Source organism: Sus scrofa, chromosome 4 (assembly GCF_000003025.6).
Source record: "Sus scrofa isolate TJ Tabasco breed Duroc chromosome 4, Sscrofa11.1, whole genome shotgun sequence".
NCBI lineage: Eukaryota > Metazoa > Chordata > Mammalia > Artiodactyla > Suidae > Sus > Sus scrofa.
In genome coordinates, this window is record NC_010446.5 from 109,523,935 (window position 1) to 109,595,277 (window position 71,343).

At 51.0% G+C, this 71,343-nt stretch overlaps 1 protein-coding gene across 8 annotated transcripts; it reads left to right on the plus strand.

The window, feature by feature from the left end:
• On the plus strand, positions 10,989 to 46,238 carry KCNA2 (potassium voltage-gated channel subfamily A member 2). 8 transcript variants are annotated; one of them, XM_021088699.1, is made up of 4 exons: positions 10,989 to 11,059; positions 24,965 to 25,169; positions 34,039 to 34,377; positions 34,822 to 46,238. In XM_021088699.1, exon 4 carries the CDS (start codon positions 34,985 to 34,987, stop codon positions 36,482 to 36,484), a length of 1,500 nt encoding a protein of 499 aa, XP_020944358.1. In that variant the 5' UTR covers positions 10,989 to 11,059; positions 24,965 to 25,169; positions 34,039 to 34,377; positions 34,822 to 34,984; the 3' UTR covers positions 36,485 to 46,238.

Consider the following 71,343-nt stretch of genomic DNA (forward strand, 5'->3'; position numbering starts at 1 on the left):
ACATAGCAACACCTCATTTCACACCTTCTCCCCTCCAGCCACAGCCAACACATCTCTTTCATATGTATTTTACCAGGTTGGGTTTGCAGCCCCGTCAGCTGTGATCCTTCCTGCATACAGGTCAAACCCTGACGCTGTATGCACACCTCTACCCAGGGGCTCACTCTGGAGGGCCTCCTTGCTGCCTCACTAGAAAGCCACATATTAGTCATTAGTATTCTGGTCAGACAAGAAACCTCCCGTGCGGAGCCAAGGTGGAGGGGAATGAAGCTTTGCATACTATAAATAGTGATTTTATTAAAACGTAGAAAAATTGTTGAGAAACAGAAATGTGGTGAGGGTAGGAGGTTGCCATGGCAACTCAGCCATTCCCTCAGTTCTCCAAGAGCAGGGAAGACCAAGGCGTAGTAAATAAAGGAGAGGAAATAGAGGAAGCCTGGATGACACATGACGGCAAATGGAATGAGACAGCGCAGAGAGATGAGTTGGAGTGACAAGCTGGGAAGCAGAAGCGGACCTCACAGGAGATGCCCTTCCTCAAAGAGCCAGGAGCCTGGTGGAGGCAAACCTTTGTCATCAGCTTTACAGCAGGGTTCAGCCACAGAGGCCACCAAACAATGTGGCCCTCAACAAATGATTTATGGATAACCAACCGTCTCTCAAGGAAGGAGGAATCCTTTTGGTCCTCTCCTAGGAACTACCCCCCACGATCTCTGTGCATATTTTAATACCTTGTTTCTGGGATCACAGTTCTTCAGGCCCACCCCTCACTTCCGGATTGTTGATTGACTCCAGGCAGATCAAGAATGATCAGGACCAGCCAGATCCCCACCCACTCATAATACATTAGATAAATTCATATAAAACCTTCAAAATATATTAAGGGAAACCAGGATAAAAGGACAAGCTTTCTTCAGCACTTTATAGGTTATGAGCACTGACCTATTAGCTGCTTTGATGCACGGAGCAGCCTTAGCAATCTGGAATCACTCAGCACCCCCGTAGCCCATGAAACCTGGCGTGCAACTCAGATTGAAATAAAGTCATTGAGCTCTCCTGCATGCAAGAATTTTTTTATCTCTCCCAGAGAATGGAATTAATGCTGATGTTCTACATCATTTTCTGTGTGTCTTCATCACACATTGTGACAGCTGGAACGATGTGCTACCCCCATTAATTAACACTTCAGGTTTTTTGAGATGGAATGTATGTGTGTGCCTGTGGAGACAGAGAGAGACATGTACATATAGATGCATCCAAACAATTTTATATCATTTCCGCTAGAGGAAGGGAGTGATGCTGGAGATAAACAAAAGAAAATCCAAAACTCACTTTTGGACTTTGTAATACATGACATATATTGTCATAATTTTTAAACGAGACTGCATTTGCCCCTCAAGAGATAGCGAGGGGAAGCTAGTTAGAGGGGAAACAGGCAAGAATAAAAAACTAGCCCCAGATACTCCACGGATCACCTTGCAGAGCAGTGAGCCATGACACGTATGTCTGGAGTACAATATCCACTCCAGCTGCCCACCCCCACCCGTCAGATCTCAGGCAAAGCCTCCTCACCCTTGGGCATGGCTCAGGACAGCCGACCCCCTGGCTTGAAGGGAGGAACATCGCCAGAGAGAAGCTACCTCACCAGGCAGGGTAAGGACCCTCTCAGACTGAAAAAACATGATGGGCAAGAGGGAAGGTTCTGGGTGAGCGAAAGGCGTGCTTGATCATCATGTCCCAGGATGCTGCTCCCAAAGAGAACTTGCTGAAGTTGAACACTTGGGGGAAGCAAGTTCAGTAGGGCCACAGACCTTCAGCACCGTGCATCTCAGGTCACAGAGGAGAAAACCGAGGCTCAGAGAAGGTAGACCGTGAATTTGAACCATGCACCAAATCTTTGGTGATGCTCTCAGTATTCCTTGCAAATGTTGTGGTGGTGCTTGCAGTGGGGCTGGGAGGAGGATAGACACTCATACAAAGTCAAAATGAGAGCACTCTGTGGACCTGAGCTATATGTGTGCAGGTTTCGCTGGGGAAGTCGGTGAAGGGCACTAATATTCACAACTGCAGGATATGAAGCCACAACTTGTGGGTTTCCTGTGTTTAAGTCAAGCATGAAATGGTTGAAATGATCCATTTCCACCTGTCATAAAATGCTGCCTGAAATTCTCCCCAGTCTATCATCTTTTCTTCCCACACATGCAGAAACTCTCTCTGACACACACACACACACACACACACACACACACACACACACACACAATGTACTTCTGTTATTTCCCGAACCTCTTCTTTCTCTTCCCTTTTATCTTTTGTTAAGTCACAGACAATCTTTCACTTATGCATCCGCTGCGCATATCTACCTAGAGGGAAAGTGAGCATCCATCCAGCTAAATCCCAGGGCAGCAACTGCCAAGCTGCTGCCTCCAAGACTGCATGAACGAACAGCCAAGAAAGGCTCACAGTAACGACAACCAACATTTACTGAGTACCTGCTCAGCATGTGCAAGGCGATGGGATGACGACTCTCGTGCACTCAGCTTCCAGAGTAACTCCTTCAGTCCCTACACAGGCAACCTTGGGAAGTGTCACTGTTCCTATTGTAGAGAGGAGACCCTGAGACAGAGGGGTGTGTGCTGCACAGCCAGTCACAGCGCTGGTAAAATGTCAGAGTCAGGACCACATGAACGGCTTCCTCTTGGCCTCCCCAACACGGAAAATATATCTGATGCTGCCTAAGTTGTTTTCCTCAAGAATAAATGAGGCATGTTAAAACACTTTAACGGCTTCAGTATTCAGTTCATCCGCAGGCTATACTGTTTTGTAAATCATCTCCTTTGCTTTCTAGTGATCAGCTTGTCTGCACCCTCTCCCACGCTCCATTTCTGCCACTCACAGGGACTGCTCTATGTTCTGGCATCCGGCACCCACCTGGTCTGTTTCTCTTGGTCTCTTTTCCGATCGCACATTGGAAAGGTAGGCAGGACTGAATGAGCCAAGGAGCTCGTTTCTTCCTGTAGTTCTGCAAAGCCTCGCACGTTTTTCCCACACTCCTCTGACCTGCCTCCTCTGCCCGGCCGGCCCTGCTCGCTCTCTCCTTACTTTCCTTTATGCCTTCCTCTCTTTCTTTCTCAATAACCAACAAGTTTGACCCTCTCGACATATACTGTCCCAGAACCTATGCAGATGGCACTCAGGGGTCACCACAGCCTCCAAGTAGCATTCCTCAGCTCTTATCCTCATGATTTCTCCATTTTTTTGGCTCCCTTGTCACTGCACAGCCTTGCCTCCCTCGATAGTAATTATCCCTCTTTCGTCTTCCTCATGGCTCCTCTCCACCTGCCTTTCCCGTCAATGTTCTGTCTCCAAGGTTCAGCCCTCCGTCCTCTTTTCTCCTCTTCCAACCCCTCCCACGGCCATCAGATTCATTCCCAGGGTCTCACTCTCTTTGAGATGAACTCCCCCATCCTCATTCCTATCCTTAGCCTTCCTCCTAAGCCCCTCTGCTTCCAACCATCCACAGGCACTGCCACTGGCCTGACTGCCAATCCCAACTGTTCCAGCAAAGCCTTCACTGTCTCTTATTGAACCAGCCATCACTGCCTTCCCTGTTTCTGGTCAATACCACCTTTGGTCACCCAGACGGAAGGATGGGTTGTCATCTTAGATCAGGAATCTTCCTCCCCATTTGTATTCTATTGGTTTTAAAATATGGAGTTCCCGTCGTGGCGCAGTGGTTAACGAATCTGACTAGGAATGATGAGGTTGCGGGTTCGATCCCTGCCCTTGCTCAGTGGGTTAACGATCCGGCGTTGCCATGAGCTGTGGTGTAGGTCACAGACACGGCTCAGATCCTGCGTTGCTGTGGCTCTGGCGTAGGCTGGCAGCTACAGCTCCGATTCGACCCCTAGCCTGGGAACCTCCATATGCCGCGAGAGCGGCCCATGAAATAGCAAAAAAAGACAAAAAAAATAAAATAAAATAAAATATAAAGATTCTCCTTACATATCTTTTATTACTACCCTATTCAACAGCCTTCAATGGTCCTCTCTTGCCTGTTGATGAAGAGCCAGCTCTCACCCTGTCTCTGCATTTCATCTCTCCATTGGTAGCCCAAGCCAACCCAGAGTTTGCTCCCACCAGACTAGCCACTGTCCTGTTCTCAAATACATGCCACGCCCTTCCCGCCTCCCTGTTCTGACTCACGCTGCGCTTAATACCTGAAACACCTCCTCCTGCACACATAAGATCTTTCCTGACCACCCTACCCTCAATTTAACAAGGCTCCCTGAGTTTTCATGGTACTTATCATGTTCTAGGCTTTGTTTTTATCTGGTATTTGCTTCACCTTCCGAAGCAGCGGGTGGATGCCATGCCCCAAGCATCTCTGTTTTCCCATAATTTGTATAAGGCAGATGCTCATTATATGTTTGAGGGGATGAAATTGAGTTGGGACTCAGCCACTGTGTGGGGAGCATCAAGTTGCCAGGACCCTCACCCCTTCTGAAACCAGGCAAATATCCTCTCATTTGTCCCAATTTCTCATCCTAAAAATGAGTTTCTGCATGTCAACCATTAGCCCCACAAGCCATGAGATCTTAGGAATGATGGTCAGAACTACCAATCTCAGCCACGTAGCTGTTTTAACTTCTTTAAATCTCTCAGCAACAATGCAAAGCTGGCACTGTTTTACAGATGAGGAAGCACAGACATTACATGGCATGACCAACCTGAAATAGCCAGAGTGGAGGCAGCTGGATTCTCATCCAGACCCTCTGGCTCCAGAGCCCATGCCCTGACCACAATGCTATAATAAAACGCAGCTTCCAAAAGGGGAGAGTTTACTTGCAGGTTTTGATAATGACAGTCTCAAAACTCACAGCCTGAGTTGATCTTCACATGTCTGATCTGACATGCACAGATGTGCCCAGATGTGTGTTTGATTGCGAGTGTCTGAGCAGGGGGATGGAGAGGGTTGCATTCGGCTATTTGGCTGGTGTTTGTATATCTGTTATTGTCTCCCTAACACAAGCTTCCAGAGAGAAGGCAGTACCTTCCATGATTTTATTCTGCAGCTGGAGTCTATAATCTAGGCCTTGGCATCTTTTGATGACCCACAGTTTTAGGGCTGAATTTTATTTTCATGTATAGTCACTTCCCAAGCCATGCATCTCCTTTAAAGCTTTTGTTGTTTGCTCCGACTTCTCCCAGCCTCCTGACACACACCCACTCTCTCACAGAGCAGGTGCAGTTCAGTAGAATGTAAGCAAATAAGCTCCGAATGTCACAACAGGATTTAATCAATTATTAATTTGAGAGAACAGGGGAACAGCAAGTAAATATCCGAAGGAGGTCATGCTCTGAAGTACATGAAACTCTCTCAGACCGAACATGTAATTTAGACTGACTGTCTGAATGACTTTCCAGCTTCCCAGATCCAAGCCAGAGGCCATCAGACATGGCTTAGGATGATATTCAGCAGCCACAGAGGCCCATTGCAAAGGCCAAGGCTGAATGAGGGACCACACCCCCAGGACAGGGGCCCAGAGGGCTAAGGCTGAAAAGCTTCTCCAAGGAGACCAGTTAGCTCAAGCACAGGAGAGTTGAGCCTCGACATCTGGATAAGTCAGCCTTCCAAGTCAGGGCTTGGTCTAACGATTCCATACGAGGCCGGACTCTGGACCAGCATCAGCCTCCACCTCCTACTGCTCCGTTCTTTCCAGGCAGCTAGAAGGGAACTACAAGCACATGAAACACCACCCAGAGCTGAGGCAAGTGGACAGGTTACTGACAGTTGCTCTCTGGCTGTAGCAATATGCAGGTTCGGGGCTACAGCGAGTGCCAAAGAGGAGGGGGGATGGAGAACGGAGGAGGGGAGACCCAGCGAGGGAAGCAGATTCAGAGCATGAGTTCCCCAGCTTGTTCAGTCCACCCCACTTCCCCTGCGAGTCCTTGGCACCCGTGTCACCTGAGCCACTATCCTCTGATCCCAACAGGCTGCCTTCCCGTGACCTCCAGAGGACTCTTCTCTCTCCCCAAGCTTCTGTCCAGGGACCTTCTTCCCCTGTACCAGATCCTGCTTCCTCTCCTCTAATAGCTCCTGAGAAGGATGTGTTTGCTCCTTGCTCAGCATCCCAGGTCCATAAAACTGACTTGTATTCCTAACTACCAGAGGAAGGAAACACACACAGAGGCTGGCAATACAGAACCAAGTCTCTTGGTTACTCCATGATGCTCCAGTAGGGGACGGACATCTCAGAGCCCCGAGGGAACCAGCCACCAAAGCGCCTTTCATCAGGCAGGGTCCAAACCCCCTGAAGGGCACCCACACCACCCAGGCCCTACCCAGGGGAAGAGCCAGGGCCCAGGCAGGTGCCATCGTACTAAGGCTCTCCCACAGAGCCAAGGGATGGCAGTAGGGTCGGCTGCCTGCAGAGCTGACTGAGGAGCCCATGCCAGCCACCAAGGGAGGAAGTGCTGCCAGGGAGGGCAAAGTAACCCCGCAGCAGGAAAGGAAGTGGTGGGGGGACCCCCACCTCACTGAACACACAACAGCCTTCGCAGTGGGTATAAGTTACACGCCTCACCCCGAGCTTTGTGAGACCGCCCTGCACTGCTGCACAGTTCCATGGCAGCTCCCATCCCCTCATTGCCTGCCGTGGGCGCTCTGGGCCAGTGGTTCACGGGGGCTCCCTAACTCTCCCGGGCAAGTACTGTTATAATTCTCAGATTCATGTAAAGAAGCTGTGGTTTAGAGAAGTGATGTGCTTGCCTAAGTCACAATAGTTTAAAAGCGGTCAAGCCAAGTATCAGAGTGCTTGTGTAGAACAGGCTAGCGGATGACAATCGCTTCCTGGGGAGTAGTGAAACCATGCAGGTGTAAGAAAGGTGGAGGGGAGTTCCCATTGTGGCTCGGCAGATTAAGAACCCGACAAAGGGGCCATGAGGATGTGGGTTTGATCCCTGGCCTCGCTCAGTGGGTTAGGAATCTTATAAAATGAAGGAGGGAAGGAAGGAAGGAAGGAAGGAAGGAAAGAAGGAAGGAAGGAAGGAAGGAAGGAAGGAAGGGAGGGAGGGAGGAAGGAGGGAGGGATGGAGAGGAAAAGTCCATCTCATGTTCCATGAGAGAATATGAACCTGTGTCATCAGACCTTCAGGTTTTTCGAAAGAGGTTATAATTATAGGTTTGTAAGCATAATTTCCCAGTTTGTTTTGGCTATTGATACAATTTTTTAAAATCCCAGTGCAGGTCAACACCCAGTTGGTCTCATAACCACACCCGTGAGCAGGTTCCTAGTGGTGCCCATGTAACTCTAGAGCCCAAGGTCTTAACTATTGAGATTCATTGACTCCAAATGATCAGAGAATTAGAATTTTTTTCCTGTGTGTTCCAACACTGGCCTCAGTTCTGCCACTGGGAGCACCAGGGATTCCCAAATACTCTTCTCCCTCCCTCTACTCTAGACTAAATATCCCAACCTTTTGAAGCATCTCCTCTTGGTTGATCGGCCGGACCTTTGCCTTGCTGGCCCCCGACACAATCCCCCCTGCTTTGGTGACTCCCCAAATCCATGGCTTGGAGCTGAGCCCTACTCTCCCTGCTGCACTGTGCCATGAAGAGCAAGGGCAGCTCCTTGGTCCCTGCATGACTTGTCCATGAATGGATCCCAACGTCACTTCTTTGGCTGCTAAGGTTTGCCTCGGGTTATGTGAAGGAATCCTGGCCCCTCTCCCCAGTGTTGACTGTCACTATGGAGGGGAGTGATCCCCAGTACAGTCCTGATCACCCCAGCCCTGTGGGGACTGCTCCAGGGTGAGCCCTCTACCCCCTGCAGCTGTGAGGCCCACACTTGGCTAAGCTTCCCTCCAAAAAGACAGCCCACGGTACCAAGAATCCACCTCACTGACATATGAAACAAGAAAGCCCCACCCTCGCTCCCCGTGCTTCACTCCCAATATTTGGGGGATTTTTCTATGATTCATCAGGCTCAGCGATTCACCCCAGGGCCTGATGCTCACCGCCCAGACATACCACGTGCAGCCAAAGGGCTGACCAGAGCCACAGTGGGTGAGAAGCAAAGGGGATGAGTCAAAGGTGGCAGGGGGCCAGAGGAGTAACTCTGCCGGCTCAGCCCCCTCCGTGCTCCACATCTGCCAGAAGACGGGGGCCTCCTTCGGTTCCAGCCCTGCCTGCCAACTTCCCTTCTGAAACAGAGAGGTGCAGATCTGGTGAGCTGCTGCAGAAACTGAGAAAAGCAAAGCAGCCTGTCCTCTACTCTCGTTCTGCCTGCTGGCCCATTCCTGTGGCCACTGGGGCTGGGCCGGCGCTGAGCAGCTGGGTTTTCCCCTGAGCTGACACAGATGCTGGAGTCTGGCACAGGCTCTCACAAAGGTCCCAGCTGGGAAGCTTTCCTGGTGGCCAAGTGATGCCTCACAGCTGCTGGCCAGTGACGAGGGATTCCAGCTGGTGCCAGGTGACAAAGAACAGCTCCGGGCTTTGTCCCTTGGCTACAGGACCTGTCTGCCCCACTCGCTAGACTCAGGATGTAATTTATCAGTGAGGTTACCATGGAGCAGCCGAGCCCTCAGCCCCTCGAACCACTGTGGTAAAAGCAGATTTCTAAGAGCGTATCACAACCACCACCAAAGTGCATCCGCTTTCACTGAGCAGAGAGGTCCTGGAGCTGCGGACGGGCCCCCCCAAGTGCTTAGGGACTCACGTTGATGGGGGCCTGGGGGTGGGGACACGCCACCAAGGACGAGCCTTACAGCACAGCGGCTACGGGCTCAGGCAGAATCAGGGCTGGGTGAGACCATGAATTCTAATATTGTTGCAGTAGCCGAATCCTCATCCCAAACACAATCTCACGCTGAACTGCAGTATTGCGGCAGGTGCATGGACAGCTGCTCAGGGGGAACCCCTGGGAATGGAGCCAGGAAACTTCCCCACACAGACCCCCACGACCCCCGGGGGTCCCTTAGCCTTTTCTACCAAGGCCTAGCTCACCTGACAGGGTTGAGAACCCACCACTCCAGTTCATGGTACAGAGGGGGAAACTGAGGACTGGAGCACGTGCCCTGCACTTGCCAAGGTCACATGGCCAATACGTAGTGCAAACTCAGCAGCCACAAAGGGCTTGTAAACAGGGCTTTCTTTTCTTTTCTTTTCTTTTCTTTTTTTTTCCTAGGGCCACACCCATGGCATATGGAGGTTCCCAGGCTAGGGGTTTAATCGGAGCTGTAGCCACCCACCTATGCCAGAGCTACAGCAACGCATGATCTGAGCCACATCTGCGACCTACACCACAGCTTATGGCAACACTGGGTCCTTAACCCACTGATCCAGGCCAGGGATCAAACCCGCAACCTCAGGGTTCCTAGTTGGATTTGTTAACTACTGAGCCATGATGAGAACTCCATAAACAGGGCTTTCTGTGAACCAGAACATCTGCACAAACAGGCAGCTCATGCAGCAGCGAGAGTAAGAGAATACACACATTAGATTAATTTTAATTTTGCCTCTGTCACTTTGTGGCTGCCTGTGCTCAGACCAGCCACCCGTCACAGCTGGCCTAAGACTGGGGCTACGTCCAGTGACTTCTAGAGGCCTCTCCTGCTTTAACTTCAGCATCTAGAAAACAACAAGGCCTCAGCAGAACAGAGCAGGGAGCAGGGCTCCCAAGGAGTATGCCCAGTGGCAGGCACTGTATCCAGGCTGTATCCAGGCCACCTCCAAGCCGGCTCAGCACTTCTGCTGCAGTTCTTAGCCACAGCAGCCATCATCAAGCCAAGGCTCCTGTGCTGCAGAGAAGTGCTTGGTTCTGGCTGTGGGAGTGGAGAATAAAGAGGAAGAAGAGGGAGGATGGAGGAGGGGGCAGAGCCCCAGGCAATGCAATGGCCCTAGGCCTCCACCTGTGACCAGGTTCTGCTCATGTCATCCCACGTGGCTCGAGGGCATCTGGTTTTTAAGGTCTTAGCCACTCACAATCCCTTATCTGGCGTCAAATCTGCCTCTTACATCCTCCCTCTGGGAATTCTCTCCCCTATGTTGCTTGTATCCTCAGCTACTCATTCTGTACCCATGTTCCACTATAAATGTCTCCCATCCAAAAATGACTGAAAGCAGATTAAGAAGATGCGGAACATATATACAAGGGAATATTACTCGGCCATAGGAAAGAACAAAATTATGCCATTTGCAGCAACGTGGATGCCATAGAGATTCCCAAACTGAGTGAAGTAAGTCAGAAAGAGAGAGACAAACACCATATGATGTCACTTATATATGAAACTAAACTATAGGACAAATAAATCTATCTACAGAGCAGAAACAGACTCACAGACATAAAAATCCAATTTCTCTGCCACTTTGGGGTTTTACAGTGTCCTCCTTCCCCTCCTACTCATGAAGGAGTTTTTTCGTTTTGTTTTGTTTTGATGGTTTTTTTTTTTTTTTTTTTTTTTTGCTTTTTTTTTAGGGCCACACCTGTGGCATATAGAAGTTTCCATACTAGGTGTCGAATCCGAGCTGCAGCTGCCGGCCTATACCACAGCTCACAGGAATGCTGGATCCACTGCGTGAGGCCAGGGATGGAACCTGCAACCTCAAGGATACTAGTTGAGTTCGTTACCATTGAGCCACAATGGGAACTCCCACCAAGGAGCCTTGAGGACATAGGATCAGATTATTTCACCTTCAGCTTCACTCCAGGATCCCCTCTCCCCCCAGTCCCTCGTGTCATATCGCTCACAGACCCTTCTTTCTCCCCTCAGCCCATCAGTGACTATTAAGGGCTTGACCACTAAGGGCTATTAAGGACCATTAAGAGTTTACAGGCCACGGCAGTGAGAAAGGGCTTGCTTTGCTTTTAGGAGAAAGACCCATTCTTGCCTTCCATGCTGGGGTGACAGGAAACACCTGAAGATGGCTGATAAAGCATGATGCAAACAGGTCAACCCAAACCTGAAACCCAAGAGTAGTTACCAAGAAAGGAAGCACAGATGGGCCACACAGAAGCCGGAGCCATCATCCGGTGTCAATCTGGAAGACTTCCTAGAGGTGAGCGTTCAGTTGGGTTGTCGAGGGGCGGGGGGCGGCGAATAAGAGCACGGCTGTTGTCAGACGAGGAGTGATGTGAGGAGGGAGATGAGTCTCAGGCTAGGTTGAGGTGTAACAAGGCATGAGAAGGTGAGATTCGATGGGGGCGCCCCTGAAAAGCAAAAAGGGGATTCTGAGTCTTCACAAAAGCAGTATAGAGGGAACTGTAAGGAAATGGAGGTGAAAGGAAGGTGCTCTGGGAAGGATTCCTTTTTTAAGAAAAAATTTATTGTAGTATAGTTGACTTCTAATGTTTTATTAGTTTCCGGTACACAGCAAAGTGAATTGGAGATATATAGATGTATTTCCATGTATACATATCTATCTATAGATACAGATCCATTCTTTCTTCCCACATAGGTTATTACAAACTATTGAGTAGATTTCCCTGAGTTACACAGGATGTTCTTGTTTGTTAACCATTGACCCTGCAGGTGTGAGGGGACCCCAGGGTAAGGGGCTAGAATCTGGACATTGGACATGAAAGGGAAGGGGCCAAACCCAAAGCATTAACTTTAACTCTCAGCCAGCAGACCAAGGCCAGAGGGCCGGGGGTTGGGTCCCCTCCTTCTCAGACAGAGCCCCTCTCCACGCTGGCCACAGAGCTTTGACTGGCCCCGCAGTCTGTGGGCTCTGTGCTGCCATCTGGTGGTGGTGGCATGGAAGGCCAGTCTGCATGTTTCCAGGACTTGGTGTGGGGTGGGTGTGGGAGTTTGTTGAGGCTCTTTGGGGGAGGTGAAAGGAGAGGTGGTGACATTAGGGTCATCAAATCCTTACTTTTTCTAAAAGGGGCAGTTTCTTTGCATTTTCGGCCATCCTTTTTTGGCCACTTAGCTCAGGGACTGGCACAGAGTAGGCACTCAGCATCTCCTGTTTTTCTTTTCTTTTCCTTCTTTTTCTTTTTCTTTTTTCTTTTTGGCTGCGGCATGTGGCAGCTTGATATGGGACTTCCATTCTCAGACCCAAGATTGAACCCTGGCCTCAACGGTGAAAGCACCAAGTCTTAACCACGAGACCACCAGCAAATGCTCTCTGTTATTTTTCTTAACCGTAGTAATGAGTTAACAATTGTTAGATGCCTACCAGGCAGCAGGTGCTTTTGTATATTATCTAAATTATTCTCCACGACAACCCTACATGAGGAGAGTATGGGGGGGGCAGGTTTCGACGGAAGAGGGAACTGAAACTGAGAAATTCATCCAGTCACTTGGCAAGAGTTTCCTGAGTATTCGCCATGTGTCATTCTGAGCCAGACTTTGGGGATGTGGTAGGGAGGCCAGGGGTGGGAGCTCTTCTTGGAACCAACCCCCTGGAGGAGAAAAGAGATTCAAATAATTCCATAGTAATTTAAAATTTTTCAATTGTGATGACTACTCTGAAAAGGAGGGAAGGCACAGAGTACTTACAGATGTTGTGAATGGTTTTCGAAGTCTATTTGATGAAAAGCATGTGCTTCTCCCAGCCTGACTTACCTGCCACTGCACTGCACAAATGAACCCTCTTTGCTCTCTCTCCTCTCCTTCTTCAGCTTTTACTTGCCTGGTTTTGATTCTGTCTCTTCATGGGGTCTCTTCTGTTTGCTTTCTTCCTGCTTAATTCCTTTTCTCTGCCAACGCCATATCTCTCTGTCACTCCCATCGTCTGGTGAATATATGCATGCATAAGCAAAGGAGTGAATTGATGAATGAATATGACACGTTTATGTCACAAACACATGTCACTCATCTACCACGCATCAGACACTTCGTGTGCTCATGGAGACAAAGATCCTGCACTCAGTAGCTCCTGCTGCTTTAGTGAGGGAAGAACAAGGCAACACATGATCAAATATTGAACAAACATACAGGGAAAGAGAGAACAGTTGTGCTAAGAAGGAGGTTCCTGGAGTTCCCACTGTGGCGCAGAGGGGTAAGAATATGACTGCAGCAGCTCGGATCACTGCAGAGGTACAGGTTTAATCCCCAGCCCAGCACAGTGGGTCAGAAAAGAAAACGGGGAGTTCCCGTCGTGGCGCAGTGGTTAACGAATCCGACTAGGAACCATGAGGTTGCGGGTTCAGTCCCTGCCCTTGCTCAGTGGGTTAACGATCCGGCATTGCCGTGAGCTGTTGTGTGGGTTGCAGACGCGTCTTGGATCCTGCGTTGCTGTGGCTCTGGCATAGGCTGGCAGCTGCAGCTCCGATTGGACCCCTAGCCTGGGAATCTCCATATGCCGCGGCAGCAGCCCAAGAAATAGCAAAAAAAAAAAAAGAAAGAAAAAAAAAAAAAAGAAAACGAGGCCCCTTCTGGAGCCTGCGTCTCAGGACAATCTGCACATGTAAGCAGTCTCTGGGCAAATTTTGGCCATCGCACCAGGTCCCTGGCTCTTTAGTGAATGTCCTCTGAGGACACCTCCGTTTATGTTGTGTCAGAGGCATGTTGTTACTTTAATTTTCTGGTTCACTGAGACTTCATTTCAGTAACAAAAACGCATTTCTTAAACAAGTGGTTCTAAGACTTATCAGCCTTCGGGAGCACCTGGGGATATATTAAAATGTCTACTGTCAGGCTCTCAGACTGGCCCCTCTGATGTCATGGATCCAGAATGGGACCTGGATACCAGGCCTTTTAAAAGCTCCCCCAGGAGGCCAAGTGTGAGAGCCACTTTGAAGATCCTCAAGGCCCTGGCCTGGGAGATGACTGGAACCGAACGCAAGTTTGAGGAGAGTGTGACGTCCTGGAGCCAGGGCCTTGCCCTAAGACTCAAGGCCAAGACCATGACCCTCAGGGACTGGGGTCCGAGGGGCTCTAAGTCAATCGATAGCGTGTGACATTGTGTCCACTCACCCAGCAATCGTCCAGCAACTCCCCTTGACTCCATCCAGTGCTCAAGGATCTGGCTGGGGAGATGGGTCTAAAAATGTTCAAGAGACCTCGGAGTTTCTGTTGTGGCTCAGCAGGTTAAGAAGCCAACTCGTGTCCATGAGGATGCAGGTTCGATCCCTGGTCTAGTTCAGTGGGTTGAGGATCCAACATTGCTACAAGCTGCAGCAGAATTTGCAGATGCGGCTTGGATCTGGTGTGGCTGTGGTTGTGGCGTAGGCCAGCAACTGCAGCTCCAATTCAACCCCTGGCCTGGGAACCTCCATATGCCACAGCTGTGACCCTAAAAAGACCCACCCCCACCCAAAAAAGAGTTCAAGAGATCTTGTATGATGGGTGGTGGGAAGTAGGAAGTCCAGGGTACCACAAGGGCACCACAGTGGGGCATCCAATCTGGCCTCTTGTATCCTTTCAAGTCCTCTCCTCTTGTGCCAGCCTCCACAAAGAGGTCTCACAAAAATGTATGGACTGAATTACATGCCAGGCACTAGGTGCCAGGTCCTGGGTGAGGCCCCCTTAAGGAAATACAGGAATGAATAAGATGGAGCCCTAGTCTCAAGGAGTTCACAGACTGGGGAGAACGGAGTCTTTCTCTTTCACTCCTTTTGTGCAAAACAGTGTAGGGGCGAGTCCTATCACTGAGTAGAAACCAGTGCTGTAGGAATACGGAGGAAGGTCAGGTCATATTGCAACATCCAGGAGGACTTTTCACAGGAAACCTTAAAAGATGGGTGTGGGGAGTTCTGCTAGTCAGCAAAGCGAACCCGACTCGTGTCCATGAGGATGTGGGTTTGATCCCTGGTCTTGCTCAGTGGGTTAAGGATCCAGTATGGCCTTGGGCTATGGTATAGGTCGTAAACGTGGCTCGGATCTGGCATTGCTGTGGCTGTGGTGTAGGCTGACAGCTGCAGCTCTGATTTGATCCCTAGCCTGGGAACCTCCATATGCTGCAGGTGCAGCCCTAAAAGAGAAAAAATAAATAAATAAAGATGGGTGGGACTCCAAAGGAAGATGAGGAAAACTTTTCGCAACTTACCTCTTTTGCTAGACTCTTTCCCATTTCTCTCTCTTCTTTAAAGCCCATGGATCAAACTTGAGATGCCAGCTCCCAAAGCATCTTTGTCCAGTGTGGAGGATTGCTCTCGGCCATTGCATGAGCCATGCCCATTAATATTCTTGGCTGCACACTGCCTTTCCCCCCATCAGGGTACATGTGCAGCCTGGGATGAGTTAAAAGCCCCTTCAATCACCACCATCATCTCCAAACCATAAGTCCTCAATTAATTAAGGTGCTTGGGAATTAGCCATGACTTTTTCATCTCATTTCAGTCATCTACACATCATATTGAATTCAAGAAAAAGGGAAACTCAACATTGCCCAAGAATAGTTCTTCTGAATATAAATGTCTGCCTCAACTCATTGCACTACTTTCAATACCCTGTTTTTCCATTCCTGTCCTTGCTACTCACTTCCTGTCCACCTCATAGGAGTTTCTGCTTCTCTCACTTCCTCCCCAACCCAAGCCTGGCACTAATATTCTCTATAATTCAATTAGCCATTAGATGTCTCCAGTTTTATTTTAGTTCTCTTCTCTTCTCTCACCTTTTTTTCCCCTTTCTTTCCCTACTCTCCTTCTTCAGACAACATTTTTGAGCATCTACTAAGTGCTGGCTTCAATCATGTGTATAGAGAAACCCAGGAGCTAGTCCTTTGTTTTGACTTTCAACACTTTGACTATGACGTGTCTGAGTGTGGATCTCTTTCCCTTTACCCTGATTGGGGTTTGTTGAGCTTCCTGGGTCTACAAATTATTTGTCATCAATTTGAGATGTTTTTAGCCATTTTTTTCTTCAAAAGTTTTTCTGCCCCTTACTCTCTCTCCTTTCCTTCTGGGAGTCTTCTCACACATATTTTTGGTACATGGACTCTTGTCCCAAAGATATCATAAGCTCTATTCCTTTTTCTTCCATCTTTTTTCTCTTTGTTCTTCGTGTTGGGTAATTTCTATTGATCCTACTTGCCAGTTCACCAATCCTTCCTTCCCACCGTCTCCAATAAGCCTATTTAGTGAAGTTTTGTATTCTCAATTGTAGAATTTGCATGCGGTCCATTTTTAGAGTTTCTATTTATTTATTCAGAGTCCCTATTTGTTGGGCCAGTGCCATCTTTTCTTTTCATTCTTTTTTGTTCACTTTAATTCTTTAAACATTTATAATAGCTGCTTTGGAAGCGTTTTCTGCTAAATTCAACATCTGGGCCCATTGAAGACAGTTTTTATCCGCTTTATTCCTAGTATGGAGCACACTTTCCTATTTCTTTGCACGTCTTCTCATTTGTTGAAAACTGCACGTTTTTAGATAGTATTTTGTAGCAATTCTGACATTTTTCCTAGGAGGAGTTTCACTGGCTTTGTTTTGTTGAGTAACTAGCTTGGGTTTAAGCTGTTGTTACCTGTCCTTGTACCACTTGCTGACACTGATTATCTGCTCAGTGTTTTTCTTATTCTTTATTCTTTTTTATTCTGTCTTTGAAGGGGTCACCCTTGTGTCCACATAGCTTAGCAATCAGCTGGGAGTTGGTCAGAAGTTGTGCTCAAACTCAGTAGGGTTTTCACCTTCTACCAACAGATCTGGTGGGTTGGGAAGCACATTCAAAATCCAGACAGATGGGGTTTTTTTGTCTGTTTGTTTTTTGTTTTTTAGGGCCACACCTGCAGCATATGGAAGTTCCCAGGCTACACATAGCTCACAGCAACGCCGGATCCCCAACCCACTGAGCAAGGCCAGGGATCAAACCCGCATCCTCATGGATGCTATTCAGATTTTTTTCTGCTGCACCACAACAGGAACTCCCCAGGGCAGGTTTTTAAGTCAGCCTTTATTTTTATTTTCTACCAGGTCCTCCCAGGACTTGCTGGTGCATAAGCACAGATGCCTAGTCAGCCAGAGGTGTGTGCAGAGCTTCGCAGCTGCTCAGTAGCAATCTCATTTCCAGCTTTTCCTGTTAAATGTCTGGACACCCTAATGATCTGCTGCCCACCCCAAGCAGCATAAAACTTCAAACAAACAGGGCTGTGGACTTTCCCTTGTTAATACCGAGTTTGCTACTGTTCTGAAAACTCTGGGACTTCTGCCCTCCTCTCTGAATCAAGACCCCCCCCCCTCCTCCAACAGTGAAGCTGTTGGTTTTCACAATTAACCACACTCTGGTAGTGCAACCTCTCCCAAACTTGGAGGGAGGGGGCAGCCTGGAGAAAGAACACCCCAAACTCTCATTGTTCTCACCAGAAATTTAACAGTTTGTTATGAATAATTTTTGTTGGCTTGTTTGTTTTTGTGTGCAGCAGCTTCATGTGGGATCTCAGTTCCCTGACCAGGGATGGAACCCGGGCCACTGTGGTGAAAATGCCAAGTCTTAACCACTAGACCACCAGGGAACTCCCATGAATAAATGCTTTTTTTTTTTTTTGGTCTTTCTAGGGCTGCACCTGCAGCATATGGAGGTTCCCAGGCGAGGGGTCAAATCGGAGCTGCAGCTGCCAGCCTACACCACAGCCACAGCAACACCAGATCTAAGTCTCATCTTTGACCTATACTGCAGCTCAGGGCAAGTCAGATCCTTAACCCACTAAGTGAGGCTGGGGATAGAACCCGCATCCTTATGGACACAGCTCAGGTTCGTTACCACTGAGCCGCAACGGAAGTCACAATAGGGCCTCCCATCATAAATGCTTTCTAATGTGTCATTTGCATTTGATCAACTTTCAGAGCCAGCCCTGAAATGATGGTTTTTGACAATTTCGTCCAGTTTAACATGGTTTTGCGATGAGAGGATTTGCTGACCTCCTCGCTCTGCTGTGCCTGGAAATCCTACCAGTTGTTTTTAATGGAGTTGTAATCATGCTGTACCTACAGTTTCATGTTCTGGAGAACAACTGTATTTTATTGAGCTATAGTAGTATGCTCCCTGCAAGGGCTATGGTTAAAATTAGCCCGTTATGGTTAAAATTAATCCATTTTTTTATGGAAACCTGTGAAAAATTACCAAATGACCCTTTATTCACCCGGCAAAGAATAGCATTGGCAGGACAGAGCAGGTCAGAGGCTAAAGCCAGTGTTTACACTCAGCGTGTCCAGAGTCTGGGGCCCGAGGGGGTAAGAGTGGGGCGCTCTGGTTACATTAGAATTTCAAAAAGCCCAAGGAAAAGTCCTACCTTGACTTGTAACAAGGTATGGACAGACTGTCATGTGGCTTTACTTTGGGCTGGATTCTTACACTTGGGCGAGGCAGTGCACACCCTCCGTGCTGGCTAGGAGCTAGGCTGGCCATTGCAAGTGTTCGCACTGCTAACGGCGGATAGGCATACTCATCGTTACATAATGAAAGCAGTTTGTTTTGCAGTCACAAGGATCCCACACATGGGGCACCTGGGGGTGGGTGAGGAGGCTATTTTAAAAGGAGCTTTCGGTGGGAATGGCCAAAAAGCAGGAGCCGTGCGCAAGGTGGGAGGACCCGGGAGTCTGACCACGCCCACTTCACCTGCCGCTTTGCTCCATCCTTGTAGGCACCTCCCAGCCGCATCCTCCCCGCAGGACATCTGTTGGCAGCCCTTGGCTGCCTCACGCCCTGCCCTGACCAGTCCCCCCTCTGGCCCTCTGTCGAGTGAGGAACCCCATTCTGAACAGCACAGCATCCAGTCCCCGAGAAGGGGCGGTAGGAAAGGGAGGTGAGAGCATGGGCAGCTGTGCCTGGGCAACAGAGAGTGGGTCTCATCGGGAAGACCCGTCACCAGTCCCAGGGGGCCAAACCCCAAAAGGAGGACCCGGGATGGGGATGTGGGAACGCTGGAAGTGCCCCGGACACAGTGAGGTGACCTCTAAGACGCAGTCCAGCGCTCAGCCGGCCGGGCTGACCTGCCCACACAGGATTCAGTCAGATGGGATTGCGGGGAGCGGGGGGTTCTAGAGAAAAGACAGGGCTGTGTGAGGACAGGGATTGAGACTGGACGCCAGAGATATCAGACTTGTTCAGGGGGTTGAGAAGTCTGGCCCTTCCCCTCCGCCCTCATTAAACAAGATTCTGCTTATGGGAAGCTCACACAGCCACAGTTCACAGCAGCTCCAGCTGCAGGAGATGGGTACAGAGTAGTCGCCTTTGAGGAGGTGATTAGACCCAAGTCAGCCTGGCCAGCTGAGATTGCTGTTCCTGGAGCTGGTGGAGGCCTAAAGGGGTGTGTCAGGCAGAGGGGTTTGTGCTAATTAAAGCTCCAGTTTCTGTGTTCTGTTATCTGGAGAGGAAAGTGTGGGGAGATTTTGTCAGCAAGCTGACGTCAGGTCACTAGGGGTGCTGGGGTTTGGAGCTTAATAAACACGTGGGGGAAAAAAACATTTTTGATTCTTAAAATCTCACCTGCCCTTTAAAAAAAAAAAAAAGGCTTCGGCTTCTGGGATAGTGGTTATGAAAGGAGACGTGCTGTTTCAGAAACCCTGGCCTGTGGCTATCCACTTCCCATCTCTCCCTGGATGCAGAGAGGGTGGCTCCAACCTCCCGGGTTGCTGCAGCCGCAGCCTGTGCCGCAGTGTGCACATGACGCCGCGTGTGGCGCCATCTGGTGGCCACAGGCCGCGTGTGCATCTGGTCCTTTGGACAGAGCTTGATTTCCACCTGCTCAGAGGGACTTCAGGGAGTGGGAGAAGATTTCAAGGCCAAGATAAGGGAACTTAGGCCAGGCTGCTATTACACACTGGTTATTAAGTGCTTCCTATGTGCCACACATAGAGATAATACAGGTATTATCATTCGTTCTTGTATTCATTCATCTATCCCCCCAACACCTGCCAAATATCCCGTGGGAAGTCACGTGTAAGCAGGGATGCCATAAAGAGAGGAAGTCGGAGTTCCCGTCGTGGTCCAGTGCTTAACGAATCCGACTAGGAACCATGAGGTTGCGGGTTTGATCCCTGGCCTCAATCAGTGGCTTGGGGATCTGGCGTTGCCATGAGCTGTGGTGTAGGTTCCAGAAGCGGCTCAGATCCCGCATTGCTGTGGCTCTGGCATAGGCTGGCAGCTACAGCTCCGATTGGACCCCTAGCCTGGGAACCTTCATATGCCATGGGTGCGGCCTTAGAAAAGACCAAAAAAAAAATTAAAATAAAAATTTTAAAAAAAGAGCAAGTCATGAGAACCTTCAGAAGACAAGTCTTCCAGGGAGTGGGGACAGCCAGTGCACAGGCCCCCCCACCCCCACAGGGAGGCACCTGCTGGGCTTGAGGATAGGCAAAGAGGCAGCTGGCCTGGTCAAATGAAGGTAGCAGGGGTTTGGAAATGAGGTCAGACAGCTATGCAGGGCACAGATGGTCCAGAGCCTTCCAGGCCACGGAAGGGCTGTGGGTTTGGTTCTAAGGGTGGTAAACAACCATTGGATTTTGAACGAAGGCATAACGCAACCTGATTTCTGTTTCTAAAAAATATCTTTCTGGCTCCTGCATGAGGCAAGGGTAGAGGCAGGGAGACGTGTTGGGAGCCCAGGTGAGAGATGAGAGTCTGGTACGTGGACCACCCTGGAGGAGGTAAGACAAAAGATTGAGGATATAGGGAGTTCCCGTCGTGGCGCAGTGGTTAACAAATCCGACTAGGAACCATGAGGTCGCGGGTTCGGTCCCTGCCCTTGCTCAGTGGGTTAACTGATCCGGCGTTGCCACGAGCTGTGGTGTATGTCGCAGACAAGGCTCGGATCCCGCGTTGCTGTGGCTCTGGTGTAGGCCGGCGGCTACAGCTCCGATTCGACCCCTAGCCTGGGAACCTCCATATGCCGCAGGAGTGGCCCCCCAAAAATAGCAAAAAGACAAAAGAAAAAAAGATTGAGGATGTATTTTGTAGAGACAATAGGAATTGCGGATGGATTAGTCAAAGGCTGTCTCCAGGGACTGGAGTCTGAGCGGCTGGGTCAGGTGCGATGCTGCTTAAAGGCACGAGGGAGGGTCAGGGTTGGAGGTGAGGTGGCAAGAAGGGGAATTCCATTGGAAGTGCCACGTTGGCGCCACTGCCCATTAGAACTCCAAGTGAGGATGCAGGGACGCCAAGCAGCGTTCTCCATCCTTTTCCTTCTCTCCTTGTGTTTCTTTCATAATCCTTCTGGGTCTTTTTCTCATCAAAGGGCCATCCCCTGCCCCATCTAACTTCCCTGGAGGAAAGCCTGCCCCCGGGGGGATCATTCCACACGGAAAGAATTATGGGCGATGCTGATCTACAAGGGTGGAGCCCCAACTGAATGGCAAAGCCACCTCGGAGGAGGTTGGGATTTGGGGTTCCTGGGGACCCTGCAGAGAAGAATTAGAAGAGGAGAAAGAATCGTTCATCACAAGCTGACAGGTGGCTCTCAGTGAAGCCAGACCCCTCCTCCTGTGGGATGTGGGATTCTGGACACCCCAGCAGGGAGTGGCGGGACCCTACCTCCCAGGGCAGAGTCCAGAGTCCTCCCTGTGCCTCCACCCCTAGAGCCGCCCAGTGCGGGGAGTCAGGCTCCCGTGGCATCTTCGCACCCATCACCCACCTTCTGCAAGTCTGTGTCTCCCCCACAGTCAGTGAAGGCCTCCCCTGTCCTCTGCCAGCCTGGGTCTTTTCTCCTCGAACACCCTGCTCAAAACTCCCCTGGATCCCCCTCCGCCAGGGCCCGTGTCTGGATGCAGGTTGCATCTCTGTAATGCAGGCCACACTTCCGAACAGATGGACTGGAAGGACAAGGGTACTTTGGATAAAACTCTAATGACACTTTCCCAGTTTTTTTAAACGTATTATTTTTAGCTCTACAGATGCCACTAATTAATTACTTCTTCCTGCCTGGGGTAGAAGTCCTGACCCCGAGGTAGTCCAAGCATTGACCCGGAGTGGCGACCCAGTGCTGTCAGACTCTGCTGCATCCCGCGCTCATGTGGGAAGGATGAGGCCCTGGGACTCGGGCGGGGTATGAAGTTCTGTCATTGGAGCACCTAAGGGTATCCATGTGGCCCTGGCCCAGATGCAGCTGTCTGGGCCGTGGCTCTCGGGCCCTCCTCCTGCCCCTCTACCCGTGGCTCTGCTAGGGCCTTCCCGCCTCTCCTTTCCTTTCTCCAAAATGTGGGTGTTCCAGAAACTTCTGCCTCTTCTTATCCCATCAAAAAGGATTCCATCTTATGGCTTCAAATACCACCCCCCCCCCATGGTGCTGACTCTCAGCTCTCTATTCCCAACCCCTGGCCTTTCTCCTGAGCATCAGGCCAGCCTTGCCATCTGCCCAGCTGACAAATGGGAAGGCCTGTCACAGCAGCCCACAAATCCCCATGTCTGCCAGAACTGCCCACCCTGGCGGCTCCATCCCCCAACACAGAGGTGAGCTCAGGCCCAGGTGCCACACACCACCCTCCCGGTCCCCTGCTCCGCCCAAAGCACCAGCACCTGCCCCCTCCCTCTCCCATCTCACGGACCACTGACTCCTACTGACTTCCAGCCACAGCTCCCTGCTGGTACTTCCTCTTTGTTCCCATCATCACCGCGCCACCCTCATCCTTTTCATCCCTGTCCTGTCTCACATCTTCTCCTTACTGGTTTCCTGCCTCTGTTCTCAGATCATCCATCTCATGTTTTCATTGCAAATTATATTACATTCCTTTTTCTTTTTAATTGGCCACACCCTTGGCATATGAAAGGCCAGGGAATCCAACCAGCAGTGACCTACCCCAACGCAGCAGCAATGCTGGATCTTTAACCCCCTGGGCCAGGCCAGGGATCAAACCCTCACCTCTGCAGCCACTCCAGCCACTGCAGTCAGATTCTTAACCCACTGCACTGCAGTGGGAACTCCTACACGAGATTCCTAAGTTATTTTCCTAAAACCTGGATTGGCGCCAGTCACACACTCAGACACAAAACCCTCTGTGGGTGCCTTTTGCTACAGGACAAAATAAATCAAACTCCTCAGCATGACATTCGAGGCCTTTCCCAACCTTCCCCAAGGATCGCCCCTGTGTTCCTTGGCTACCTGATCTGCTATTCCTGGGACAGGTGAGACAGACTCTGGGCTCTGTCTCTGCTGTCCCCTGGCCCTAAAATTCCCTCATTCCTTTAGGCATTTACTTCACAATTGTGTGTTGAGCCCCTACAGTGTTCCAGCCACTGGGAACAAAAAAATAGAAGAATCCTCAAAGTCCCTCTTTATGGAATTTGTATTCTAGAAGTAGGGGGATAAGACAGTGAACACACAAGTGTATAGCAAATTGACAGGGAGAGATAAATGCTATGATGACAAGACAGAGCGCGGTTAGGTACAGGGTGAGGGGTCACTGTTTGAGGCAGGCTGCCCTGGAGAGCCTTTGCACAGAGACTGAACAGATGAATGAAACATGGGGGTGAGGTACACGGATCACCCAGGCAGAAAGCCCAATGCTTGCCTCAACGTCCCTCTCAGGCCTCTGGAAGTTCTCCTTAGGGACACCTCTCAAATGCTCCATCTCTTATGATGGCTTTCCTTCTCTTATGCACTTTTGTACTTTACACTTTGCGGGGGGGGCACAGAATTTCCCAGGTCAGGGATTGAACTCTGGCCACAGCAGTGACAATGCTGAGTCCTTAACCTCTGGGCCACCAGGGAACTCCTACACTTTGTTCTTTTTTAAAAAAATAAATTTTATTAGAGGATAGTATTGACTTATAATGTTGTGTTAGTTTCATGTGTGCAGCCAGTGAATCAGTATATATATATATATATATATATATATATATATATATATATATATGTTGCAGAGCCAAGATGCAGCTGGAAAAGTGAAGGGAGGATGATCCAGGAGTGGACAAGGGCCTGGGGGCGTGAGGAATGGCTAGACGGCTAGATGGTTAAATATATATATATATATATATATCCTTTTTCAGATTCTTTCCCCATATAGGCCATCACAGGGTGTTGAATAGATTTCCCAGTAGGTCCTTGCCACTTATTGATTTTCTATATAGCAGTGTGTATATTCCACCCCCAAGTTCCCAATTTATCCCTCCCGTCAACGATTCCCCCTTGCTAACCAGCCTGTACTTTATTCTTGAATGTAAGCTAGTTCATTCTGCCTTGGCTACATGGACCGGGAGAGTCAACCTCACCAAGCTTCAGTCCAGGCATTTTAGACTGGGCATGAAGATAGCGCCCACCCCCATTCGGCATTAGCCGCATCACAGAAGCAGGGAGACGAGCGCTTCCGTTAGACTCTCATCCCCAAGTTCTACTGCGTTTGTCTTGGGAACCTGCCCCCTTCTTTACCATCTAACTCTGGGGTCCCACTCGAGAAAGAACTTCTGCTTATTTCCTGGAAGTTGATGGACCTCGGACAGGGTGAAGCTGGAAGAGAAGGGAAGTGTTTGCATTCCACTGTGACGTGACTTCCAGCCCCTCCACTGCTGCCCTGGGGACCCCACTGTGCTGACCTTGGCCGTGATCAGATGCACGCACAGGCCTCAGCATCCCAGAAAGGGAGGCCTGTGGGAGGGGCTGCAGACACCCCTGCTTCTTCAGGTCCATGCCCGGGGAGGCGTGGGGATCCACGGCTCAGGGACGCTCTGGCTTATTAACCCAGTAGAGTCTAAGGGCCAGAATTCAGAGAAGAGAGCACGTCCTTTAGGGTGTGCAGGACCCTTACATAACAGCTCTGCCTAGACCTGGAGGCCCGTGGGGAGCCCAGCACCACATCCTCGAGGCAGGAAGAAGCTCAGAGTTTTCTCTTTTTCTGAGTGGCTGGGTACTTTTCCTCTTCCGCGCTCTGATTTGGCTTCCCTGGGCACCTCTCTGCACCTCACCAACATGGCCACTGGGTGGCACTGTTGGACGAGCCTGGAATTTCAGGCGAAAAGCAGGCACGTCAAGACCAGACCGGGCTGGGAATGTGTAGGGGGTTTGGGGGACACGGTTCCAAGTCCCTGTCCCTCCATCTAGCCATTCCTCACGCCCTTGTCCATTCCTAGACCATCCTCCCTTCACTTTTCCAGGTGCATCTTGGCTCTGCAACATCAGGAAAGTTGCCAAGACGGCTCAGTCACCTCCATCCTCTCTCTTTCCTCTTTCCCCTTCTTCGAAGACTCATCCGGAACGGCTGAGTCATCCGGAACCCCAGACCTGAGTTCCCTGGACCGGGCCCTGCTGCTTCTCCAGACCAGCGCTCATTCCATCCAACAAGCACGGAGTTACTACCTGGTACTTTCTTACCCGGTCGGTCCTTCACTCATCTGATTCTCCTTCCTCCCCATTCTGGGGAAGGCCATTCTTAAGTGATGCGATGCACTCTGGTCCCTGCCCTGATCTGAAAGGGCTCCTTTGGGTCACTGCTTGGTCTGTCAAACATCCCACAGAGTCTGTCATCCACGCCCCCCCCCACTTCCCCCGTCTAACTGAAGCCTCTCCCTGCAGTTTAAGCCCATTTTCTCTCCATAGGATCTCAGAATTAAAGCCTCTCCAGGTTCCCCTTGTAATGACCCTTCTTGGACTCAGAGAATGTTATTAAGATGCACTGAGCATCAGGTTTGCACCGTTTTGAATTATTTCAGGATGCGTTTCACAGTGATCTGGCAGCTCCCAAATTCCTCCTTCCCTTTTTAAACAGGCGGTGAGATATGAGGGGGAGCTGCTGACTCGGGGATCAATGAGGCCTGGGCCGGGATCCCATCCCTGCCGCTCACCAGAGCCATGTGCCCTTGAGCAGGTCCTCCCCGAGCCTCCACGTCCTCTCGGTGGACGAGTTATAACTGGGGCATTTATGGAATAGTGGTGCATAATAAGACATGTCCATTGGCACGGGGCTCCCATCTGCGAGGCGTTAGCCGGGCCAAGTCAAAGAACGTGTCATGGGACAGGAGGAGCTTGTATATTTCAGGGAGTCCAGCTTTCCCATTTTACAGAGGAGGAAACTGAGGCCCAAAGAGCGGGAGTGACTTACCCAGGTGGTGGCAGAGCTGGGGCTAGAACCACCAAGCCCGTGGTCTTCCCATGATAGTCACTTGCTCCTCGGGTGTCTGCTCTCTTCCCCTTCCCTGTGGACCAGAGGCAGGAAAGAGGAGAGAAGAAGGTGGTTATAGTAACAATCGGGCTGAGGACACTAAGGAGACCATGTGTGCCAGGCTGATTCATGGGGACAAGAGCAGTCACAGTGCCGCCACCGCTGGGCTGGCTGGGTCACACCTGGGTCAGAGCACCTGGATCTGAGGACCTCGTGTAGGGCGTACGTAAAAGTTAGAGTAAGTTTCAGAGACGGGAGGGCGATGCAAAGCCTCAAGCGTGGCATTTCAGGAAGCACTGGGGGCCTGGGGACAATGACCTCCAAGAAAAGAGGCCATGATTGTTTTCAGCTCTGTGAAGTGTGGAAGTGGGCTGGGGACAGGGGGAGAAGCCGAAGTGCACTTAATGGCCAGGAATAGGATGAAGACCCCTGGGTGAAGGCTTCAGGAAGGAAGATCCCAGGTCAGTGAAAGGCAATCCAAAATCAGCTCTGTCCAGAATTGGAACGACCCATGTGCGAGGCCGCGAGCACCGGTCCCTGAAGGCAGGGGTGCAGAAGCCGGAGGCGGGGGCCTCAGAACTCTTAGGGATCTTTGCAAAGCTTAAGGTGCAGAGTGACAGGTGGACAAGATCAGGGCCAGCCCACAGGACGCCTGGACAGTCAAGCTATGAAAACAGCACAGAAGTGCTAAGAGCATGAATGCTGGAGCCTGAATTCAAACCCTGGCTCTTGCCTGGACTAGCTGGGTGACCTTGAGCAAGGTGCCTAACCTCTCTGTGAAAGAGGAAGCCACGTCCCTCTGGGCATTCAGCATCCCCCCTCTGCCATCCTCTGACGCAGGGGCAGCCTGGGGGTGCTCTTCCACCAGTGGTGGCTACTATGAGGCCAGTCCTCCTTCGGGATCCCTCCAAGGCTAAGGCAAGAGTCAGGACCAGCCCTCACCTGGTCCCGTGGTGACTCGGGGTTCTTCAGAAGCAGGAGCCCTCCAGAGATGCCAAGTCTAGGGGCTGAAAGGCAGGGGGAGATGGTTAAGCTGGGGGGCCATGTGGTCCGTGCATCTACCGACGTTCACTGGTTCACAGACACTGCTGGGCCTGGCCTGGACCAGACATGGGGACGCCGCCAAAGACATGTGCCTTTGCCCTCAGGATGCTCCCCACCTCATGGGAGACAGCATGGGGACAGAGACACATCCCAGGACCAACGTGCTGGCCTGTGCCCTGGGCAGCATGCAGGCACTGCACTGGAGGCCAGAGACCAGGCAGAGGGTCCAGAGAGGCTTCATGGAGGATGTGACATGAGCTGAATGTTGGAAATAGTCGTTGGGGTGATGCAGGGGGAGGGTGTTCTGGGTGAGGATGCTGGAACCATCTGGAAGCTCATATTTCTTGAACCCTCTCTGCAGTTGAGGCACTGGCATAAACACCCCGTGTACCTTCTCTTATTGGATCCTCGAAGCGAGCGGCAGGCCTGGCTATGTTCCCATTACACAGGTTGGAACACAGCCAGGAAAACTGCCCCATCCGAGGTCCCATGAGTGGCAAGCAGCAGAGCCAGGACTCAACCTCAGGTCTGTCTGACTTCAGGTCTTTGGCTAATCTGTGTGTTTGAAGCCAATTCAAGCCTTTGAGATCACTGGATTTGATGCCAGTATAGACTTCTGGGATGAGGGACAAAGAGGGGGCGGGGGAGTTCACGAACGGCTTTGCTTGCCTTTTAGGACATGCAGGTTGCATCAGAGCAATAGGGAGTCAAAGACAAGTTAAGAGGTGAGTGACAGGACTTGATCCTGCTTTGGGAGGGTCACTATGGCCACCGTGGGGTAAAGAGACCGGGAGAGCTAGTCTGAAGGCAGGGGACCAGGAAAGGCTCCAGTGGCCCAGACCTTGCCTGCAGGTGGCTTAAACCAGGGAGGTGGGAGAGGGAGACAGGTGGACGGACACCAAGGCCAAGTACTCAGCTGGCTGTGGGGTATCTGGGGGAGGAGGAGCAAAGAGAGCCGATAAGGATGCCCAGGTTTCTGGTTTGGGCATCAGGGTAAAGGTGGTGTCTCTCCCAACAAAGTGAGCATGAGGGAGAAGCAGGCCTGCAAAGTGAGGCCATTGTGCCCACAGCTCTGGAGAGAGGCCTGGGCTGGAGACAGAGCACCAGGGAGCCAGCCATGGCAGGGCCAGCAGTCAAGCCATCTTCGTCCTGGGCCTGCCTTGATCTGACCTGGGCCAGCTGGCTCAGAAGTTGAGCCGGCTTCCTCTGTGAGCCACCAGGGCTCCGTACAGATGGGAGCTGTCTGTGGAGCTGGCTGGAGAACAGGGATTGTCCCTCTTATAGATGGGAGATTGGGGCTTTCAGAGTTTCCTCCCCTGACATCCAGGCCACCCTGGGCAGCCTGAGTGAGAAGGTCCTGAGTCAGAAGAGCCCAGAGACGCTGTGATGGGGCGGGGGGACAGTACCAGCACACTCAGAAACCATCCTCCAGGGAGCTCCTGTTATGGCTCAGCAGTAAAGAATCCAACTAGGAACCACAAGGATGTGGGTTTGATCCCGGGCCTCGATCAGTGGGTTAAGGATCCAGCATTGCCGTGAGCTGTGGTGTAGGCCAGCAGTTATAGCGCCAATTCTCCCGCTAGCCTGGGAACTTCCACATGTCACAAGTGTGGCCCTAAAAAGCGAAAGAAAGAGAGAGGAAGTGAGGAAGGAAGCATCCGTCCTTCACAGGCAGCTGAAGCTCCAGGTGGTCCTGGGGAGGTGGCTTAGAACCCAGGCGGTGCCTGCCATCCCAGCTCATCGTAAACCTCTTCCACTTCCATTCCTACTGGAGAAGAAGAGCATGGTGGCCGTGCTGAGAGGATGGGCTGTGACAGCTGACGCTTAGTGTCTGCCACGGCACAGGCACGGTTCTAAGTCATTCAGTGGAAACGCGAGGGGAGGAGCCGAGTCACAGAGCCAAAATGTGCCAGGCCTGGGATGGGGCCCTGGACTTGCCGGCTCCAGCAGCTGCGCTTCCACCGCTACGCTCCTCTGTCTCTGGGTGTTCATAGCCGGGGCCTGATTGTGAGACTGTCCCGGCTCCCTTGGTATGAACATTTAATAACCATCAGCACCAGCTACCTCTAAAAGAGACCTCCTGTCAGGTTGGGCAACCTCCACGGGACTCGTGGATATGCCCCGAGGCTCTGCAAGGTCTTGCTGGACTGAATCCATGTTCTGAAGACCAGGGAGGGAGCTCAGAGTCCTGGCACCCCGCTGGCAGTAGGAACAGGCAGCCTAATGGGATAGTGATTTGTGAAGTCAGACGGTCCAGGTCCATCCCGGCCTCACCACTTACCAGCTAAATTACCCTGGACAGCGACTGGCCGCCTCTGAGCTCTGGTATCCGCATCCGTAAAATAGAGATAATGGCATCTTTCCCCCTGGGAGGTGGCAAGGATTAAATCAAATCATTGAAGGAGAGCTGTCAGCCCAGTGCCTGGGCTCACGTGCCATAGGCTCCCCTGGCCGGCTTCCCGTGGGCTGGGCCGCCACAGTGGGTGGCCTGGTTGCTGGATGAACGCTGCCTACCAGCTGGGAAGTAGACTAACTTTACAGCAAGCATCAGCAGGACTGGCAGTCATGCAAAGACGGAGAGCTGGTCCTCTGGGAGTGAGCCCTGCAAAGGGAGCTTCTGCAGGCGTCTACGTTCAGAAATTGTGGTGGGAAGGACTAAGAGACTCCCCTCCTGTCCCCGGGTGGGTGTGGGGGTCGGTGTGAGCACAGATGCACCATCACAAGCACCTCCTCTCAATGCCCGAGGACTCAGTGCAGGAAATGATGCTTTTCCTGCATGGAGCAGGGGCAGGTCGCTCATGCGACGACGGTCTCCAGTCCTTGGCTCTGCTGGAGGCAGGAAACTGGACTGAAGGAGAAGGGAGTGGTCTTTGGGGGGGTGACCTGCCTTAGGGAAGGCTCTTCTGTGGCCAAAATGAGAAATCGTGACCATGAGCTAAAGACGACTAAACGTCTGGGTTAAGCCGGCTGGCTGTCCCCTCTAGAAGTCATTTCATCTTACCACCCATGAGATGGTGACAGATCAGGTAACCAAGGCTCAGAGAGGTGAAATAACTTGCTCAAGATCACACAGCTAGCAAGTGTCGGGAGTAGCAACTGGGTCTGGATTTTTTTGTCACCCAGCACTGCCAACCCAAGAGATGCCTTTCCAAGCGGGAGCCGCCTCGTTGTACCTGTGAGCAATTCTTAGGGTTTCTTTTCTTTCTTTGCTTAATTTCGTTTGGGTTGCTGTTCAGACTTAGATCGGGCTTTCAAGGCGGGAGGGAGCGTGGCACAGCCCCGAGGCTAGCCAGATGGAAGGAGGGGCAGAGGAAAATCCCAAAGAGGGGAAGAAATGTAGGGGCTGCTCGTTCCTCCTGAGCAGTGAGGGTGGGGGCTGTGGGTGTGTGTCTCAGAGTCACAAAGCCCTGAGTCAAGTCCCAGCACCACCACGGTGGCCTTGGGCACGTTGCCTCATCTCTCTGCCCAGCTTCCCTTCCCCTGAGATGGGGCTGGGATAGAAAGCACCTCCTAGAGCTGTGAGGATTATGCGTCCCGCTGGGTACAGGTGCTGGGCACAGTGACAGCTGAGCACCTGTCACCCGTGAACACGATGATTGATTCTTCCTCAAGAGCTGTTCCCTGTGCATGGCTTTCGTTTCAACAAAGGAAGGCCGAGAAAATACACAGGCATGAGCCAATGGGTAAGGCTGTGGTGCTTTAATTGACAGGAAGACCCAATGTGGCAAGAACGAGGAACAGAGCCTTGCAGGGCTGGTCAGGGAGGAAGCTTCCAGAAGAAATGTGGAGCTGGATTCTGGAGGGCAGTTTGATGCAGGAGGTGGAAATGGCTGAGCTTTCAGGGAGCAAACCTGGAAGCAGAGAGAACAGGGCAATGAAACCAGGTGATCGGGTGCTTAGAGAAACAGCCAAATGATAAGCAGGAAGCTGGGAGTGAGAGGGGAGTCTCCTAGGAAAGCAGAGTGGAGAAACCATCATTTGTGGGGTGTCTGCTCTCCACTCCTCACATAAACAATTGAACCCAGTTTAATGGCCATGAACTCTCCTCACTTTGTAGATGAGGAAACGGAAACCCCAAGATGTGAATGAACTTGCCCAGGACCTGACTGGCTCTAAAACGCCCAGGCCACTCTCAGGCTGGGATACTGCCAGTGCATCTTCTAGGAGCTCTAAACGAAATCGGTCCTGCCTGATTGTCATCTGTCATCCCCAGAGGTCACCAAGGTCACTGCCCTCCTGACCACCCCCTGCACCTCTGGGTGGGCCCACAGTCTTAAGCCATTCCTTGTCCACCATCTTCATGAAACACTGGAACCCCACAACCTTGGACCCTGGGGGTCCCCAGAGCTCCCAGCAGGAGCTCCAGGCCTAGGGAGGAGGCTTCTCGGAGCAAAGAGGGCCCTGCAGCATCTTCTCTGGACCAGAGGCCCCCTGTATGCAGGGCTCCGTGTCTGCTGCAGTTGGGGTCCAAGGATCCGTAATTTGGACAGGGATCCAGAGACCAGAGCTAGCAGGGGCTGTCACAGGGGTCACAAGAGCACTCCAGACCCTCTCCGATCCTCCATCTGAGCAGAGGGCAGACTAGGCTTCCCAGACATTCCTCCAAAAGCAAAGGCCCCTTCCACCACCCACCCCGGGGGGATGCCATGCGCTGCCTTCCCAACTTCAGAGCCCCGTGGGTCCGCTGGTCCTGCAAGGTCTGCGAGGGGGGCCGTTTTGTGAGGAGCCGGCCCTCCCCTGGGGCAGCTGCACAGCGTCCCCCAGCCTTTCCTGCCCCATCTCTGGGGGAGGGAGTCCAGAGGGCCGGCTCTGCAGTTCTGCCGGTTCCTGCGGCTCCTCCTGGTGGGGGCGAACACAGCAGCGAGTTTCTGCCACACTGCGGCCAGCCGCACCTGCTGCATTCCCCGGCGAAGCCAAAGCTTGGGCTGGGTAAGAGGGAGGTGGGAGACAGAGCTGGAGGAGGGGGCGCGCCAGCGCGAGAGGGCCAGGAGGGGGTCTGCAGACTCTGTCTGGCAGCAACATAATAATAGCAGCACATCTCCCCGGGGGCTGGATCCCTTCTCCGGCCTGGGAGAGCTGCTGGTTGTCTCCTCCTTGTCTGCTTCATTACATTGGCAGGAGCCTCTCGTGACCGCTTCTAAACTTCTCCCCCACCCACCCCCCACCCCGGTTCTCGGGCATCACCCATCTGAACCCTCCACCAGGTTCTGGTTAGTAAGCTGAGCTCTGCCAAAGGATGAGGTGTTTTCCTGGCGGGAAGGGGGCCGGGGCCCGGGGACCCAACTGAGCGGCCCGCCGGGTGGCGGCGGCAGGCGGCACGCCTCGCCGGCTCGGGCCCCCGCTGGCCCCTTTAATTCGAGTTCTCGGCCGGCCAGGTGCGGCGCTGCGTGGCGCGGTGCGGCTGCGGGCGGCTGCCGGGCGCTCCATACGCGCCGCCCGCGGGACTGCAGAGCCGGCTCCCGGCTGGCCGCTCGCACCCCGCCGCCGCCCGCCACCCCGGCTCCACCGGCGCCTGCAGTCACCCAGAAACATGGAGGCTCCGGCAGCCCATCGGGAAGGGTAAATGGGTGTCGGGGCGCTGGGCTGCGCCTGCTGCCGCCCCCTGGCCGGGGCTGCGGGGCACTTGGGCAGCCTGCATCGCGGCAGGCTCGGGCTGAGTCCGGGGGCGGGCGATCGGTGGTAATCGCGGCTGCCGGCCCAGGCCGGGGCGGGCCGGGGCGGTGGGGGCTGGCGCCCAGCGCAAGGAGAGAACGGGGAAAGGGCTCGGGGACCCTCCGGGCAGTGCGGGGCGCGGGGCGGAGGGCGCAGAGAGGAGCTGGCGGGTGATGGGAAGTGCAGCTGACAGCATAACCATGTCTGGTAAATAGCGCCGGTTGGTAGGACCCGAATCACTTGGGACCGCCGGGCTGCCTTCTCCTCTCCAGCTCGGAATTAAAACGGCTTTGCGGCCGAGAAGGGCTTCTCCGCTTCCTGGGGCCGTGGGCTGCCGCGGAGCCCCAGCTCTTAGAAGGACGCTGAGATCGGGGGCAGCAGCCTGCTCCCCGCCCCCAGAGTTCAGGCTCCAGGGTTTTTGGAAGGAACTCGAACCTCGGTGGTCCCTCGGCGGGACACCAGGGGCAAAAAGAGCTGGGCTGCGCTCGGGCCGCAGCGAGAGCCCACCGGACCGGGCAGGAGGGGGTTAAGGTGGCGCTCGCTGCCGCGGCCAGCTGGTGGGTCTGGTCCACCCGCGCGGAGCGCGCCCGGCGGAATCCCGGCCGGAGCCCGGGGCGATGGGGAGAGGGCCGGGACCCCTCCCCGCCCTAGGGCCGGCAGGATTGGGCCGGCAGGGGGCCAGCCCGGAAGCCCGGAGCCTCCCGGCTCCTCCGCTCGCTGCTGCCAAGCCGCCTCACAGCCAGGCGGACTGAGCCTTGCTTCTGCGCTCCCGGCCCAAGGAGACGGGAGGGATTCTCTCTTGGGGAGAAATCGGTGGTCGAGCGCCTGCCCGGTTCAAATGCCACCCCTCCCGGAGGGAGGCCTGCCCCCCAGGAATCCCCGAGGGAGAGTAAGTCCTGGGACCAAGCCAGCCAGCTTTTGGAGGCTGACCTTTCTGTGTGAGGGGTCTCCCTGAGCCCCGAAGGAGTGATGTTGGGGGGCAAAGGATGGGGTGTGTGGTCCTTCCTCTAGGACTCTGCAGAGGTCAGAGCTTGAAGTCAGGCTGCAGTGTAGCAAGCCCTCCCCGCTGCGAGATGCTGTGTCCTGACCTGGGGGTGGGAGGGCTTTGCCCAGAGGACCAATGGGGGAATCTGGCTCAGCCAGGGGAGGCCCCTGGAGGAACCGGGCCCAGCCAAGTCTGAAGGCTCTTTTCCCGGGAGAAAATGCTTCTAACTAATGGAAGCCTGCCCAGAGGAGGCTGGGAGGCTGAGGATAGTTCTCAGGTGTGACACCAGAATGGAAGGTGGGCATGGAAGCGAAGCCACCAGAGCCCTCCTAAATCTTGGCACCAGCTGCCCCAGAGCCCCGGTTCCACCTTGCTGCTGTTTTTTCCAGGCAACGTCACACCTCCTGAGGACAGCCAGGAGGACTCCGGCTTTTGCTGAGCATTGCATCTTGCCTCCTTCCTTCCAAAGGCTTCAGACCCAAGCTAGGCTGTCCTCAAGTCCTACATGCCCCTGGCCAGGCACTCCACGGCCCCTCCAGCCCAGCCCAGCCCTGGAGCTCACCTCCAGGACCTGGAGCCTGCCCTCCTGCCCAGAATGACTCACCACTATTTCTAGCTCAAGTGAGAAGACGTGATGGGGAGTCGGGCTGCCTGTTTGTGTATCTAGGATTCCCACAGCATCAGATCAGCCCTGCGAGGAAGACAGCTGCAGATTCCTGCCTTGCCAGGTAAAGCAATCTATTGCTTAATAACAGCCATGTGCAGAGCCATTGGGATGGGGGTAGTGAGGGAGACCCAGGCCCAAGACCCGCCACGGTGCGTACCTTCCAGGGTGCAGGTATCTGCAAGATGTTAGTTCAGTGCCTGGGAGTGGCCTCCCTTCCAGCCTCTAGTGTGGGAGAAATCAGTGCTCCTCAAAGCCTGTGTAGTGCAGCGGGACCTGTACCAGCCACCTGCCCCCAGTGCAGGGCATTCCAGAGCTTTCTTGAGAGATTGCCCCCTGCTCCCCTCTGATCCACAGCCAGGTTGAAAGGGGAAAGGAAAGCTTGCTTTTTTGTCGTGGGGGTGGGGGTGGGGGTGACGTCTTTGAACTTTTGGCTGAAAAAGCGGCAACCCAGGTCCGGCTGCCAGTGCTGAGTGGTCTTATGTCCTTAACCGCCTCTGTCTTTCAGCCAAGCGGGGCTGTCCCTTCGGCTCCCAGAGAGCCCTCGGGGCTCTCCTGCAGGAGCCCAGGCCGATGCTGCTGTGTTTCCTGGGGCCATAAGCAGCACCCTGAGCTCCCTGCCGCCAGGCAGCTAGAAGGCGTAGGGAGAGGCGCTTCTCTCGGTTCCAATTATGACCGTGGCCACCGGAGACCCAGCGGACGAGGCGGCCGCCCTCCCTGGGCACCCGCAGGACACCTATGACCCAGAGGCAGACCACGAGTGCTGCGAGAGGGTGGTTATCAACATCTCGGGACTGCGGTTTGAGACCCAGCTAAAGACCTTAGCCCAGTTCCCCGAGACCCTGCTGGGGGACCCAAAGAAGCGGATGAGATACTTTGACCCCCTCCGGAACGAGTACTTTTTCGATCGGAACCGCCCGAGCTTCGATGCCATCTTGTACTACTACCAGTCTGGGGGGCGGCTGAGGCGCCCCGTGAATGTGCCCTTAGATATATTCTCCGAAGAAATCCGGTTTTATGAGCTGGGCGAGGAAGCGATGGAGATGTTTCGGGAAGATGAAGGCTACATCAAAGAGGAAGAGCGTCCTCTGCCGGAGAACGAGTTCCAGAGACAGGTGTGGCTTCTCTTCGAGTACCCAGAGAGCTCAGGGCCGGCCAGGATTATAGCTATCGTGTCTGTCATGGTCATCTTGATCTCCATCGTCAGCTTCTGCCTGGAGACGCTGCCCATATTCCGGGACGAGAACGAAGACATGCACGGCAGCGGAGTGACCTTCCACACCTACTCCAACAGCACCGTCGGCTACCAGCCGTCTACGTCCTTCACCGACCCTTTCTTCATTGTGGAGACCCTCTGCATCATCTGGTTCTCCTTTGAGTTCTTGGTGAGGTTCTTCGCCTGTCCCAGCAAGGCTGGCTTCTTCACCAACATCATGAACATCATCGACATCGTGGCCATCATCCCCTACTTCATCACCCTGGGGACAGAGCTGGCTGAGAAGCCAGAGGATGCTCAGCAGGGCCAGCAGGCCATGTCGCTGGCCATCCTCCGTGTCATCCGGTTGGTAAGAGTCTTTCGGATTTTCAAGTTGTCCAGACACTCCAAGGGTCTCCAGATTCTAGGGCAGACCCTCAAAGCCAGCATGAGAGAACTGGGCCTCCTGATATTCTTCCTCTTCATCGGGGTCATCCTCTTCTCTAGTGCTGTCTATTTCGCAGAGGCCGATGAGCGCGAGTCCCAGTTCCCCAGCATCCCGGATGCCTTCTGGTGGGCAGTCGTCTCCATGACAACTGTAGGCTATGGAGACATGGTTCCAACCACCATTGGGGGAAAGATCGTGGGGTCCCTGTGTGCAATTGCGGGTGTGTTAACCATTGCCTTACCGGTCCCTGTCATAGTGTCCAATTTCAACTACTTCTACCACCGGGAGACAGAGGGAGAGGAGCAGGCCCAGTATTTGCAAGTGACGAGCTGTCCAAAGATCCCATCCTCCCCTGACCTAAAGAAAAGTCGAAGTGCCTCTACCATTAGTAAGTCCGATTACATGGAGATCCAGGAGGGGGTAAACAACAGTAACGAGGACTTTAGGGAGGAAAACTTGAAAACAGCCAACTGTACTTTGGCTAATACAAACTATGTGAATATTACCAAAATGTTAACTGATGTCTGATTGAACCCTATCAACGTGCTCACAGCTCAAAGGAACTAATGCAGATATTGCATAACAGCCTGCATTGTAGTCAGTGTGTTTCCACAGTGTGTATCTGGTTCTGCATGGAGAGCAATAGTCGTGCAAGTGACTTTCGATCTTTTGATTTTTGATTTAGAACGCAGAATATCTATCCATGGCTTTCATGCAAATCTTCATCACCGGCTTAGGGGGTTCCAAAGACGGGAATCACCTATGGAGCCAGGATTTCAGAAGGACACATTGAGGCCACCTCATAGCAAACACAGAGCCCACCACATCAGTGTCACCTTTCCTTCCCAAGGAGAGAGATGCACACGGCATCCTGGCGATGCGCCCCCCCCCAACCCCATTTGAACCTACCTCCCCCTTCACAGAGGAAAACCACACCGCGGTGGCTCAGCTTTAAAGTTCTGGTAATGACTCAAAAGGTCATTCCCATTTTTGCATTGAAAAGAACACACAGTGCTGTGTGTTGGAATTACTTTCTGTGTCACAGGCTGGGGGTTTTGTGAATTGCAGTTGCCAAGTAGATGCTCCGGAGGCTTGTGTTTCGTAACGGAAAATGCTACATTTGGTTTTTTCTCTGCAGTGTCGATGTGAGGGAAGCCCGGGGTGGGAGGAGGGATAGTCAGGATGGCCAAATGCAAGTTGTCGAGTTTCACGTTTGCTCCCTTCAGCCTACAGGGAGAAGCCAGCACACCTAGGGACCGCTCAGCTTCAGATCGCACCATTTTTGCAGGCTTCAGGGTCACAAAGACATGTCTTATATCTTCGTCACACTGGAGTTTGCAGGCATCTGCTTTCCAATGCTGTGGCCCCGCTACACTGACACGGCAGTGAAATTTACCAGTGATGCGATAGAGCTGCATGGGTGTTTGTTGCATGAATCTCAATATTTAAAACACGGGAGATAACCTATTTTCTTAGTAGCCTACACAGTATTCATATCTAGAGTATTAATAGCCTAGGAATGGCATTGAACTAGGGTTTCCCCTGCCCCCCATCAGAAGACAAAAGCCCTCAATCAGGAGGAAAAAAACAGACTGACTGTTTGGAGCAGGGAACCCAAACTTCTGGTCCTCCAGCCACCCCACCCCCATCCTTGTTCTTCCAAGTGGGGGCACAGACCTCTGCAAAGCCAGGAGAGGGAGCAGGGAAGGCAGTGTCTAAAGACCTCACGTGACTGACTGTACCTTAGGTGTTAACCTAGTCGTGGGCATGACGGTACAGCTGACCTGGCATCTCGTCCTGAGGACAGGTGGATCTCTGGATCTAGTGTATATAAATACGTATCAAGTATCTCTTTCCCGAGTTCCTCTACCTAGCTAGCTGTAGAAAAAAATTGCATTTGAACCTTGTATAAGCTTATGCAATATTTCTGACACAGGGCAATATATGCATGTGTTTGACTATGTGCACCAGAGTGTAGATATAGACACACACACATATATATATATATTTCTATATACATATATATACATACATTCGTGTGTATATGTATATATGCACACACATATTTTCATTCTCTGGAGTTCAGGTTCAGGAGCAAATCCACTGCTTGGTGGGTTGGTTGTCTCAGAGGCCTAGTGGGTTCACTTGTCTCATTGGTAACCCCGCTGGGCCTGGGTTTGCCGCCGTTGCCTCAGACACTCCAGTCTTCGTGGATTCGTAGATGTTAGAATTGTCTCTCTGCCCTCCATGTGCTGCAGCTTCAGTTCCCCATGGCTGAAGCTTGTCTTACCGAGTGCACAAGGGCCCCAGGGCCCTCACAGCTCCAGCTGTCCTGGGCCAGACCCACCCCAGGCCTCCTCTCTATAGCCCATCACGTTCATCATCTCCATTCTCATCTTCCCCCACCCCGTTTGGTTTTTATCTAAGACCCGGAACGTACTTAACCACATAGAACATACACAAGAGACCTGCCTGCCCCATGTACAAAGACACAACCTGCAACTCAGATGCAAAATATACAAAAACAACCTGGCCATTGGGCTCCGCAGCAGTCCCTTTCACGCCCCTTTGCCTAAAGAGCCAGAATGGATGGCCTGCTTTGAAACCAAGGACACGGAGGAGGAGGGCTCCCAGAGACCCCGTCCCTGGGCTTAAAGGGAGCCTCACCTGGGCTGAAAGTTCTGAAGTCCAGGACCAAGGGATGGAGTCCCTAGTTGATCCTCAGGCATCATTTTGATTGCCGAGCTCAAACTCTCTCCCCATTAAACTGGCAACCAGAGCCGCTTAAAGAAACCAAAGGCTGGGTTAAGAATCCCTACCCCCAGAACAGGTTGAGAGAAAAGGAGCACTGCATGGCCCAAAGGTCAAGTTCCAGCTGGCGCTGGAAGGAGTGGGGGTGGGGAGGCTTTTGTCTCACAAACTAGACTTCTTTGCCTTTTGACCTAATAGCTTAAATTGCCCAAGCTCAGCAAGTTGCGTGGTCGGGCTGCCCAGCCGTGGCTCCAGCTCCAGCCCCAGCCTCAGCCTCACTGCTGGCTCTCTAGCACCTGCAGTTACCTTGGGGGGTGGGGCACCAGCCCAGGGTGCTCACTAGTTCCTGGTCACCCACATCCCCAGGGGTCTGCATGGCATCCCATGCCCGGCGCAAAGACTCTGGGCTTCTCTTCCTCTCCGTCGCGGGAGGTGGTGCTGCATTTCCAAGACGTGGGATGGAGGGACGCAGACCCTGGGAACCTAGATGGTGAAACAATCCATACCTAAGCCCCAGGTCGGGGGTAGATATTTTACCCCAGTGTCCTTGACCTGAGACTACGAAATGATCACCCACAGAGGCACACAGACAGGCCCACCCCACCAAAGAGATCTACTCTGTTGCCACACACACATCCAAAGCAGGCACCACACATGCAAAATACACAGAACCAAATTAATGAAAAGGGCATACACAGGAGATATACATTTAGATCTATAACCCAAATATGCACACTCGGCACAGACATGGAATGTATGTACCAATATAGGACACACACAATACCTGCATATATCATTACAAAGCACGACCTGCAATTCAGATGCAGAAGACCCAAAAATGACATGGACACGTGGGTATACTACAGCATACCCAAAGAATATTTTACTATTGTTTCTCTACACACAATACACACAATCTTGATTTATACACACAATGCATTTACTCATATTAGGTACACACAATAGAGCACACATCCCCAAGAACATAGATAACACACATGAGATGTGCACAGATACTCAGATCCATTGCTCTGCCCCCATGCCTATAAATTAAGGCCTAAACAAAAAAATCAGATTTAATCCCCTTTCCCTAGCCTGCATTTATACCCCTCAGTATCCTCCAAGAAATCTCTTCCTCTAGTCTCTTCTCTCCCCCTTATCCCCAGATTTCATAAAAATAACCCCAAAGTTTAAAGCAAAAAGATGGGCCAGCATGGTCAAGCGGAGCTCGGATTAAGCCTAGGAATCTCATGAGATGTCTACCTGGTCACCTTCCTCCCACCAGAAACCCAGGTGCTAGTGTGGAAGGACCCGGAACAACTGATAATCCATTAATATATACCTCCTGGCTGTGTCCTTTCCTTCAAAGCAAGTCCACACAGATGACCCAATAGCCTAGGCTCCCCTGTTCTCAGCCCCTGAGGTCTCTGATTCAGCCCCATTCTTTTGAAAGCCACGGTGGCTCAAGAGATCTGCAGGGTCCTGGGCCCAGAACCAGAGTGAAAATGCCCCCACCCTTCCCTCAGCCCACACATCTCTTTGCCCTTCCCTCCCATTGGCTCTGCCGGGGGCTCCCTCAGAAAGTCAAGACCATATAAACTTGTCTCTTAAAACGTGTCTCTTAAAACATGTCTCTTAAAACGAGTCCCCTTTACTTGCTTGTGGCATCTCTCTTGCTCTTGGGCCTAAGCCCAGTGGGGTCCACTCCTGAGGCTCCTCCCCCTTGCAGGCTCCACCCAGAAGCCCTGCCTCCCATCCAATGGCTGCGCCTTGAGGAAACACGCACCAATCAGCTTAAGTAAAACACGGTGAAGGACTTCAACCTAATGTTACACGAGCAAACATTTCTTCGAGGGCCCAATTTGTACCTTACATGCTAAGGCCCGACTTAAATGCTTTGTAAGATTATGAGCTGTTTTGTAAGATGACCCGCTAAACTGAGAACTGGGTGCATTTTGGCAAAGGCTTCACCTCAGGTGGAAGTTGGGGAGTCGAAGTCAGGCATCAGAGCAGTCTCTACTCCTGCCACTGTTCAAGATGTGTCCCACCCTTCTCTCCTAAAGATGGTCACACCTCCCAGTGCCCCCGGAGGAAGTAACGACAGCAAGGGTCGTTACAAGTCGGTCCAAATGTGCGCATTTAGAGCCATGTGTCGGCCCTTTCCAGTGTTTTCAAGTCAAGATATCGATTTTCCCTTTAGCTTCGGCAGGGGCTTCCATGGTGCAAACTCTCAAGAAAGCTGGAGACTTTAGAATCTAAAAAGAAAGAGGTCCAGGAACGGTGGGGGCAGCGTGGTGAGTGGGGTGGCAGAGCTAGTTAGGAGGAAAGCGTACTTGAGCTGGTCAGATTCAGAGTCAACTTTTCAGAGGCTGAAATTTAGTTAAGGGCATAATCAAGGCTCTGGGCTTCCCGAAGCTTCTATGGTATTTGACACACTTGTTCTTCCTCTCTGCTTCCCTCTGCCCCTCTCATCTTGGTCTCTGAGGATAGCGTGGGTATGTCACCAGGAGGTTAGCCTTGAAAGGGTATTAGTGCCTCCAGCTTCTGTTGCCTGGTATGGAAAGCTTTGTTGGCTTGAGCCTCCAGCCTGGGTGCTCAGGGGGCAGCCCTGTGTGGGGAGGGCTGCAGGACTAGCCTGTCCTATCACCTCTCCCCAGATCTCTCCATTGGCGTGAGGTCTCTGGCCAGCTTCCTTACTCATGGGCAGCCATCAAATATCAGTGCCATGCCATGTTGGGTGAGGGCAGGCTGGACGTTCAGCGCTGCCCACAGTAGTGAAGGGAGGTGGAGGCTGACTTTTCCCTAAGGAGACTATAAACACTTTGCAAATTGCACATGGGGGTAGCACCAGACCACCCCCCCAACCCCCGCCCCCGGGGCAGGCAGGAGGATCGCACTGCTTTGAGTTGCTTACACAGGGGTGTGGATGGTGAGCCGTGCTCCAGTTCTGGCTCCCCAGGGCCCATTGTCATAACAGCTCCATCTGGGTGGTGGCTGCCTGGTCTGCGAGGGCTGGTCCACAGAGGCTGTAATGTCCAGGGTGCTCCTTGGTTACACAGTGGAGACTCCCCCGGCCTTGGCAAAGTGTCCCTTGCCAGGTTTGAACCCGTGACCTTAACCTCATTAACATCATTAGCCACCTGAGCCCACTGGCAGAGCGTGGGATGCTGGGAGAGGTCCAGATGGCTGGAGGTGACCATCATGTAGAACCTCAGCCTTGGCCTTGGTGAGATCAGCCCTGTCCTCTCATCAAAGCAGCAAGCAGGCTGGGATGGGACTCTCCATCAAACAAATCTAGTTCAATTTTCCCTTCTTTCTGCTTCCCTTCCCACCAAAGTTCAGCTCCATCTCTCATCGTTTATTTTTTTAAAGAGGAAAAGTGCAATAAAATACATAGTGACTGTTTTCTTTAGCAATAGCTATTTCAAAACCTTGTTCTCAGGACTGAAAAGGGATCGTACCTGGACTCTCAGTTGATGCCCTTGGCTTCTGGGCATCGGTTCGCTGTCGCTGTAGTTCCCTCTTCTTCCCACGTGGTCACGTGACTCCTGCCCTCTGAGGCTCAGACCCTCCTGTGGGATGTAGACACACACAGGCGAGAGGTCTGCAGGAGAAGGTGTTCTTGTCGCTCTGACTCTTCCCCATGTGCACCCCTCTGTCTCCATCCGTGCCCCTGTCCCTCCCCGCTCCCACCTACCCCTTGGGCCCACCCTCACATGGCATTCTCACACCCTCTCGGCACTGAAATCTTGAGTGTGACTGACCTCACACCCGCCCATCTCGTGGACTTTGAGTCGGACCGGCAGGGTGTGACGGAAGCCTGCAGGAATGCTCTTACCGATAGATAAGAATAAAGCATCCTGAGCCATTACAGAAGATCGTTTCCACGCACTAAAAGCCATTACTTGATCCATTTGTTTCCCTCCCTCCCCGCTCTTCTGGGAGATGGATGCTGGGGGAAGGTGGCCTGAAGGTTTGCACCTGGGATGGTAGCCTGGGCAGATTTGGGCATTACCCTCCGGCTGCCCTTCCAAATAAGCTGCCTTGTTTAACCAAAGGGGCTCCATGAGAGCGATGGAGGGAAGCAGGTGCCTGTGGGTTGAGGTCTGGGTGGTTAGGGCATGACACCGGTGAAACAAAGACCCCCACCACCCACTACGGTGTACAGTTGCACAAATATTTGCACACATAACTGGGGACTTCAGAAGCATCTCCTTTCCTGGAAAAAAAAAAATAAGAAAGAAACCTGTGAGGTTATATTTTCAACGGGACCATCAGGGAAGGCTGGCAGCTCCAGGGTCCCCTTGTACTCCGTTTCTGTCTACCTTGCTCTATACGCATGTATACAGCAGAACCTCAGTTAACTGATGGCGAAATCCTCAGGGAAGGAAGAATCCCTGTTGCTTTACAATTATGGTTATTTGGGTGGGGCTGGGAAAACATGTTTTGGTTCAACCTTTGTTGTTGGGGGGGGGGACTTTCTTAAGTAGGTTAGTATAAACTTGCCCGCCTTAGTAAGTAGAATGTTCGAAGACGACAGAGACAGAAGACCTTGCTCTGCTCAGGGTCAACATTCTCCCCCTCAGTGCTCATTGCGTAGTCGTGGAGGTGGAGAAAACCAAAGAAACAGGCGAAAGGGATGCTGGCTGTAGGACGTACGTACCTGGACTTTGGCTACTTGGGCTCATCAGATAATGCCCTCGCTCTCATTTGCCTCGTTCGACTGAAAATGTAGGGAGAAACATAATTCTCATTAGTCGAGGTTTTGGTTAATTAGTCCTGAGTTATCCGAGGTTTTTCATATATACATATATCTGTGTATATACGTGTATAGTATATGTATATATGTATACCATTGTTTCAAAAATTATACAATTATACAGTGCCCGGTCCCCTTAGCTTCACTAATGTGGAAGGCGTTTGGCAATCCAAGAAATAAACTGCATTTATTTGAATTTTTTAAATGACCTTCCTTTGCATTCTTAACATCTCTCCAGTTCGATTCTTGTTCTCCTGCATAGGGAACTTTCTAGAAGGTAGTTCTTTCATAACAAAAGATCAGGCTCCAGCATCTTTCCCTTTCCTCCCAGGTGGCTGCCTGACTCAGGGATAAAAGGGAAGTCTGATCTAAGGACCAGGTGCTTTATCCTTTGTTCTGTCTGCCCTGGTTGGCTGTAACCTCGTCCCTGCAGACCAGAAAAGTTATTCCAAACTTTGTAGCGCTCGGGGAGTGGGAAGCTTGCAGACCTGGCAAAGGACTGATCTGTTGAGCTCTCTCTTTGTCATTGATGGTGCCCTAGGCTTGAATTTCATGAGATCTGAAAGTGTCCTTTTTAATGAAGAGCAAAAGAATGGCTCTGCCCCACACAAGAAGGGGAGATGCGTAGCAACCACTGGAAGTGAGAAGCCCTTCTGTTGTTGATTCCAATCAGATCTAGGTGGCAAGTGTAGGCAGTCGAGCACCTATAATTCAGTCGCCTCTTTGGAGAAACAGCAGGGGCTGAGCTGAACCATGCTCTGGTTCTCCATCTCACTGGCAGTGTATGAGACACATGGCAGGTTGGTCCAGCCTCACCTCCTGCAGGTGACCGTGTGTGCCCTCCCTAGACCAGGGTGAGAGGGACCCCTCACTGGTATCTGATGCAGTGGAGGTGGTGCAGGGGTGCCTGCCCTCCCCCAACACACCCGGCAGCCCCTCCAGTCTGGCCAAGTGGGCAGCCATCAGACCGTAGAAGCCCATAACCCAGGCTTAGCCTGCCCAGCTGGTGAACTGAGGCAGCCTGTCTGCACAGCCGCTTCTCACACTGTGTGAACCTCAGCATGGAAACCGATATAACGTCCCGTGCTCCCCTGCATTCCTCAAATAGTCAGATATGTTCCAGATGAGCTTGCAGCTGAGAACTGCCTGCATCATTCCACCGACGGATGCGCAGAACAGGTGTAATTATATAATAATGTGGACAGCAGCCTCCTCCTCTAGGTAAAGGAGGGCAGTGTAAATACGGCCGTCCGCTAGGACCTTGGGTAGTTACTCAGAGGACTCAGTCCTGTGTCTCTTCTCCGTCTTCCTGAGGCCTGGAAGCCTGGCTTCTCCTAGAAAATGATCTCTAGATGCTGATGTTGTATGAGCACATACACTCTGGACTGCTAAGGAAGCAAGAGAAGGAGCTGGCAGGGAGACGATATTCTGGGGCGGGGAGGGGGCTCGCTTTGCTCTCAATTTCCACGTCAGCTGCTGCTATGCCTGCCTTTTTAGCTTATGAATGCAGGGCAAGGACTGCAACCTGCCAGGTAGCGCTGGGAGGGAGCAAGCAGCTGCAGGCTCAGGAGAGAGAGAGGGGAAAGCACGGACAGCAGCCCAGCTGGCTTTGGCAAGGGTGAGTGTCAGCTCGGGAGGGTCTGACCATGCTCCGTGCTTGCCCCAGTTCTGCCTTCACGTGGGATCCAGCGACCCAGTTTCCTTTTGTTGTCGTGCTTGGATGATTCCTTCATTTCAAGGGCCCCAGGAAGCTGGAAAGTCCCATGATCGAGCTCCAGCCTGCTGCGCAAACAATGCCCAGGCCAAATTGGCCTCGGACTGGGTTTCTGCATCCCTGCGCCCCTCGCTCCATGAAGGGTAATCTTGAAACAGGCAGGATTAAGGTGCCAGCCATCAGGGAGGATTCTCTCGTTTTCATCAGGGACACAGCTGCAAAGCTCATGAGTGCAGAATGCTATTTCCTCTCCTAGACGTATGTGCTTCTATGCTTATTATATAGGCTGTCTCTGGAGATTTTATATATTACACACATACCCATATATATATATAGATAGATAGATAGATAAAATGTGGAAATGGCCGCTCACTTAGGCTAACACAGCACAGATTCTAATTAGGGTTTGCACTGGCTCCTTGCTGCTCTGGCATGGCTCCACAGCTGCCCTCCGTGCCCTAGCTCTAATAATTTCTGAAAACTCAAAGAGGAGAGGCAGATAAACAAGCCTCCCTGGGATCAATAGAAGAAGGAACTCCAAGGCTGATGGTAAAGCTTCGTAAGGATGATGCCAAAAGGGAACTGGGGTCTCCATGGTGATAAGAGGCCGGGGACCAATGGGAGCTGAAGGCGGAGCAGGACCTGTGGGGAAGACTCATGGGAGTTGGGAGTCATTTAACTATTTGTTTGCTTCATGAAAATTTAGACACCAGCTGTAACTGCATTGCACAGGATGTATAGGTATTATCATTCTTGCTGACATATTCTGGAAGCTTTCAGCCCCACCAACACTGCCCCGCCCAGGACTTCTGCAGCTGAGAGTTCCTGTGTCAGTAGGGTCTGATATTTGTACATAGGTTATACATATAAGTGTACATACGTGCCTCAATGAACATTGCCTGTCCACCTGATCATAGGTGTACATAGACTTCATAGAGCTCTGCAGTCTTTTGTAAATATCAACACAAGGAAATAAGTATATAAATATATATTACTGAGGATTTATTTTAACATCATTCTGTGTGAAATGAAAAAATAAATAAAATTTTTGACAGACACTGGTCGTCTCCACCTTCTTTCTCGACCGACTGGATACCATCGCTCCAACAGGCATGCGTGCTTGCCTCTCACCGTCAGTCCAGTTTCTGCAGCCAGAGGACCCTTCCGGAGACCAGGGAGGGGGCGCTCCTGGATGCATCAGGGACCATCCCGGCCCTGCGCCCACCTGCTCCTCCTGAGAGCCCAGTGCAGTGAAGTGGAGAATGTGGCTGGGAGGGTAGAGGCGGGTTTGAGATCCCTCCCCCATTGGGTGAATGCTTCTTGTGGAGCTGGGAGATGTGTGGGGAAGGGGGACCTGGTTTGAAAACCAAAGGTGGCCAGCCCCCTGGGAGTCATTGAACAAATACACCCACCTTTACAGGCCCTTTCTCAAACCCAAGCCCACTTCTGCCCATTCCTGCGGGCCCCTCCCCAGGGGGAGGGGCCTCGATTTCCAGCTGCCACGCCTCCTCGGAGAAGATTCTGATATTCACAGACTCACACATTGCTGAGGCATTTCCATCTGATTTTCTCTGAGGGCTATTCTAACCCATTGCTGGACTCCCCGGATTCAGATGGCCCAAGCATGGCCATGGTGTGGGGTGTGACACAGAGAAGTTCTTGCCCTCGGCCACCAGCAAGTGCATTCCGCCCCAGCCCGCCGAGTCTCTCATTAATGATCTCCAGTTACACCCCTTCCAGTCTGCCTCTGCCCCTGGGAAACTGGCCAACGGAAGCAGCTGGTCCTCCCGCTCCCTCCCAGTCTCACCTTCAGAAAGGTCTGTTCTGGGCAGCAGGTACTGAGGTGACAGGGGAGAGGGTGATAAAGAAAGGGGAACCATTTCTGACCACAGCTCCTGATCATAGGTGTACATAGACTTCATAGAGCTCTGCAGTCTCACGCTTGCCCAAGGGGAGCATAGCCTCCTAACTACACTCTGCCACCCCGACCTCACCCCTGCTCTCTCTGCCCCTAGGGCCCTTTGCATCCGCGGAGTGGGAGCATGAAGTCCCCCAAAGAGCTCTACCTGTCCGCAGAACAGCCCCAAGCAAATGAGCGGGGCAGGGCTTCTCGTCCCCAAAGAAATGAAATGCTGAAACTGGCTCCTAAGGTCGGTCCTTCCTGCTGGACACGGAACTCCTGCCTCTTAGGAGCTGAAAGCTGGGAACTGGGGAGAGTTTTGTCCGTCCCTGAGTGTTTAGATTTTATTAGGTAAATACATCAAGGGAGACAGTGAAGGGAGGGGCGGCCGCAGGGAGTGGGGAGGTGTGGAGGATACAACATCGAGGTTCCTATTCTTCTCTCCGCATTGTTCATTCAAGTGTAGACCACACTTGCCACGTGGGCACACTAACCCCTTCCCTGCCTGGGCTGGGGCACCAGCCGTGTACACTCCCAGCTGCAAAGGCTTGGACGCAGGGCTTTGCCCAGCTGGGTTCCTCCCAACAAAGTGGTGCTTGATGGGGGCGGGTGGATGGAAGGGGACAGCCCGAGTTGTCTCAGGGCCATCATGGTAGCTGCAGCAGCAAAGCTGCCTTTGAACAACTGAGAAGCTAAATTAAGCAGAGAGAGAGAGAGAGAAGGCTCTAGAGGCAAAGGCTTGAATTTGAATCCCAGCTCTGTCACTGGCCAGCTCTGAGACCCTGGCTCCTCGAGCCTCAGCTCGTCATCTCTATAAGAAGAACCCTGATGTCTACCTTGTCTTGTGAAGATTCAATGAGTGCCTGGCACATATAGGGAGTCCAGTAACAACAGCAAATGTTCCCCCTCTCTCGGATTTCCCCTTCAGAAAGATCCAGAGTCCTCCGAAACCTGAGTTGTAAGAGTTAAAGGATTTTCAATCTCTTCTGGTCCAGGGACTCCTCATCTGGGCTAAGAGGTACAAGAATTGACTTCAAAGGGTCTAGAAAACTCCTGAAATTACGTACAACCCTCTGGTATGGTCACCTTTCCATGGAGAGTGCCCGCAGCTGTCCACGGCCCCCAAACTTAGCACCACTGGTCAAACTCTGACCCCTCACCTTCTCCCCAGTGTCCAGGAAGGAAAAGTGATTTTCCTGGAGTACTTTTCATTTATTCAAAAAAGTTCACTTCTGCAAAAAAAGCATTTGCGCTTGTTGTTCAGGATACTCTGCCCTTGCGGGTCTCCAAGGGCAGGATAGAAATTCACCGGCAGGGAGTCAGTGGCTGACCCAGGGCCTGACCCGACCTGCCCCTGCCCCCAGGACATCTCTTTCCATTCATCTGGCCCCTGTGCAGCAGCAGGGCCTGGGCCTCAGCTCAGGATCCAGTCTCGAAGTTGCCTCGGGCAGGTTTAGGCCAGCAGTGGGGAAAGGACCACAGATTTTGATTGAAATGAATGCTATTGAAAAGATATGCAAACGAAGCAAGTCTGCATCTCTTCGATACAAGGACTGGGGCATTTTTGAACCTGACTTCTCAGCTCCAATTATCCTCTGTCTTCTTTTCCTTAGACACATCCCCACACTCAGGGCAGTAAATACACCCACAGATCACTGTCTTATTCGAAGAAGATGAAGGCTTTTTGGCCCTGTACCTCTTCCACCGTGAACACCAGCCAAGGCTCCATGCTTAATGGTTTGTGGTGAAGTCAACAGAAACATCTTCCATCTGCAGGGATTCCTGTATCAGGGACAATCCGCCCTTCCCCTAGGGCTGTTTTGATGGAAGATTTACGCTCTCTCTACTGATCATTTGGGGAGCCACCAACAACCACGTGAGAAGTGAAACCACAGCCGTTCTGCTTCAGTGGCGTGTGCTGCCTTCCCTCTCTCAGCCTAAACCAGGCATCTTTAAGTTTCTTGTTAATCTCAGAATCCCCAGCACCTGACACGGTGCCAAGCACGATGAATATTCATTGATTGAATGAATATCTACATCACATAGTCAGAACGGTGGCCGAGATAGCCACGCCATGCCCTTGGGACAGCAAAGATGTGGTCATGTCCTAGGACACCCTTTTTTCGGTATCTCACTCTGGGCTTATAAGAGAGCTCTAATCCGACTTCTCCCAGCCTGAGTCAGACTGGCCTTTAGGTACAGGTGATCTGAGTCACCTGACTCTAGTCCATGGTCAAGGTGCCACATGCCTCCTAAGACCCTGTCCCCAGCACACCCTCCCACAGGTCCCAGAGAAGATGCCCTCTAAACAAAGCCTGCCCGACCCCACACCAGCCCCAGGGCAAAGCCCTTCTCATATCCCAGGGGACTAGAGTCTAAAGGGTTGCTACGGGCTTCCCAAATTCTGAGGCAGAGAAGATCTTGCTGGCTTAGGAAATGCTGGGCCTCGGCATCAGGGCTGGGCTCCATTCCTGGCTCCAGGGTGTAGACTTGTTTTTTTCCATGTGACCTTAACAAGGGAGCTTTCTCAACTTTTTTTCCATATTAACTTTAGATTAAAATGCCTGCCTCACAGGGTTGTCATGAGTTTTTTCCTACAAAATAGTCACGTGTGTGTGTGTGTGTGTGTGTGTGTGTAAATATTATGCTGTATATGTTGAGGGCTTACTTTGTGGCAGATACTCTGTAAATGCTCCACATGCATTATGTCATTTAGTTATCACCACAGTCCTGGGAAGTGCATTCTTAGCTATATTTTTACAAGCTAGGAAACCAAACCTCAGAGAGGTTATGTAACTAGCCCAAGGTCACACAGCTAATAGCTGGCCGAGCCTTGTGAGGCCAAAGCCCATGCTCTTGACGAGTAGGACAGACAATAGAAGTTAGTCCTTCCATCACCACCTTCTGCCTCCACGTGGTTGAAGCACATAAATAAGTCTTACAAGAAGACAAAACAGGAAAACTTCATCTGGAGTTCCTTTTATGGCTCAGCGGTTAAGGAACCTAATGAGCAAAAATTCTTGAGGACGTAGATTCGCCCCCTAGCCTGAGAGCTTCCATATGCCTCGGGTGCAGAAAAAAAAGAAAAAAGAAAACTTCATTGGCCTTAAGGAGACTTGATACAGGAGTTCCCTGGTGGCCTAGTGGTTAAGGACTCAGTGTGGTCATTGCTGGGGCTTAGGTTACTACTATGGCTTGGGTTCAGTCCCTGGCCAGGGAACTTCCACATTCCACAGGCATAGCAAAAAAAAAAAAAAAAAAGGCTGATGCAATCAAAATATTCCACCTAGCCTGAGGGATGAGCCAGGATGGGAATGTCCTTTGTCTTCCCTTCAAGCTCTGCCAGATTGAGCCCTGGGACATGGCATCGGAGACCTGTGGGACGGGCGAAGGCACCAACCCGAGGAAGAACTGCTTCATTCCCCATTTCAGCCCCAATCATTTAAGTGTTCAAGGTAGCAGGCCCCTCCAGCCAGGCCTTGGCATGCCCAGCGTCCTTGCTCCAGCCACACTGTGCCACCCCGACCCCACCCCTGCTCCATCTATCCTTAGGGCCCTTTGCATCCAAGACGCTTCAGATGGTGGCTGTGCCTGAATAGAGGAATTCTTAAAGGGTGATGTGGGGACAGAACCACCCGGGGAAAAATAGACATGTGTGCACACACATGTACACACACGCACATACACACATGGGGAAATCCTCAACAAATCGTAGGACCTGCTTTTCCTTCTCAGCCTACACTTCCTCGGGCTTTAACCTTTGAAATCCACTGAAGCAAGAAAAAGAAGGACTCCTCGTGCCAAGCGGGTAATTATGCTGACTAAAGAAATGATTCGAATCCACCAAGATGTGAGGACCAGCACCCACGTGCAGGCATTGTGCTGGGCAGTTTGCCTGTCTCATCGCATAGAGTCCTGGCAACAACTCTGTGACATCATTGTCACCATCGCAATTTTCAGATGCAGAAACTGAGGCTCAGAGAGGCACAGTAATTGCCTAAACTCACGCAGCTATTGAGAGGCAGCTCTAGGACCCAGATCCAAGACAAGTGGAAGCTTCAAAGTGCAGTCTAGTACCCTTGATAAGACACCAACAGGCACCCGGGTGGGGTCAGCACCAGCTGGGTCCTATGAGGACATTGCACCAAAAATCACCAAGGACCCCAACTCTGTCCTTGAACCCTCTTCATCTCTGAAGCCTCCAGGAAATATGTGGATGAGGCAACTTGGGAAAGAATCAGGAAGTCTAGGGATTATGAGGTGCAATGGAAATGGATCACCTTCCTGGGGTATTTTTGTCAATGGGGTTCACGAGGCTGCAAGGTGTGAATGAGCAATCGCTATATTAAAATTTCCTGAAAAAGCTTTTCTCCTTTGGGCCTTGGCTCCTGAGAGAGAGCGGAAGGTTGGGGGGTTCACACCCCCCCCAGCATCCCTCTTCAGTTTTCAACTTCAGGGTCCAGGAAATGGGTGAAGGGATTGCCTTTAGCACTACTCTTCCTCTCTCTCTGGCAACCTGATTCAGCCTCCTCACTTAGAAAGCAGGGTGGGGTCAGGGCGAAATGCTCTTCCCCAGGTAGCCATGGCGATGAAATGCACACGGCAGAAGTTGTCTGGCACTTCTGTTCTGGGGGAGGAAGTGCCCCGTGAGGCAGGAGACCCAGCTCTGGGCAGCAGATGGGCCCTGGAATCCCAGGTCTGGTTTTTGAGCTCACTGAATCCTAACTTCCTCATCCATAAGGTGGGATGAAACTGCCCACCTTGCAGACTTCTAATGGAGACAAGGGCCTTACATGAAACCCCTCTCAGGTCATCCGTACTTAGCAGATGCTTCTAAGTGCTGGGCTGCCCCACGCTCATTAATTCACTCAGTGACTATTTGTGCAGCACCCATATGCACCTGGCACTGTGCTAGGCTCTGGGGATTAGAGGTAAATGAGATGCCACCCTTGTGTCATAAATCTCAAATGGTAAGACCAGTTCTCATAAGGAAAGATGGAAGGAAAATCAGGGAAGGGGGGAACATGAACCTTGAACCACGAATAGCACATGAATAGGCTCTTGCTAAATGATCACAGAAGGAGTGAATGATTCCATGAATGAATAGTAAAAGCACAGGCTTACATGGCACCTGCTCCGTGCCAGGCCCTGTTCTAAGCCCTTTACATATATTCATTAATTTAATCCTTATAACTGCTCTATGTGGTGGACACTAACTATCCTGTCTTACACACAAGGGAAATGAGGCATCGAGAAGCTTACATAACCTGCTAAGAAGTCTTACATAACTTGCAGTGCCAGGATTGGAACCCAGAGCATCTGGCTCCAAAATCCACACTGCTGAGTCACCTTCTTATTTGTGACCCAGACTCCAAAGCAATTTCTCATCCTTTGAGCCTCACAGTGCCTCCGTGTGGTAGCCCCAGGCAGAATTAGCCCCAGTTTACAGAAGAGGAAACCAAGGCTCTGAAAAGATGGTAATTTACCAAGGACATTCAGCTGGAAACAAAAGAAGAACTTACATCCATTGCCACTACAAGTACCCCACCGATTGAGGGGTGGGAGTTTGAGAACAATGGCCTCCTGGATTGTCAGATTGACCTGGGGTCACCTAGATCCAGCGCTTCGTTTTATTGAAAAGATCAAGGTCCAGAGAGAGATAGCAGCTTGCTTAAGAACACACAGCAAACTGGTAACTGGAATGCCAACTGCCAATCAGCCTACTGCACTGCATTCTTCTTTGAAAGAAGTCAAGAACCATCGCATTAGGCAAGGGAGAGGCACTCAAAGTCAGGTAGCATGAATTAAGCCCCTGTCCTCGTCCAACACCTCGCTTGATTTTACAAGGAGTGCAAAGAATTAGACCCCCTACCTTGCAAGGGGGCTCTTTTATGCACGGTGGGCAGGGAGGGTCTCTTAGATAAGGTGGTACCTTAGTATAGACCTTGAGGAAGCCAGGGAGGTGGCCATGCAGATGGATGTGGAAAAAGCCTTCCAGGCTCCGGGAGCAGCAAGGCCAGGGCGCCCCCTCCAGGAGAGGGCATAGCCTTCAAGGCCAGTATGGCTGGAGCAGAACTGGCAAGCAGGGGCAGACAGTGGGGAATGAAGGCAGGATGGTTGGGAGTGGGGAGGAACAAGGGGCAGGGAAGATGGCTTAGGACCTTGCAGCGATGGAAAGCACTCCGGATTCTGCCTGGGGAAGGTGAGAAGCTGTGGGAGGCTTGCAGCAGAGGAGAGAACTGACTGGACATTTTTTTTTCTGGCATCACACCAGCTGCTGTGTTTAGAATAGACCGTAGCCCGCCAGGATGGAGACAAGGGGACCAGTTAGAAGTCTATGGCAATAAAGCAGGCGAAAGCATGGCAGCATGGATGGTGGTGGCGGCAGAGGAGTTGGTAAGAAGGAGTTGGATTCTGGAGCCAACCTACATACCTTGTGTATGAAGATGGAGCCAGTAGGATTCGCTGGTAGATGGAATGTGCAGTGTAAGAGAACAAAGGCATCTAGCATGACTCCAAGCTTTTGGCCTGAGCATCTGGAAAAATGGAGCAGCCATTTCTTATGATGATGAAATCTGCAGGAGCTGATCCAAAATTCCCTTAGCCAAGGTGTTCAGCTAAGGATTCTCCCCGTCTAGCCTCCCCACAGTCCAAACTGGGAGCAAATGAACGCTCTTGCAGGTGGGGGGCTTCCTTAGCCACTGACAGAATCAAGAAGGCCCCTCTCGTGGGATTTCACTCTGTCCCCTCCCCACCCCGACCATAAACCTTCTGCCTTCTCAGAGGCAAAGCCTGGCCCATCCAGGGAGCCAAGAGCCAGGGCCCAAGCGTGGTCAGAGCCCAGATGGTCAGCCAAGCTTGGCCCTGATTTAATTATGAGATCAATCCAACCAGCTGCCTTGCCAGCAAGAGTGGCCCCGGGCCTCAGCTTGGCTGGCCCCTGGGGCACAGCTCCTGGGCTTGTCAGAGGGAGTTAGCCTCATACACAACGTCCTGGGTCCCATCCAGCAGGCCTGGCCGGCCCTGCCACTTGCCACCTGGAATCTGAGAAGAGTCCGATCCAGGCCAGCCCCAGGCTGTGGGATCTCAGGCACAGAGCCTGCTGAAACTTGAACAGCAAGGGCCCCTGGGAAAGGAGAAGGACCAAGGGTGGTGGGCCTGCCTGGATCTCGAAGGGACTGACGACTCCAGTCTGTATGATGAGCTAGTGGCCTTCAGTCTCCACCACTGAGCTCCTCCTCACTATTCTCCAGATGGGCTTTCTGGGACACAGGTGAATTTCCACATCTCTGAAACAGGGCCACGCACAGGCCATAGGGCTCTCCTGGGGATGGATATACATTGAGATTTTCCAGCCAGAGCCTGAGCATCAGGCCCACAGCTGGCTCCCTCCAGGACTCCCTCCCTTCTACCCCCTCCCAGAAGAACACAGCTCTTCTAACCCGGTTGTAAAACTGCTCTTGGGTGTTAGGTGAACTCAGCTGCAAGGAAATAGAACATCAAGGGAGTTCCCATTGTGGCGCAGCAGAAACAAATCCAACTAGTTTCCATGAGGAGGCAGGTTCGATCCCTGCCCTTGCTCAGTGGGTTGGGGATCCAGTGTTGCCGTGAGCTGTGGTGTAGGTCGCAGATGCAGCTCGGATCTGGCGTTGCTGTGGCTATGGTGTAGGCCGGCAGCTGTAGCTCCGATTGGACCCCTAGCCTGGGAACTTCTCTATGCCACAGGTGGGGCCCTAAAAAAGCAAAAAAAGAAAAGAAAAGAAAGAAAAGAACTAGAACATCAAGGGCAGGCAGGGATCTTAGAAGTCGTCTCAGTCATCATGCAGATGGGAAGAGTGAGGCCCAGAAATGGGAAGGGATTTGTTCAAGAGCTCAGAGGTAGTGGCTGATAAAACTGAGCACGCAGCATGCCCGATTCATAATCCAATGCTGTTGCCACGATCCAGCATATACCAGCAAGGCCATGTGACCTTCCTCCCCCACCCTCCCAGGCCTCTCCCTAGATCCAAGACCCGCATGGAGCCGAGGAGCTTTCCAGAGTGACCCCTTCTCCTCCAGCAATTCCCTCTAATATGCCTTTCTTCCCCTCCCCTCCCCCCAGGGTCTCCACTCTGATGGAGCCAGCCGGGCAGTGGCGAGCCAGTCTCACCACTGCTCCCCAAAAACAGTCGTAGTGCTTCTGGCTCCAGGACGCCCTTAGGATGCTGTTATAAAGTTCTCCTGTGCCCTTTATCTCTTTACACCACTCCTTCAAATGCAGCCTCTCATTTGCACCCAAGGTTCAATACCCATAATACCTATAAGGTAAGTATTTTGTCCTATTTTATTTTATGGTTGCTCCTGTGGCATTTAGAGAGTCCCAGGCTAGAGGTCGAATCAGAGCTAAAGCTGCTGGCCTACACCACAGCCACAGCAATGACAGCCACATCTATGACCTATATCACAGCTCGAGGCAATGCCAGATCCTTAACCCATTAAGCGAGGCCAGGGATCGAACCCATATCCTCATGGATACTAGTTGTCAGGTTCATTACCTCTGAGCCACGACGGGAACTCCTGGTCCTCTTGTAACAGTTGGAGAAACCAAGGATCTGAGAGGCTCATCAGCTAGAGTGCTGTGTGGACCCCTGGACCCAGACGGGTCTGGTTCTATGAACCGTGTTTTCCCATGACACACCCACTTCCTTGACAGGGTTTTCAGGTGTGAAAGCCAGTTAGCTCCGCCTGACAAGCCTCAGCTCCTTCTCTTGGAAAATGAAGGGCTTAGACGAGGTGATTTCCTAAGGGCCCAGGGCGTGGATCCTTAGGGATTTCTAAGAGAAACAGTAGCGTCATATGTTTTCAGTGGAGAAGGTACCAGAAAGCCTCAAGGGCCCACACCGTGGCCCTTCTTTACTTTTCATTCTAGGTAAATAGTCACTTTCTTACTAAAAAAAATGTTTATCTTAAAGAGTCTCTCCACCATACACCTCCCCCTCCAAAACTGAAAAGGCTTCAGGTTCCACAAAACAGCGCCTGCCTTTGGGAGTCAGGCAGAACTGGATTCAAGTTCATTTATGAGCTGAGTGATGCTGGGCAAGTTACTTAACCTCTCGGAAACAGAGCCGCCTTCTCTGTGACCTGTGATGTGAGGGTTCCCTGGTGCCCAGCAGGGACCTCAAGATTGCCCGTTGGCTCTGTTCCTTCAGGTGTATAGAGCCAGGCGCACACTCAAGCCCCGGTTTTTCAGGATGGACGCTGCAGGCCACTGACTTCAACTGGTCCCCTGCCCCATTTGGAGAACCAGCTGCCGAGACCCAGTCCCTGCCTCACTTCAAGAACAGCCTCAATTTTAGCCAATGGCGTGTCTTCTCTCAAGCCACTCCCATCCATCTTTCCTCTGCAGCTGAAAGGCGGTGGGCTTCCAGGCGACCCTGGCCGAACTCGGCAACCTGGTGTCCCCCTCCCTCTGCATGGGGCCCGGAGCCCTCTCTCATTCTCTCTCTGTGCCCCACATTGGCAGCCAGGTGGGTCTTGCTATTCCCCTTTGGCAGATGAGAAGACTGGGGCCCAAGGACAAAGAAACTTGCTCAGGTCGCAGGCAGCTGTTTGCACAGAGAGCTGAACTGAGCCAGATCTACTCAAAGCACTTTGACACCTGCTATATCACAGCCATCCTCAAGGCAGGTAGGGGACTCACCCAGACCTCATGTATTCCTGACCTGCCCAGGTCACCGAGGGAGGTGTCGCAGAGCCAGGACTGGAACCAGGACTTTGATCCAGGTGCTTGCATCTGCCCTACCAGGCTTGGTGGTCGTTGAGATTAGAGATTTGATTGAGCAGCCTTACTGCCAAGAGGAATGCAGGCCCCGGCCTGATCAGAAAGTAAATAGGGTGACTTTTACATGCCAGGCTCTGCCCTGGGTGCTTTGCATACTGTGTACCATCCTCACAGCCACCCCCACAAGGGACTTCTCACTGCTTCTTTTTTGCAGGTGAAGAGATGGAAGCTCAGGGACAGTCGGTGACTTGCTCAGAGTGCTGCAGCTAAGGGGTGCTGAGCCTGGGATGGGAGCCACTGGCTCAACCTTCATCCCTGGCATCCTTTGGTCTCAGCTTGGATGGCACCATCACTGGCAGGTCTTTCCTAAACAGCCCCCATCCACATGGTCCTCGCGTCTGCACTCAGTGTATTTTCTTCTGTGCATATTTCACCATCTCCATTCATTTCATTTATTTATCCCTCTGTTTATTTTCTGACTCTCCCCCTAGAACGGAAATTCCAGCAGGGCTGAGATGGTGTGTCTCGTTTGCTGTGGAATCCTAGAAAGGAGCCTGGCCCACAGCAGATGCTCACCGCGTGCTGGGTGAACGGATGAATGAGGACCCTCAGCACCGGCCCAAGTGCAGGGGGTCCGGCTGAGCTTGGGTGAGTGTAGAGGAAGCTCCGCTGGCCCAGCATGGCAGAGAGAGTGTGGATTTTGGCGTCAGCCAGACCTGGGTTCTAACCTCACCGTTTACTTGCTATGTGGCCTTGGGCAAGCCATAGTCCTTAGTTTTCTCATTGGTTAAAAGGGCACAGTTACATTTGCTTTTAGGGACTGCCGTCAGGATTAAATAAGATCAGAGAGAAGGAGAACCCTGAATGGATCCTGGCACATCCCATCTCCAGCACAGAGCCGCTCCCTTCCCCGCCCCCTGCCAACAACAGGCCCTGGGACTCCAGGCTGGGAACAGTCCAGAACCCCACTTGCTTTAAGAGGAGGCTGCTGCCGGCGGCCTCAGAGCCTGTTACTGCTCCCCCCCGTGCATGCAGCAGCCAATTTCAAACTATGTAAATATGCCAGGCTGCCTCCTCAGCAAGGGAACAGCTATACTTAGTGCAATTTGCATGTATTTTAAGCTGACTTGTTCTAGGCAAAGAAGCCGATTCATGAATTTAATAACATTCCAGATTCCCAGGATGTCAGCACCAAGAGAGACGTCAGAGACCTCTAGCCAAGCCCCTCTCTGGGTGGAGGAGGCTGGCCAGGGCAGCGGTGTGTCCAAGGTCACAACTTGGCTTTGATGCCAAGTCCAGGGTTCTTTCCAGGGCCGTCTTTATTTCACTCTCCTGCCTCCCGGCAGTCGTCTAAATATGAATGTGCAGCCCACAGACCCTCATGCCCCCTGGACCGCCTCTGCTCCAGGGCTGCAGACTGCCCTCCGAGGCTGCCCTGGAGAGAGTTGGTGCAGGTGTGGTCTGGGGAAGCTGGGGATCAGCTGTGCACAGAGGACAGAATAGCCCAGTGCATTCCCAGCCATGAAGCCTCTGCCGGGGCACCGAGGGACCCACAGAACGAGATCTTGTAAGCATCCCTACTCCCCTTAACAATCCATTAAAATGATGCATTAGGTCATCCAGGGATTTACCTAGAGCAGATTTCTAACTCTAATCGACAGCAATTGCATCTGCCTACCCAGCGAGGCTTCACCCTTCTTCTGGTAACCTCACACTTTTCTTTATGGGAATGGTCCCCCACAACCTCCATGGATTCCAGTGGGGCTGTCAATCAAAGGACCCTCAGGCCTTGCCACAGGGCTGGGCATGTTACCCAGACCCAACCTGGTCAGTGGCCCAGGGGCAGTCTTGTGATCCAAACAGTCCTTTTGAAGAGCGTGATGCTTGCCCAGGGAGAGGCCCTATTGCTCTTTTCTCTGAAGTTAGCTGCGAGGTGACAGCAGCTGGCTTTGCCACCAGGAGGAGGAAGCTTATTGAAAAAGAAGTCACACAATAAATAAGAGATTACCAGATGGAGAGACAGTATATTGAGGCCATCATTGAAATGCCTGGGTCCACTCATGGCTGAAGCCCAGCTCAACCTTCTAGACTTCCCTATTTTATTTTATTTTGTCTTTTTAGGGCCACACCCATAGCACATGGAAGTTCCCAGGATAGGGGTTGAATCAGCTGCAGCAGCCCGCCTACACCACAGTCACAGCAATGCAGGATCGGAGCCATGTCTGCGACCTACACCACAGCTCACAGCAACACTGGACCCTTAACCCACTGATCAAGGCCTGGGATCGAACCCATATCCTCATTGATACTAGTCAGATTCATTACCGCTGAACCATGACAGGAACTCCTAACCTTCCCTATTTTAGAAGCTGACTTGGTTTGGATTTCCTCACTTGCACCTGAAATGCTCTGACTCAGTTCCTAATCTGCAGCATCTCCTAAGGTAGTAAATCTCATGAGGTGACTCCTGCCACAGAAAACTGTACTTCTTTCAGGGGAAGGACCTAAGCTGACCCTTCACTTTATGAGGGTGTCCCCATTCTAATTAAATGCATTTGGAGCCCACCTTGTGCCAGATGCTCATACATTAAGTTGTTTAGTCACCCCAACCATTTTCTGAAAATTATTATTATTATTATTAGCCCTATTTTATTATTAAATTTTTATTAGCCCAATTTTAGAGATTAGACAATAGGCTCATTGTGCTCTTGTAGCTTCACCATCGTCCTGTAACTAAATGTTGGAAGTAGTCTCAAATTTAAGTACTGTGACTCCAAAAGCTCTAATAAAAGAATCGATAATGATGTGATGATGATGAAGGTGATGATGGTGATGATGATGAAGATGATGGTAAAGATGAAGATGATGGTGATGATGATGGTGGTGGTGAAGATGAAGATGATGGTAAAGATGAAGATGATGGTGGTGGTGATGATGATGAAGATGATGGTAATGATGGTGGTGATGATGAAGATGATGGTAAAGATGAAGATGATGGTGGTGATGATGGTGGTGATGATGAAGATGATGGCAGTGATGATGATGAAGATGATGATGGTGGTGGTGATGAAGATGATGATTGCTCCCAACTGAGGAGCACTTACCATGTGCCAGACACTATGTCAATTACTCCTCCCAATGACCTTGAACCTTGACAGCTGAGGAAACTGAGGCTTGGAGCACTGATGTGACCTACCCAGCCAGTATGAGGGAGTGGGGATTGGCCTTTACCTTAGCATGGCTGCTTCCCATTCCAATATTCTAGATTAGAAGGGGAAGTCTATCTTCACACTGCTCAGACTCTTCCTGAATATATTGCCTCAACCCTCATCCTCTCTTGGCTTTTGTCTTTCTGGGCTAAAAAGAGACCCACTCTCTTAGGGATGCTCTAATTCCTCTTAGGCTGTCCGCCCACCCCTCCAGCCAGGCTTGGGCTGGCCAAGTTCACATGAACCCTGCTCACCCAGAGCCTCACATCCAGGCTCAAGAGCCCAGGACCAGGTTCCAGGGCTGCATCTGGAGTTTCTTTGACCTTTGCCATCAGTGAGGGCTAAACAAGGGTGGTAGAACCTCTACGTGGGCCACCAAGAGTTGGCCATGGGTAGACTCCAGGTCTCTGGCCCTCACCTCTCTGGGAGCCCTGCTGGGGGGCACACTGGGCCGCTGGTCCCTGGGGAGGTGGGCAGTGGCTCCACTGCATTTGTTTACAGAGCGAGAACAGGGCCCGCCTGGAACGCTGGCATGCTGCCTACCTTCCAGGAATAGCTCAGTGACCTAGGCCGGAGTCCCTATGTTTGGCAGAGGGAAGAAAACCTCTACAAAGAACAACAGAATGGTTCAAATTGCTGTCCTTTGCCAGGGCCACCCCTCCCAGACCCTGGCCCCCACTCTTCTGGGACAGACACCTCCTGCTCCCTGCCAGGCCCCCTCAGTATCCCTCACAATGACAGCCAATTATGGGGCATGGCTTCTGCTGGCTGTGCCCCACCTGGGCTGCCAAGGGAGACATAGGTACCCATCTGGCAGGCAAGAACTTGTTTTGTTTTTGTTTTTATTTTTTGTCACCTAGTCATCCACATGGCTTCCCAGGCTGGGCCTGGCCTAAAAATGCCAAGTTGGCCTTGGAAGGAAGCATCTGGGACAGCAGACACAACTGGTGCCATCAGGGCCACAGCAATGAGAGTCTCCTGAGATGGCCACCAGGGTCATCTTTTCAAACCTCAACCTCTTCTTCCACCATGGCTGAGAAGTTATAAATTCTGTTTCAGAAAACATCATAAAGGAGTTCCCTGGTGGCGCAGCAGGTAAAGGATCTGGATATTATCACTGCTGTGGCACAGGTTCAGTCCCTGGCCTGGGAGCTTCTGCATGCCGGTGAGCCTGGCAAACAAACAAACAAACAAACAAAAAACAAAGGAAGGGAGAGAGGAGGGAAGGAGGGAGAGAGGAAGGGAGAAAATGCATCACAGGGAAAACAACTTCGTGGATTCTTTCAGCCACAGTCCAAGAGTCAGTTGTCTTTCGCCTTCATGGGAGTCTACCCTTGACCTTCCTTCCCACTTGCCCTTCGTCTACCCCCCCATCCAGGGTACCCTGAGCCCTGAATCACAGGAGACAGCTCTCTGGAGTTGACAGAGCATCAGCCTCAGTGTCCAGCCTGGGCTTGAAATTCAGACCTCCCACTCAATAGCTGTGTGGTACTGAGCAGATAACTTCTCTGCGCTTTGGTTTCTCCTCTGCCCTATGAGAATAACTCTCTGTTGCCAGGCAGCTGTAAGAATTAGAAAGTATGTATATAAATTTCCTGGCACAGAGTAATTGTTCTATACAAGATAGCCACTTTTTTTTTTGTTTTTTTTTTCTTTTGGCCACGCCTGTAGCATAAGGAAGTTCCCAGGCCAGGGATCAAACCCGTGCCACAGCAGTGACAATGCTGAAAAAGCCAGGGTCTTCCTCTTCATCACGTGCCCTAGCCATACCTGCTTTCCCAGATGGTCACTTCCTGGAGTCCTCATCTCAGACTGAGTTTAAGCCTTCTCTTCCCCAAGGCTTTCTGGAGACAATGTCCCAGCCTCAAATATCATATCCCAAAGTGAGAGGTTTAGGGTCACTCTCACGCCTCAAAATGCTGGGCAATGAAACCTGGTTTCTTCTTTCTGTCCATCCTCAGACCCCTAGAAAAAGTCCCACCCCCCCTTGGGAAGGGCCCAGTCCCAGGCAAAGGACCTTGACCTGGGAACACTCACATGCACTCACACCCTATGCAAAAATTAACTATAGTTTTCAAAAATTTTAAAAAAAATTCAAAATGTACCATAGCCCTGAAGGTAAAGGATAAAATCATAAAACCTCTAGGAGAAAACTTGGAAGAGAAATATGATCTGGGGTTCGTGAAGCAAAGAGTTCTTAGAGGTGGTACCAAAAGTATAATCTATTTTTTTAAATGACAAACTAAAGGTCATCAAATTTTAAATTTTTTGCTCTGCAAGGGAAATGATTAAGAGAATGAAAAGACCAACCACAGACTGAAAGAGAATATTTGCCAATTACATATTTGACTTTGGGTGTTTTTTTTTTTTTTTTTTTTTTTTTGGTCTTTTCTAGGGCCACTTCCCGTGGCATATGGAGGTTCCCAGGCTAGGGGTCTAATCGGAGCTGTAGCCACCAGCCTATGCCAGAGCCACAGCAACACAGGATCCTTAACCCACTGAGCAAGGCCAGGGATTGAACCCGCAACCTCGTGGTTCCTAGTCGGATTCATTAACCACTGCGCCACGACAGGAACTCCTTGCCTTTGTTCTCTAACTTGCATCCGCTGTGCATAAAGAACCCTCAAAACTCAACCGTAAGAAAACACAACCCCCTCCCAAAAGGGGGCAAAAGATTCGAATAGATCTTTTGGTAAAGAACATGTATGGATTGAAAAAGGGCACATGAAAATGTGCTCGATATCACTAGTTTATAAAGAAATGCATATTAAAACCACAGTACGTATGGTTTTCCCGTATGTGTAGTTACCACTACACACCTGTTAGAATGGCTAAAATAAACACTTCTGACAATAGCAAGTGCTAGCAAGAATGTGGAAAAACCAGACTCTCCTACATTACTGGCTGAAAATTGCTTACAGCCACTTTGGAAATCGGTTTAGCAGTTTCTTATAAAGCTAAACATATACTTAAAATACAACCTACCGATCCAGCTTCTAGGTATGTTCCTGAGAGAAATAAAAATTTATGTTCATATAAAAACCACTATGCGAATGTTTATAGTAGCTTTATTCATAACTATTGGGAATAACCCAAATGTCCTTCCACCAGTTCCTGGATAAACAAACTGGTACATCCAAACCATAGCATACCATCGAGTAATAAAAAGCAAGGCGCTCTATACACACAGCGACATGGATGGATGGCAACTGCATCTTGCTAAATGAAAGAAGCCAGGCCCAAATGCTATAAAATGTATGCTTTTGTTTATATGATTCTCCCGGAAAAAGCGAAACTATGAGGTTGGAGACTAGATCAGTGATTTCCAAGGGTGGGGGGAGTTGACTATGAAAGGACAACCCAAGGAAATGACGTGGGCTGTTCTGTATCTTGATTATGGTGCTGGTAGACAACGCCAAGCATTTGCCAAAATCCATTAGATGCTGCAAAGAATGAATTTCTTTATATGTAATATTTAAAAACCAAATCTTATAAAATGCTTTTTAAAACAAAGCAGAGATTATAAGTAATAAGAGAAAAAAGTTAAGGTGGCAGAATTCAGGAAAGACGTGAAAGAGAAAAATTAAAATATCACACTCTGAAAGCCACATTGGAAGAATTAAAAATAGAATACACAGGAGTTCCTGCCGTGTCGTGGCAGAAACAAATCCAACTAGGAACCATGAGGTTGTGGGCTTGATCCCTGGCCTCGCTCAGTGGGTTAAGGATCCGGCATTACCATGAGCTGTGGTGTAGGCCTGATCCTGCCTGGCTGTGGTTGTGGCTGTGGCTGTGGTGTAGGCCGGCGGCTACAGCTCCGATTGGACCCCTAGCCTGGGAACCTCCATATGCTGCAGGTGCAGCCCCAAAGAAAGCAAAAAAAAAAAAAGAATACACATAGCTAAAGCACAGTCCACAACATGGTAGACAGGATAGACAAAATTACCAAAAAAAAAGAGAAAAAGAATAAAGATATAAAATTATTGTACAAAATATTAAAAATACAAATGACAAAGATGACTCAATGTGAACTTTTTTTTTTTTTTTTTTGTCTTTTTATGACCGCACCAGCGGCACATGGCCAGGGCACCAAGGCCAGGGGTTGAATTGGAGCTGTAGCCGCCGGCCTACACCACAGCGACAGCCACGTGAGATCCGAGCAGCGTTTGCGACCTATACCATGGCTCACAGATCCTTAACCCACGGAGACAGGCCAGGGATCGAGCCCGCACCAGTCAGGTTCATTAACTGCTGAGCTACAACGGGAACTCCTGAACAATGCTGTTATTTGTGGAGCAGGGCACAGACGTGGTTGAATAGGTAAGGTATCAAAGACACAGTAAAAGAAAAATTTTTGGAAGCACCTACATATCAAAAAGGGTACAGAGTGTTCCAAGAAATAAAACTCTGAGAGGAACAATCTACACCAAAACATTCTGCTCAAATTATTGAAATTCAAAGATGAAGACTCACAGCAATGTTAGTAAGAAAAAAATGCCTTGCTATAATGTGAAAAAGAGTCATTTGCTAGTTAATTTGCTGATTTAATCAACACATATTGAGCACCTAGAACGTGCCAGGCACTGTGACAGATGCTAGAGATGAAGTGATGCCTAAAGGAGCAATGAAGTTCCTGATCTCGGGGAGCTTAATTCTAGCAAGAGGAGCCCACAAAAACAAAATGATGACAGTCAGTAAAAACAGATAGTGTCAGTGATACGAGTTATGAAGAAGGACAAGGCAGGATGTGGGGGAAAAAAAAAAAACAGTAAAGGATTTTATTCTCTATAGGCCGTCAGGAAACTTATTTCCTTTCCTTTTTTTTTTTTTAATGGCTGCACCCACAGCATGTGGAAGTTTCCAGGCCAGGGACTGAATCCCAAATTGCAGCTGCAACCTATGCCACAGCTGCATCAACGCCAGATCATTTAACCCACTGCTCCAGGCCAAGGATCAAACTGGCACCTACACAGGGGCCTGTGACCCTACAGTTGGATTCTTAAGCCATTGGACCACAGTGGATATTCCAGAACACTTATTTCTGATAAGGATACTTTTGTACAGAAATCTGAAGCAATTGAAGATGAAGCCACATGGATGTCTGAGTGGAGAGCATTCCAGAAAAAAAAAAAATAGCAGGTGCAAAGATCCTGAGGTGGGAATACACACGGTGATTCAAGGAACAGCGAGAAGACTGTGGCTAGAACACAGCGAATGAGTGGCAGGTGGAAATGGTGTCGGAAAGGCCATCTGAGCAGGATCTTGTGAGGTCTTAGAGGGTAGATTTGAAATATGAGGGGAGAGCATTAGAGAGCTGAGAACGGGGCAGGGCTGACATGGTTTAATTTCTAAAGGATAACTGGCTACTGTGTGAATTATCTATAGGCTACAATGTGGGGCAACACAGGACAGAAAGGGATGGGATGGAAGTGGATAGGACAAGACAGGGCAGAAGCAAGAAGTCAGTCAAGAGGCAATTGCAATAGCGCAAGGGAGATTTGTGGTGACTTCTGGCAAGACGGAATCAGTAGAAGAAATAAGCGGTCAGAATATGGCTATATTTTGAAGGTAGAGTCACCTTTTTTGTGAAGGACTGAAAATGAGGCACAAGAGAAGGGACGATTCCATGGGCTTGGCCAGGACAGCTGGGTGCGGCTGATCAGTGGTCCTATTGACCGCACTGGGAGACGCTGGAGGAGGAAGAGATTGGGGAAGTTCAATTTTGGTCATGTTAACATCACACAGCCAAGGAGCTCCTCAAAAGGCAATGCCTCAGACTTCTCCTGAGCCACGCTCAACCTGAAAGACAGGGAAATAATTGCCTACAGTGTTCCGAGAAAAGAAATGCACAACGTCCATCATAAAACCAGTAGACAGCCAGCAGGACATTTGGGGGCAGCTGAAGCGTCATTTTCTCGGAATCTGTACTCTCTGCTTAGCATTTCAGGCTTGTTATTTAAAACAATAAATAGGTATTTGTCACTGTATTTAAAAAAAAACAAATAGACAACAACAACAGCAAAAAACAGTAGACAGATATCATGGATGTTATGCAAGAAAAGCTGCTTGGCAATAAGTTTGGCCAACCAAAGAGTAAATCAAATAATTCCAATAAAAAAAAATTGTGGTTAAAAACCCAACCACCAGCAGTGAGCTCTCCATAACAGTCCACAGTCCATAGGTGACGATTAAGTAGGAATTACAGTTATAGAGCAGAAACTCAATGTTATTACTTTGGACAATATGAAAGCAACACTTTTAATCCATGACCTGTGGGAGAGAAGAGAGGAAATGAATCATGTGCTGAGCTTCTCATCTTTTATGACAGGGAGTCACTAGATAGTGTCTTGAATTGAAGATTTGCTTAAAACCTACTCTACTCCCTTCACGTCTATATTTTCTCTTACTTTTAAAGGCTAGTTTAAGAACGAATACCTCTTGTGAAAAAAACACTGATCTGTATATATATCTGCATCTGAATATTCAGAAATTCTGCATCAATGCCTTGTGTTTCTCATTGGCATATTAAAAATTCAGGAGTTTCTTGGGGGAGTGGGGGGATGTTCTTGGGTTACAGGATGGAACTCCTGTGAAATTGGATTGTTATGATCATTATATAACTACAGATGTGATAAACTCATTTGAGTAATTTTAAAAAATTTTTTAATTAAAAAAAAAAATTCCAGGAGTTCCCACTGTGGCTCAGCAGTAACAAACCCAACTAGTTTGGGTTCAATCCCTGGCCTCGCTCAGTGGGTTAAGGATCTAGTATTGCCATGAGCTGCAGTGTAAGTGGCAGATGTGGCTCTGATCTGACGTTGCTGTGGCTGTAGCGTAGACCAGCAGCTGCAGCTCCGATTCGACCCCTAGCCTAGGAACTTCCATATGCAGAGGGTGCAGCCCTAAAAAACAAACAAACAAACAAAAACAGTTACATTTAATATATTATTAGTAAATACGCCATGCACAGTATGCTTCCATTTGCTAAAATAACTTCCCCATCTAGCTAAGTGTCCTTTCCATCTGCTGTTCCCGGTCTTATACACTTGCAGAGACACATGACCAAAGTGGTCCGCACAGATTGTTCGTGATAATTCTTCGGGCGTTATATAAATTGGGTGATTTTTTTCCTCCGTCAAGTATTTTCTTTCACCTTTTATTTACATGTAACTTCAAAAGATGATTAATCTTAAGAACTGAGGAACAGGCATAAACCCATCTGGGTAGTCAAAGGGCTTGACATTTGTGAGTTCTAGGACAAGGTCAATCGAACAGCCCAGCCTCCCTGGATGTTTGCACCAGCCTCCTATGGGGAAGGCAGCGGTCAAGGACATGCCTGAGTCCTGGGAAACACAGGGCTCGCCACACGCGGGGCCAGGCGTCTGCTGGTGCTAAAGTTTCAGCCAGGATGGAGAGTGGGGGGGAAAAGTCAAGGAGCTCTGACTTTCTGTTTCTAAGCTCACTATGGACAATCTCCAGTCCTCAGGAGTTGGACAAAGCAGAAATTTCAGGGGAGGGACCAGGGTGGGGCGGGGGGGAAGGCATGTCCTCAGTTAGTCTGCCTGTGAGCTTTTAGAATAACAAGCAGAGCCCACGAGAAACCAAGTGGGATTTCTAAAAACAACACTGCCCAGCTCGCAAGATTCCTTTGTGATGGGCCAGAAAAATCACCATGTCATGGTGTCAGAAAGACATTCAGCAGAGCTTCTCACAAAGTCCTATGTGCCTTACAGAGGGCTCTGGGGGAGGGTGGGCTGGAGGCTGCTTTGGGCCCTGCTGCCGGCTCTGTCCTCATCAGCATCCCACTGACCACGGGATACGGGAATGGGGAGCAGGCTGGTCCAACTTGAGACGCACAAAGCCCAGGGAGGTGGGAGAGTCCACCTTGCAAGAGTCTGCGGGCTGGAACAGAGCTGCAAAGTAACAAGCTCAGTTAAATCAACACAGAAGGTGAAATACCGAGCTTGGCAGCATTTCTTTAGGCAAAGACTTGGAGCCTTTAGTTGACTTGTCTTCATGTTGAGGATCGTGGGATATTGCTCCCCAAAGCCATCACTTGCTGTTCCCAAAGGGGTCATTCTCACAGGGGCTTTGTAGAGCATACTCTTTGCCAGGTACCTGGCTCAGTACCCCTCATCCTCTTCATCAGGGCACCCCACCCCCTCCAGACCCAGGGGTCAGCCTGCTCCTCCAGAAGAGCCCAGGTGTCCCCTGGCCCTTTGTGCTGTCTAAACCATTCATCAAATCTATCATTTTACCCAAGTGTCCCATCATCAGATAGTTCCTTGGTCCTTGCCCTCTGTGTCCCCATCTGTGCCCAGGACACAAGCGTTGAGGAATAAACGCTTGGTAAAAGAGTGGAGGGGCGAGTGAACAAAACACAAGGAAGCAGCAGGAAGACCTAGGGATCGACGCAGTGCAGTCACCCAAGGCCCGTGTATTTTAAAGCTCTGTTGCCACCATCTTGAAATTCTTGATTTTTGAACCAGGCGCCTTACATTTTTCACTTAGCAATGAGCCCCGCAAATTATGTAGCTGGTCCTGTTCATCTACGAGAATAAAAGAACACATTTTCTTTTTACTATAAGCTTAAGCCATTCCATGAATATTAAAATCTACGCCAACGTGCATCTAATCTTTGTCAACTCAGGAGACAAATATTGGCCGATGTTTTGCATGGCTGTCATCAGAAAGACGTGCTACTGACCCTCTTCCACTTAGCATTATTTTGTATGTCCATCCTTGTCCAGGCCTTGACATAGTTCCCATATTTGTCAGTTTAAACGGCGCTATCATATTCTAGAATGTAAATATACCATATGGGTTGTAGGCCAATCCTGACGGCTAGGCATTTGGGTTGCTTCCAACGTTTATAAATAGCATTTCTAAGAGCGACTAAGTACAAATTACTTTCTTTTTTTCTCTTTTAGTTTATTTCCTTGGAGTAGATTCCCAGAAGTGGACTTTATCAGGTCAAAGGGTAGAAAGAATTATATAGTTCTTAAATATTACTGGATTGTTCTCTTGAAAAATCAGACCCATTTAAGGAGGCATCAGCAATATACAGGTAACTGCTTCTAAAGTTGAAATAATTATTTCCTGCTAGGTTAATAGGTATATAAATTGAAATCTTAAAATTAAAAATAGCCTAAGTGTGAAACAATAAGGAAGTACATTTTAAAAGCATGGTAAGTCTGTATAGCTTTTCTATATAGTCCATAAGAAACAGTTTTTAAGGGTACCCAGGTCCATTGGCCTGGCACACAGTTAGTCCCCCTCCCAGCTTTAGCTACTTTGAGCTCTGCAGGGTCATCGCAAGCACGAATTCCCAGAAGGCAGAAGGCTGCTGCCCCAGACCTGTGCCACAGAGGCAGAAGGGGCACACTGGGTCCTGGCACCACTTCCCAGCTGTGCGTATCTGTGAGCCTCCACCTTTACCCATGAGCTTGGGGTGATCACCACCCAATGCCTGCTGGGGGTGAGAGAGGAATCAATATAATAACATATGGAGCAGGCCCTTTGAAAGCATCCATGGTCGTTACCGGCATTATTTTCTGGGACGTGAGTTGGCTGTGCAGAGCCCCTGATGAGTCTGATGCTCCTGAGTCACGTGACACCGCCCCACAGAATCTCAGCTACCTTCAAATAGGAAGAACCACTGTGAAGACCAGCGGGGCACGTGCCACGAGCTGTACGCCTTGCCCGAGGCAGGAGGTCCATCTGGCCCCTGCTCTGGTCTTCGCTCACACTTAGCAGTGATAGGAGCTATTTACTGAACATTCAGAAAGCGCTCAGCATTCCAGGTGCGTTACCAGCCTTCCCCACTTAATCATCCCAGCAAAGTAGTGAGGCGGGGACTGTCCCTGGTCTAGGTGAGGAAAGAGGCAAAAGAGTTCGAGTGACTTGCTCCAGACAAGTCACCGAGAGCTCGTGATGGAGCGAGAGGTACCCAGGCGGTCGAGCGCTGGCTCCAGAATCCACACGCTTGTCCCATAAGCTCTACTGTCCCCAGATGAATCAAGGGACACCAGAGCCAACACAGGCCCTGATTCATTTACTCCAAAAGCCTCATTCTGGAGATGAGGAAACAGAGGGCTTGTCAAAGAAGCTGACCTAGGACTTCCTGTTGTGGCTCAGTGGGTTAAGTCTCCGACTAGTAGCCAGGAGGACATGGGTTCAATCCCTGACCTCACTCAGTGGGTTAAGGATCCAGTGTTGCTGCGAGCTGTGGTGTAGGTTGTAGACATGGCTCTGAGCTGGCATTGCTATGGTCGTGGATGTGGCCGGCAGCTGCAGCTCCCATTTGACCCCTGGCCTGGGAACCTCCATATGCCATAGGTTCAGCCCTAAAAAGTCAAGAAAAATAAATAAATAAATAAAAAAGGAAGCTGACTTAAAGCACACAGTGTGTAGAGACTGAGCTGGATGGGAAGCCAGGCCTCCAGACCCCCAGGGCCGTGCTCCTCTCCCACATTTCCCTGTGACCCATCTGCTGCCCTAGAAGCAGGGACGGGGCTGGCAGGGGCAACCTCTCCCAGCCCCCATCCCTGGGGACCCAGGCCAGGGAACTGAGCAGTCTCAGTGCTGATGGAAAATCAAAATGACAGGTCAGCTCTGGAAAAATCAAGCTGAGACCAGTGCTTTCTGGAGAAACACCAAAACCACCCTTTGCTCTGGCCAAGAGAGCAGTTTCTTTCTGGTTATTTCTGTCCAGAGGAGTCAAGGGCTTGGAGAGAGAGAGGCAGTTAAAGCGCATTTCTCTTAAAGAACTTAATGCAGAAAGACAGAGGATAGAACACTCCTCAAGGCTCAGCCCATCCGCCCAGGAGAGGCACTTTCTGCCAGGAGGGGAGCCAGGCTGGCACTGCCATGGCCCTCCCACCAGTTCTGTCCCTCCATCCCCTCCCCTCCCAGCCTCCCCATGCCCAGCCCTCCCTGTGTGCCCAGCCCTCCCTGTGTCAGGACACCTCTTGGCTCCTTCTGCGGTGAGTTCTGATGCGCCCCCCTCCCCTCTGCTGACATGCACCTTCTTTGAGCCTCTACAGTTATAAATAAATGATGTCTGGATTGATTAGAGGGTTGGCTTCCCCTCCAGCAACAACCCTGACCTCTCTTTTTTGAAATCTTGCTGCCAACCAGCATCATTCACATTTCCTGTTGCGCTTTGGTCACCTGGGAATGCAAGAGCACTAACCCTGGAGTCTGGAAAGAAAGGTCTGGTCCTGGTCCTGCCAAGGACGCTCTGTGTCCTCGGGCAAGTTGCTCAGGTCCCTGAGCCTCCATTACGCTCATCC

Bases quoted from the DNA above. Each gene is read 5' to 3' on its own strand.
- KCNA2 (XM_021088699.1), top strand. From the start codon at position 34,985: ATGACCGTGGCCACCGGAGACCCAGCGGACGAGGCGGCCGCCCTCCCT.